Source organism: Chrysemys picta, chromosome 12 (assembly GCF_011386835.1).
Source record: "Chrysemys picta bellii isolate R12L10 chromosome 12, ASM1138683v2, whole genome shotgun sequence".
Lineage (NCBI taxonomy): Eukaryota > Metazoa > Chordata > Testudines > Emydidae > Chrysemys > Chrysemys picta.
In genome coordinates this window covers 2,794,874-2,865,504 of record NC_088802.1, presented here as the reverse complement: position 1 = coordinate 2,865,504, position 70,631 = coordinate 2,794,874, and the positions used below count along the sequence as shown (strand labels likewise).

The 70,631-nt window shown below is 53.4% G+C and overlaps 2 protein-coding genes across 3 annotated transcripts; both read left to right on the top strand.

Moving 5' to 3' along the window:
• The first annotated feature begins 6,047 nt into the window (after positions 1-6,047).
• Positions 6,048-20,132, top strand: LOC135974677 (uncharacterized). The gene is made up of 3 exons (XM_065563094.1): positions 6,048-6,396; positions 13,394-13,479; positions 14,936-20,132. The coding sequence occupies exon 3, from the start codon at positions 15,366-15,368 to the stop codon at positions 19,392-19,394; it is 4,029 nt and encodes a 1,342-aa protein (XP_065419166.1). The 5' UTR covers positions 6,048-6,396; positions 13,394-13,479; positions 14,936-15,365; the 3' UTR covers positions 19,395-20,132.
• Positions 20,133-30,858: 10,726 nt separating this feature from the next.
• LOC135974898 (uncharacterized) lies at positions 30,859-61,482 on the top strand. Of its 2 annotated transcripts, XM_065564083.1 has the most exons (4): positions 30,859-31,227; positions 37,004-37,089; positions 38,529-48,566; positions 57,604-61,482. In XM_065564083.1, the coding sequence occupies exon 3, from the start codon at positions 38,997-38,999 to the stop codon at positions 44,196-44,198; it is 5,202 nt and encodes a 1,733-aa protein (XP_065420155.1). In that variant the 5' UTR covers positions 30,859-31,227; positions 37,004-37,089; positions 38,529-38,996; the 3' UTR covers positions 44,199-48,566; positions 57,604-61,482. The 2 variants fall into 2 exon arrangements, with proteins under 2 accessions (XP_065420155.1, XP_065420154.1); XM_065564082.1 differs by lacking the exon at positions 37,004-37,089.
• Positions 61,483-70,631: the final 9,149 nt, after the last annotated feature.

Sequence of the window (70,631 nt, the reverse complement as noted above, 5' to 3'; positions counted from 1 at the left end):
ACTGAGCTTCTCTGCGGGGGCTGGGGGGAACCAGATCAATATCTACGATAACCGGGACGGCTGCGTCCACTACCGCATCCGGGCATCGGGGCTGTGGGCCCGCACTGCGCAGTTCCTCAATGGCAACCAACCCCACCACACCCTGCACGTCAGCCCCCAGTGGTGAAGGCCGCTGTGGGAGAGGTTCTGCAGCCGGCTGGAGTGATGGTCAATGGGCTGTGGGTGTCTTGGAGGGGCCATGATCCTGGTATGCAGCAGGGGGGCCAGAGGGTGTTAGCCAAAGAACCCAAGTTAAAAATTACTAAGGCTAGGTCTACACTGGCGGGGGGTGGGAAATCGATTTAAGATACACAAATTCAGCTACGTGAATAGTGTAGCTGAATTCAACATATCCTATTGGACTTACCCTGCTGTGAGGACGGTGGTAAATCGATCGCCGCGGCTCCCCCGTCAACGGCGCTTACTCCTCCTGACGAGGTGGGAGTACGCGCGTTGATTCGGGGATCGATTTATCCATCTAGATGAGACGCGATAAATCGATTCCCAAGAGATCAATTTCTACCCGTCGATCCGGGTGGGTAGTGTACACTAGCCCTTAGACAAGTTAGATGTTTTCAAGTCACCAGAACCTGATGAAATGCATCCTAGAATACACAAGGAGCTGACTGAGGAGATATCATGTCAAACCAATCTAATAGCTTTTTTTGACAGGGTAACAAGCCTTGTGGATGGGGATAAGTGGTAGATGTGGTATATCTGGACTTTAGTAAGGCTTCTGATACTGTATCTCATGACCTTCTCATTAACAAATTAGGGAAATACAACCTGGATGGAACTACTATAAGGTGGGTGCATAACTGGTTGGATAACCATTACCAGAGAGCAGTTATCAGTGGTTCACAGTCAGACTGGAAGGACATAATGAGTGGGGTTATGCAGGGATCAGTTCTGGGATCAGTTCTCTTCAATATCTTCATCAATGATTTAGATAATGGCACAGAGAGTACACTTATAAAGTTTGCGGAGGAGACCAAGCTGGGAGGGGTTGCAAGTGCGTTGGAGGACAGGATAAGAATTCAAAATCATCTGGACAAACTGGAGAAATGGTCTGAGGAAAGAAGGAGTACAGTGGAAAGGGATCTGGGGTCATAGTGGACCACAAGCTAAATATGAGTCAACAGTGTAACGCTGTTGCAAAAACAAAGCAAACGTCATTCTGGGATGTAATAGCAGGAGTGTTGCAAGCAAAACATGAGAAGTAATTCTTCTGCTCTACTCCGCGCTGATTAGACCTCAGCTGCAGTTTTGTTTCCAGTTCTGGGTGCCACATTTCAGGAAGAATGTGGACAAATTGGAGAAAGTCCAGCAAAGAACAACAAAAATGATGAATGGGCTAAAAAACATGACGTATGAGGGAAGATTGAAAGAACTGGGTTTGTTTAGTCTGGAGAAGAGACGACTGAGCGGGGACATGATAACAGTATTCAAGTACCTGAAAGGTTGTTACAAGGGGGAAGGAGAAAGATTATTCTCCTTAACCTCTGATGATAGGATGAGAAGGAATGGGTTCAAACTGCAGCAAGGGAGGTTTAGGTTGGACATTAGGAAAAACTTCCTAACTATCAGGGTGGTTAAGCCCTGGAATAAATTGCCTAGGGAGGTTGTGGAATCTCCATCATTGGAGATTTTTAAGAGGAGGTTTGACAAACGCCTGTCAGGGATGGTCTAGAGATGATGCTTGGTCCTGCTATGAGTGCAGAGGACTGGACTTGACGACCTCTTGAAGTCCCTTCCAGTCCTATGATTCTTTGAATCTATGATGTTCTGTTACAAGCCTGTTTGTTAGAAAATTGTTTAACAACCCCTGTGCACTTTCCTCTAATTGCTCAGTAGAAGAATGTGTAGCTGGTCTTTGTGTGAATGAGGTGTGTGTGTGTGTGGCAAATAAGAAATAGGCTGTTAGTAGCAGAAGGGCCTAATTGCAGAAGAAAGAGTGAAGGAAATCCAGAGGCCAGCACCACCCTATTTTGGTGATCCCAGGGGTACAGATATAACCCTGAATTGCGAAGGCGTCCGCCTCAAACTAAAAACAAAGTATAAGATGAGGAGCAGCTGTGCAAACATCCAGCGCCCAGTTTGTAATTAAGGATCCAAACATCACTGATGGAAGATAACTGTGAGAACGGCAAATTTATAATTATCTAATCCCAGCTGAGACAGCAAAATCCAGAGCCTTACATCAGAGACAACTGATAGAATGATGGGTGGGAGCCAGGAGGCATTGGGTTCATTCTGCACCAAGGACGGAGCATCGGATGCGTCTGACGGAGGCCCGGCTCCCACTCGTGTTCGGTCGAGCTGGCAACTCGGCTGACACAAGCAACGATAAAGGCCTTTTTCATAGCATCCAAAACAGTTGTTCATTTGGGATCCTGTTCAGTTCCATAGCTGTAACCAAATTCCAGGTTGAATAGAGTCTGGCTGGACTTAGGAGGGCAATTTTTCAACTTGTTATATCATAGGAGAGGGCTTTCCCTAAATTCAGGAATCTGCACATGGGAAGTGAGAGTTCCTGGGCAGGAAGGAATAGTTCTTGCCTCAAAACACCATATGGAACATGGACAAATGACACCACACCCAACAGGGAACCTTTGTATTCTACGGAATCCACCTTCCTGGGATTCCCATGGCTGCCAGCTGAATAGGTTTGCCTGGCAGCAGAAAGACGTGGATGATCTTGTGTCTTGAATGAAAACCTGAGATCCATGAAGATCTTGAGGGATCTGTGAATCCAGGGGACCAGACATGATTCTTCCATGGGAACAGTGGAGGAGGGAACCCAGCCCTGGAGGGAATGAAGCTGGAGGAAACACCATAAGGAGAACACCAGCTGCAGAACCCTTTTTGGTGCGTGTGTGTATAAATATATGCATACACTGGTTTTAATACTTGTGTAGCATTTTAAATAAAGGCGGCGTATTGCCTTGTCCCCTGAAAAAGAGTCCATGAATCTTTACAAGCATCACAATGGCTCCAGCCTCTCCCCTAGTCTCGGGCCCAGGTTCATGGCATTGACTCAGCGCACCTGTAGCTCCCCAGCCAAACGGCCCCTCCAGGAAGGTCTCTGAGCCCTGGCTCCCGGCCCATCCAGCTCAGCATCCCTGTTGGATCGTGTTGAGGCTACTCCCTGACCTCTCCGGGGGCTCCCTGAAAAAATGCATCTGCCTCTGGGACTTAGACCCCCCCACACTGTAACACGGGCGCTGGAACAGGGTTCTGCTGAGGGTCAGCTGCCGTCCTGGGTTAATTTTCTACTTGTGGCCAGGGGAGGGAACCTTTACCGGGCCCCTAGGATGGGACGGGGTGACCCAATACCTGTGGTTAGAGCTGGGCAGGTTCCAGGGCCAGGTGCCAGGTATCCTCGCTAGGAGGAAACAGGACGGACTCAGGGTGCCGGTTTCACTCCCCGCTCCTGGAGAATCATCTCAAAGGGACCCCGATCCCCCCACTTGGACCTGCTGGAAACAGGAGCACATGTGAGCTTTTCCCAAGCTCTGGGAATGGAGTGGGGGATAGAGGTTAGAGAAGGAGGAGGCTGGGAGCCAGGACTCCTGGGTTCTCTCCCCAGCTCTGGGAGGGGTGTGGGGGCTGGTGGTTAGAGCAGGAGGGGGCTGGGAGACAGGACGCCCCGGCTTTCTGAACCGACTGCTCACCCTCATAGGCGACATGTACCAGCAACCACCAAGCACAGGGGAGTTTGATCATCCCTCGTTGACACCCAGGATGACGGGAGTGCCCTGGTGGCCCCTGGTGTGTGTCCCCATGCTGACGCTGTGTGTACAGAACAAGACAATTAAAAGGGAACAATGCATAGCATGAAGGGTGGGCCTGGATGCCTGGGTTCCCCTAAGGGAAATGGGCTGGCCTGGCTGTTGTGGTGTGAAATTGATCCCCGCCCCAGGCGTGGGACTGAACCCAGGAGGAAGGTGAATTACTCTCCACGGGGAAATCGAAAGTTAGATGCAGCCTGTAGAGTGTGTGTTTTTCCCCGGGGGGGGGGGGGGGGGGGCTGGGTAGAAGTTGTGGAGGTGTGTGGGAGGGATAGTTATGGGGGGACAGAGGATGGGGTGATTAGGTCCAGAGGACTGGGGGGTTGGGTACAGGACATGGGGGGCTGAGGGGCTGGATACAGAGGATGGGAGGACAGGGGGCTAGTTACAAGGTGTGTGGGGTGTTGGAGCGGGGACTGCAGGATGGTGCAGGGCTCTTCTCAGACACCCTCCCCTCTCTCTGGGGTGGGGGAGGGACATAGAGTCACCTCGGACTCCTGGGTTCCTTAACGCCGGAGCCCCCTCCCCCAATCGCTCGGGCTCTGAGCGCTGTATTGTGTCTCACAATTCCACAGGGTGATGGGGGACCGGGCGCGGCAGGAACAACTTGAGGCCAGAGCATCACGGTCAACGTCAGCGAGTGCCCGGTGGGGCACCTGACACGCCGGGTTGAGCTGGGCTCGGCCGTTGTTCCATTGCAGTCAATGGGGACAGACCCAGCTGATTTCAATACAAATTTCTCCCAACATTTTCCTCCAACCTTATTGTGTCAGACCCGTTTGCCTATTTATCCTATCTCATAGAACTGGAAGGGACCTTGAAAGGTCATCGAGTCCAGCCCCATGCCTCCACTAGCAGGACCAAGTACTGATTTTGCCCCACATCTCTAAGTGACCCCCTTAAGGATTGAACTCACAACCCTGGGTTTAGTAGGCCAATGCTCAAACCACTGAGCTATCCCTCAAGTTCAACACGCAGCCCCCCCTTCCCCTCCTCACCCCCCCATTTAAAAGGCAAGACTCAAAGTTGCGGCTTCTTTGACGTGCCTCTGTTCGGGCTCATTTCTCCCGTGTCTCGCCCCCCCTCGAAACAGCTCCACGCCATGGGGTCCAGCCAGAGCCAGAGGTTTATTGCAAGCAAAGGGGGAAGAAGAGATACAATCCCCCAGTCCAGCCACAGCCTCGCCTTGAGTGTAATTAAAATCACACACACCTGTGTTGGCTGCTAATCCAGCCCCCCGTAATCCACCAGACCCCACTCCCCTCCCAGAGCCGGGGAGAGAACCCAGGAGTCTTGGTTCCCAGCCCCCCACCCATGCTCTGACCCAACAGCCCCCACTCCGCTCCCAGAGCCGGGGACAGAACCCAGGAGGCCTGGCTCTGGCTTCCAGGCCGCCCTGTTCTAAACACCAGACCCCCCTCTGCTCCCAAAGCCAGGATGGAACCCAGGCGTCCTAGGGATGGAGATCAGGGCCAGATTCCGATCTCTGTGTCCCCAGTGTGAACCCGGAGGCCGACTGACTAACTTCAACATAAGTAAAGGAAAACTCTGCCCCAATGTTTCATTTTCCACTGGCTTCATTCTCCCAGTGGGGCTGAGTCCACCACAAATCATCCCTGCTGTGCCTCAAAGGGGGAGCTGAGAGCCCACAACCGATTTTCCCACATCCCCCAGCGTCTCCCAGCTGCATCCCAGCCCCCCGAACCTAACCGCCTGCACCCAGCTCCCCAATCCCTCTGGCTCCATTCAGCACCCTGTACTCATCCCCCCCAGTAGCCCCACCCCCCAGAACCCTGCCCCCTTGGACCCAACTCCCCGCGTAGTGCAGGTGGCTTGTAACAGGACAGACAGACACACTAACCCGGTGCCCCTGCCTCCCCGTGTCTCTGGCCACAAGTTGCTGTTTCTGAACCCCTCAAGATGTCCCCAGAACTCCCTCACACAGACGCACAGAAACATCCTTCCCGGAAGAGCCTAACTTTCGATTTCCCCGTCAAGGGTAATTCAGACTCCTCCTGGTTTCTGCCTCCCCCTGGGCAGGGGTGGAGAAAAGGGCCTGTTGAAATATGGCGTGATTCTGCAATGAGAACGCACCTAGATGGAGTCATGAAATACAAAGGAAGTTCACGTACATACCTGGCCATCATCCAAATTAGGCTTCAGTGTAGCCAAGTTCTAACAGGACCCAGGAGTCCTGGCTCCCAGTCCCTGCCTCCTCTAATCCACCAGACCACAGTCTCACTTTGACAGGTTGTATCAACCCTCCGGCTCTGATGACGGAAGTGCTTTGGGGCCAAGAGTCCACACCCCCTCACTCCTTGCTGGCGGAGGGAGCGTATAAAAGGGAACAACTCGACTCAGTCTGCACTGTCAGGGGAGGAGAGTGGACGTGCACGGGGAGCCCCTGCTGAGAAACCACCGGGATTCCAGATCACCAAAGCCCAACTCCCAGACTACGGTGCAGGAGCCCAGTCAGTCGCTGGCACTGAAGGGGACGTCAAGCTGTTACCAGTGGGAGAGACGTCCGAGACAGCACTAAGGGTAGGAGGTGGCCCAGCAGATGCCTGTGAGTAGACGGAGACCTGAACCCGGGTAACGGGTTTCATAGGGCCCTGGGTTAGAACCTGGCGGATAGGGTGGGCCCGGGTTCCCCTCCCCTGCCCAACTCGTGCCAATAGGCAAAGCTGACTTGGGAGAAGGGATGGCTCCTTTGAACCCATGCCAGGAGGCACTGTGGCTGCTGAGCTAAGCTGCCAGACAGGGGTCAGCCCCTGTGATAAATAAAGTGGGGGGATAGCTCCCTTTGATGGACACCCAGCCAGCCAGTTAGCTGTAAATCCCCTCTAGGTAGCTGTGTCATGGAGTGTGTGGGAGTCAGGGCCCTGAACCCCCCACTTCCTGCGATTCACTGGGACTTTCAACCAGCTAGTACAACAGAAGGTTTATTAGACGACAGGAACACGGTCCAAAACAGAGCTTGTAGGGTACAGAAAGCAGGACCCCTCAGTCACATCTATCTTGGGGGGTGGGGAGCTCAGACCCCAGTTCTGGGCATCCCTCTGTTTCCTCAGCCAGCTCCAAACTGAAACCCCCTCCAGCCCCTCCTCTGGCCTTTGTCTCTTTCCTCGGGCCAGGAGGCCACCTGCTCTCTTTGTTCTCCAACACCTTCAGTTGGCACCTTGCAGGCGAGGGTCCCAGGCCATAAGTTGCCAGGAGACAGGTTGTCGGCCATTAGAGAATTCAGACCCCTGCACACCCCTGCCCTCTAGGGTTCTGCAACAATCACAAACCCTTGTCCCACAACCATTCGTCATTACCAGGTCCATGGGTCCCCTCACTCTCCTCCTGTACAGCAGCTCGAAAGGGAAGAACCCTGTGGATTCCTGGGGCACTTCCCTGTATCAAAGGTGGGGCAGGTACTTGTCCCAGTCCCATGGATGCTGATTGATAAAAGTTCTCAGCATCATCCTCAGGGTCCCATAAAATCTCTCCACTGGCCCGTTGGACTGAGGGTGAAATGCAGAGGCCAAGGTGGGCCAGACCCCACATTTCTCCCACAAGCCCTGGAGCAGGGCTGACATGTAATTGGACCCCTGGTTCGTAAGGACCTCGCTGGGGACCGCCACTCTGCTGAAGATGGGCAGCATCGCGTCAGCCATGGTGTCTGCCTCGGTGGAGCACAGAGCCACCGCCTCTGGGTAGCGTGTGGCAAAATCCATCACCACCAGGATGTATTTCTTCTCTGGCCAGGTCACCTTGAGGAGGAGCCCCATTATGTCCATAGCCACCTTACGGAAAGGCTCCTCTATGAGGGGCAGGGGTCTCAAGTGAGCTGCACTGTTATCCTGGGCCTTCCCCACCCTCTGGCAGGGGTCGCAGGACCCGCAGTACTGCTGGAGGCGTCACCGACTCTGGGCCAGTAAAAGTTCTGCAGCAGCTGGTGCCCGGTGCGCTGGATCCTCTGGTGTCCTGAGAGAGGAACATCCTGGGCCATGTACAATAGCCTGTGGCGATACTTCTTGGGCACCAGAAGCTGCCTCCTGATTCCCCACAGTTCTCCTTCCCCTTGGGGAGCCCATTCCCAGTACAGGAATCTCTTCTCCCACAGGACTCTGTCCCTGCAGCCTTCCCCACAGGGGTTTGCAGCGCTGTGGCCAGCAAGTTCCCTCAGCTTCTCCAAGGAGGGATCCCTCTGCACCTCAGTCTGGAATTCAGCTGCTGGGGGAGGGAGTGGGACCTGTTCCCTCTCACTGGCTGGGCCTGGGGTTACAGCCCCGCTGAGCGCTATCCCTGGTAGCTCCCTCCCTGCTGTGTAATCACTTCCCAGCAGCACGTCTGGACCAGGCAAACCTGGTTGGCAGCCGACCTGCCCTGCCTGTGTGTCCCCACTCAGCTGGGGTCTCAGCTCCCATCGTGCTCAGCGCTGCCCGGGCTGTCCCAATGGGGGCAGGCAGCGAGCTCCATGCTCTGGTCACAGCATCAGAGCCAGCGTGAGCCCCCTCTCCGGTGTGCAGGGGAGCAGGGAGCATCTCTCCCTCCCACTCAGCCCCAGGGGTCTGGTTACAGGCAGGCAGGTATCCTGAGCCCAGCAGCTCCTCCCCGCTGCCAGCCAGGTCATTTGCATTTTCACTGACAATTTCAGGCTCTGCCGATTGGTTCCCTGGATTCAAATTCAAATCCTCGGCCATTACAGGAGCAGGGCCTGGATCCTGTCCCAAAGAGACACAGTCATCCCCCAACAGGACCTCACAGCCGATACTTTGGAGAGCCCCAATGACCAGCCAGCCCGACCCCTCCTGTGTCTGCACAGGGATCCGGGCCATAGGCAGGGCGAGGGGCTTCATCCCGGGGACCTTCCCCCAGGTCTCACAGCCCCTCAGCATCTGCGGCTGCACCACCCGGGGCCCGACAACAGTTCTCTCTGTCCCAGGGTCTCGCCATCCCAGGCATGTCCCCCCCATTGACTACCACCTTCTGCTCCCCCTGGGGGGCTGAGCCCAGGAGACTCCACGCAGACATATAGGCTGGGGTCAGGAGTGGGAGCCCTTCCACCACCCCACCCATCTGACTGACAGTGTCTATATCCTTGGGACCCAACAAGGGAGCTAGATACCGGGGCTTTTCCGCAGGGTCCCCTGGTTCAAATCACCAGCCTGCTCAAAGGCAGTGAGGTGGGCATCCCCATCCCCCCCTACCTCCTTAACCAGGGGCAGCAATTTAGTATTGAGGTTCCCTGCAGGACTGGCACCCCGGGGTTTATCCCCACTCACCCTTGGGAAGTCCCCTATGCCTCTCCGCTCCACCATCACAAGGGTTCAGCCCCTGTTGTAAATAAAGGGGGGGGGGAAGCTCCCTTTGATGGACACCCAGCCAGCCAGTTAGCTCTAAAATCCCTCTAGGTAGCTGTGTCACGGAGTGTGGGGGAGTCAGGGCCCTGCACCCCCCACTTCCTGCGATTCACTGGGACTTTCAGCCAGCCAGTACAACAGATACTTAAGAAATGCATAGGGCAAATTGAGGCACCCACACAGTATTCAGAGAAAATATTAAGAACATTCCCACTTCATTACACATAGAAACCAGGCCTTAAAGAAACACAGTGCCATGGAAACGAGGCCTTAAAGAAATCAGGTGCCATGGAAACCCGGCCTTACAGAAACCCAGTGCCATGGAAACCAGGCCTTAAAGAAATCAGGTGCCATGGAAACCCGGCCTTACAGAAACCCAGTGCCATGGAAACCAGGTGTCACGGAGTATGGGGGGACTCATGGTCCTGCACCCCCGGCGTCCTGTGATTCACCATGACTCTCAGCCAGCCAGTAAAGCAGAAGGTTTATTTAGATGACAGGAAGACAGGTCTTCCAGGCACAGAGAACAGGATCCCCCATCAGTTAGGTCCATCTTGGGGTCCCAGGGCACCACAGCTCCCTTGGGAGGTCAGAGCCATCTCTGCCTCCCAGCCATTCCACCAGCCAGCTCTGAAACTCTGCCTTCAGCGACCCCTCCCACAGCCTTTGTTCAGTATCCCGGGCAAAGGTGTCACCTGGCCTCTAACCCCTTCCTGGGTTCTCATGTTACACACTCAGGTATTCTCCCTCGGTCAGTCTCCCATCCCCCAATGCAGACTATCCCAGCCACACTCCCCTGTCAGCATTCACAGACCACAGTAAGAACAGTCCCAGTTCGTCACACCAGGCCTCAGGGAATCTGGGTGACATGGAAATAGGGTTACCATACGTCCAGATTTTCACGGACATGTCCGGCTTTTTGGGCCTCAAATCCCCGTCCGGGGGGAAATCTCAAAAAGCTGAACATGTCCGGGAAAATAGGGATGTGCTAGGCCGGGGGCCGGGCCGGGGCCGGTGGTGCTGGGCCGGGGGTGTTTGGCCGGGGGCTGTCCCGGGGGTGCGGGGCTGGGGGCCGGGCCCAGCGGTGCGGGGCCGGGGGTGCTGGGCTGGGCCGAGGCCGGTGGTGCTGGGCCGGGGACCAGGGGTGCTGGTGCGGGGGCCGGGGCCAGGGGTCGGGCCGGGCCCGGTGTTGTGGGGCCGGCGGTGCTGGGCCGGGGGCTGGTCCGGGGGTGCGGGGCCGCAGGTGCTGGGCCGGGGGCTGGGGGAGCTGGGCCGGGCCGGGGCCGGCAGTGCTGGACCGGGGGCTGGGGGGGCTGGGCCAGGGGCCGGGGAAGGGAGCCAGGAGTGATGGGCAAAGGGCCGGGCCGGGGCCGGGGGTGCTGGGCTGGGGGCCGGGGCAGGGGGCCAGGAGTGATGGGCAAGGGGTCAGGGCCGGCGTTGCTGAGCCGGGGGCCGGGCCGGGGCCGGCGGTGCTCAGCCGGGGGCTGGCCCGGGGGTGCGGGGCCGGAGGCCAGGCCGGGCCCGGCGGTGCGGGGCCGGCGGTGCTGGGCTGGGGCCGGGGGTGCTCGGCCGGGGGCTGGCCTGGGGCCGGCATCCCAGGAGCCGAGCCAGGCTGGAGACGCTGGGGCCGGCCGCCGGAGGGAGCCGCTCGGTTGGGGGGCCAGACTGGGCAGTGCCTCCTCCCCCCACCCCCCAAGCTTACCTGCTGCCTGCTTCAGGCTTCCCGCGAATCAAATGTTCGCGGGAAGCAGGGGAGGGGGCGGAGTTGGGGCGGGGACTTTGGGGAAGGGGTGGAGTTGGGGCGGGGCATGGGCGCGGCCGGGGGCGGGGCCGGGGCCCCGTAGAGTGTCCTCTTTTTGGACACTCAAAATATGGTAACCCTACATGGAAACCAGTTGCCATAGAAAGCAGACCTTAGACAAACTAAGTGCCATGGGACACCAGACCTCAGAGAAACCCAGTGCCATGCAACCAGGCTTCAGGTAAATCCGCAGCCACAGAAACCAGGCCTCAGAGAAACCAGGCCTCAGAGAAACTAGGTGCCATGGAAATCCGGCTGTACAGAAACTGGGCCTGAGAAACCAGGCTTCAAGGACAACAAGCCTCAGGTAAACAGGCCCACTAAGAAGCTGGGTGCCATGGAAACGAGACTTCAGGGAAACCAGGCTGTGTATAAACGAGGCCTCAGAAACCAGGTTCCAACGAAAACAGGCCTCTGGGAAATTGGGTGCCATGTTAACCAAGCCATAGGGAAGCCAGACTATACAGAAACCAGGCATTAGAGAAACTGGGTACCTTGGCAGCCAGGTGTCAGGGAAATCATGTGTCATGGCAACCAGATCTCAGAGACACTGGACCATGGACATGGCATCAGGGACAAAGGGGTACCATGGAAACCCGGCCTTAGAGAGATCCAGGTGCCATGGAAACAAGGCTGAACACAACCCAGTCCTCAAGGAAATGGGCACCATAGAAACCAGGTGTCAGGGAAAGGGGGCAGCAGAGAATAATATTGCCCCAAAAAGCCAGTGAGACACCAGGGCCCAGGGAAAGCAGCTCATGGAGTCAGGGGCCAGACAGCGAGTCTATTTTTATTACTATGTGACAGCAAATAAGGAACAAGGCACTGTAGGTAATTCCCACGTGGGGTTCAGTAGCGGGTGATTGTATATGACAGTGGTTCTCAACCAGAAGTCCGGGGCCCCCTGGGGGGCCATGAGCAGGTTTCAGGTGTCCATCAAGCAGGGCCAATGTTAGACTCGCTGGGCCCAGGGCAGAAAGCTAAGGCCCCACTGCATGGGGCAAAAGCCTGGGTCCCTGAGCCCTGCTACCCAGGGCTGAAACCAAAGCCTGAGCAACTTAGGCTTAATTCACCTTTCTCTCCCCAGGGGGTCTGGGCTTCCCATCTTTCTCTGTTCTGAGACCCCCCACAATTTCTCTTCTTCATTAAATCCCACTCTCTCTCCTTCTGGAAGGCATTTGACTTAGGCTTTAAAGCTAGGCTATGTCAACATAGCTACGTCGCTTAGTAATGTAAAAAATGTACACCCCGACCAACTTAACTAGGCCAACAAAACCCCAGTGTAGATGTGCAGACGATACAAAGACTGATGGGGAGATGTATACTGGTGAAGACAGGTCACTGATACAGACCACCGTGGATCATTCAATAATCTGGAAAAAGAAGAACAGGAGGACTTGTGGCACCTTAGAGACTAACAAATTTATTAGAGCATTTATTATGCTCTAATAAATTTGTTAGTCTCTAAGGTGCCACAAGTCCTCCTGTTCTTCTTTTTGCGGATACAGACTAACACGGCTGCTACTCTGAAACCTTTCAATAATCTGGGTGCAAACAAAACCCCTGCATTTGAATACAGGCAAATGCAAGGTCCAACATCTAGGAATAAAGACAGTAGGCCACACTTACAGGGTGGGGGACTGTGTCCTGGAAAGCAGTGACTCTGAAAAAGACTTTGAGGTTGTGGTGGATAATCAACTGAACATGAGCAGCTGATTCAGTGCTGTGGCTAAGAGGGCTAATGCGATCCACGGATGTATCAAGAGGGAAGTGGACAGGGGATATTACCTCTCCGTCTATGGCACTGGTGAGGCCAATACTGGATACTATGGCCTGTTCTCAGGTCCACATTTTTAAAAGGACGGAGAAGACATATGAAAACAAGCACCGAAGTAAAAATATATAGAAAGATCAACACACAAAGGTAGTGAGGTTCCTAGTTTTCATCTGGGTTAGAGAGACTTAAGAAGCTCAATCTATTTATATACGATCCTACAGAACGACTAAATCTCTGATAGTAGAGGGCACTTTAATCAAGCAGACAAAGGCTGAACAAAATCCGAGGACTGAAAGTTGAAACTAGAAATATTGGATCAGGAAATAAGGCACAGATGTTTAACGATTAAGGGTAATTAACCGCTACAACAGGTGATCATGTGGTGTGGTGGGATCTCCATGACTGGGAACCTCTAAGTTAAGATTGGATTGGTCTTTCTAAAAGATCCGCTCTAGTTCCACTGTAAATTATTAAGCTTGATTCCAGAGTCACAGTATAACATTCTCTGTCCTTTGTGATACAGGAAGTCAGGCTAGATTATCACTGTGGTCCCTTCTGGATTTAATGTTTATGAATCTATGACAAATGGACAAGATGAGCTTAGAACGTCTAGTTATTGGGAACGGTTTTGTTTTAGGGTCAGAGTTAAGGACGTTTGGGTGCAGATCATTGACATCAGCTGACCTGTGGCGATTGACATCAGTTGAAGATCGGATCTGACTGGTGAGGTTTATGTCAAAATTGTTTGCTGTCACCTTATTTCACAGTTACCTTAGTGGGCAGCGTTTGGGTGCTTTTAGCCAGGTCGGGATAGTTTTGGCTGGTTCTGAGAGGCATTCAGCAAACTTAACTCTAAGTGACAGGAGTTATTTGCGTGGGGGAATAACTAACAATAAATAATCCCAGGTAGGCGGCCGGAATTGCCCTCAGAGGGAACGCAGCTGGGATTGGGGAGGAGGCTCCCTGTATCCAAAACAGCTGATGTGACAGTGCCTGGCCCAGGCTCCCAGAGGGAATTTCCATGTCCTCCGTATGTCGCTGTCCCTTCCTTTCAGAACCAAAGACCTTGGACGGGAATATCAGGCAGCTCGGGCCGGGTGAAGGGCCTTACACCCTGCGCTGTGTCTCTCCCCTCCCAGCACAAGTGACAGACACAGACCAGAACTGACCCTCCTTCCCCAATCTCTGTGTTTACAATAAATGACACAGCGGTAGTGGAAAGTGGATAATCCAGCTCTGCAGCTCTAATTTGATTTCAAAGTCCATGTTGTTCAGAAAAAGCCCAGCCCCAGTTCTGAGCAGCCTCTCTCAGGTGGTGTCTGGTGTCATTTGGAAATGAGGACAAAGGAATCGGTCGTTCCTGGGCTGGTGGAGAGAGATGGAATCAGGGAGATTTCAGGGCTTTCCCCTGGAGCCTCCCTGTAAGCGGATGACATGTATTGAGGTTACTCTCCCTTTGTCACCATCTAGTGGGGTTGCCAAGCCTCCAGCATTGTCTTGGGGTCTCCAGAAATTAAAGCTCCCAAACCCTGCACAAGATGAACATGTCATGCAGCCACATACACGCAGAGCGAAGGCTGGTTCCGGCCCCGGGCTGCATGTTGGACACCCGGCCTGGTGCCGTTACAGACAGAAATACTTCTCTCCTGCATCTGCTCCGTGGGAGCCAATGCCTGGGGCTGAGCCCTACAGCTCTGGGAGACTCCAGACTCTCCCCCTGACCACAGGCGCTGACTTTACAATGTACTGGGGGGTGCTCAACCCCTGGCTCTGCCCCAGGCCCTGCCCTCACTCCACCCCCGCTCCAGAGCCCCACTCCTCACCGCCTCTTCCCAGTCCTGCCTCTTCCCTGCCCCGCCTCTCCCCCGAGCACTCCGTATCCTCATTCCCCCTCCTTCCCCCCAGAGCCTCCAGCACGCTGCGAAACAACTGATGGCAGTGGGCGGGAGGCGCGGGGAGAGAGGGGGAAGCGCTGATCTGCCAGATCCAGCAGCAGGCGGGAGGCATTGTGGAAGAGGAGAGGAGTTGACAGGTGCGCTGCTGGTGGGTGCTCAGCGCATCCCACCATTTTCCCCCTGTGGGTGTTCCAGCCCCGGAGCACCCACAGAGCCGGTGCCTGTGCCCCTGACCAGCCCTAATGTTCTCCAGTTGAAATGGGCATCTCTCGTTTTGTTCTCAGGACCTGCTGGAGCAGGGCCGGAGAGGAGCTGAGCGGAGCCCTTGGGAGGAGGACGCTCCAGAAGGACCAAATTGAATCCATGGGACCTGCATCTGCTTCGTCCTGAGAACGCGACGGATGAGCTGAGAGCCAATTTCAGCCCCGCTCTGCAGGACTCCGACCTAGAGCCGCACTCAGGACAACACAAAACCAAACTGTGACCTGAATCTCGGGCCCGTACTCAGAGAGGGGAGAAAGCGGGTGGAACGGGCAAGTCACCGACGGGGCCGTGGATCAGCCTTCAGCAGGGTCCAACCCAAAGTCTCTGAGTGTCGTGAAGCTGCACATCACAGCGCAGAGAGTGACTCATCAGCAGGAAGCATCCAAATCCCGGAAAAGCTGCTTTGACTGAGTCCAGCAGGGAGCCCTCGTGTGTGGGGGAATCGCCAGGATGGCCGACCCCAGCGAGGGGGCAGACCTGACCCTCACCTCAGGGGACGGGGAGTGTGAGATGCGCGTGTGTGACACCGATATGGAGCCCCGGTGCCACGTCGCTGAGCCCATGGGGGACGTGTGTCTGGCCAGGTTACGCGCACGCCCCCAGCCGCTGAGCATGGTGACCCTGCAGGGAGAACGGGACAGAGTGGAGAGATGCAGGGAGCTGCGCAGGGAGCTAGGCAGCTGCCTGGACCTCGCCCTGGAGAGGTTCAGACGGGAACCCCGGTGTGTGCAGGAGAACGCCAGGCTGCTGATCCGCTGCGACGGGGGGGAGCAAGAGTTTGTCTCCGGCCGGGGGCAGTGTGAGATCTCAGTGCTCCTCGCCGATGGGGAACCCCAGTATCACATCACAGAGCTGGGAGGGGACAGGCCAGTGACTTGGTCACATGCCAGCCCAGAACCGCTGAGCGTTGCAGATCTAGAGAGGGTGCGCGACAGACTGGGGAACTGGGGGGCTCTGGGTGAGGAGCTGAGCGGCTGCTTTGGGGAGGCCATTTCCCAGTTCAGCCGAGAGCCCCAGTGTGTGCAGGAGAACGCCAGGATGGGGATCAGCTGGGATGGAAGGACCCTGGAGTTCCTGTCGGGGGAGGGGCAGTGTGAGATTTCTGTGTGCTGTAGGGACGAGAGACCCCAATACAAGGTTGAGGAGCTTCCTGTGCACATGTACGTGGCTCGGTTATGCTCCCGCCCAGAACCACTGAGCACTGACACCCTGCGCAGAGTGTTGACAAAATTGGAGTCCTGTCAGGAAGACACCAGTGTCCTAAGAGCCTGTATTTCCCACGCCTTGGACCAATTCGTTCAGGAGCCCCGGTGTGTGCAGGAGAACGCCAGGCTGCTGATCCGGTGGGATGGGCAGGAGCTGGAGTTGGTCTCCGGCCAGGGGCAGTGTGAGATCTCGGTGCTCCATGCCGATGGGAGACCCCAGTATCACATCACAGAGCTGGGAGGGGACAGGCCAGTGACTTGGTCACACGCCAGCCCAGAGCCACTGAGCGTCGCAGACCTAGCGAGGGTGCGGGACAGACTGGGGCACTGCGGAGCGCAGGGTGAGAAGCTGAGCGGCTGCTTTGGGGAGGCCATTTCCCAGTTCAGCCTGGAGCCCCCTTGTGTGCAGGGGAACGCCAGGCTGCTAATCCAGTGGGGTGGGGGGAGTCTGGAGTTCTTGTCGGGGAAGGGGCAGTATGAGATCTCTGTTTCCTATCAGGAAGGAAAACCCCGTTATCATTTTCATGTTGAGACTCTCCCAGTGCATTTGTATGTGGCCCGGTTACGTTCCCGCAAGAACCCACTCAGTGCTGACAGCCTGTTCAAATTTCACACTGAGTTGGGTCTCTGTCGGGGAGACACTGCTGTGTTGAGGGCCTGCTTGCTCATAGCCTGGGAGGGGTTCAGACAGGAGCCCCTGTGCGTGCAGGAGAATGCCAGGCTGCTGATCCGCTGGGACGGGGGGGAGCTGGAGTTCATCGCCGGGCAGGGGCAGTGTGAGATCAGTGTGTCCGGCAGCACTGGGGAGACCCAGTACCACATTATAGAGAAAACCTGGGACATGTTTGTGGCTTGGACAAACTCGCACCCAGAACCGCTGAGCATCAATAACCTGAAGAGGGTGCGGGACCGACTGGGGCGCTGGGGGGCACTAGGCAAGGAACTGAGCAGCTGTTTTGTGGAGGCCATTTCCCAGTTCAGCCCGGAGCCCCCGTGTGTTCAGGGGAACGCCAGGATGAGGTTGTCCTGGGACAGGGGCAGCCTGGAGTTCCTGTCGGGGGAGGGGCAGTACATTTTCTCTGTTTCCTATCAGGAAGGAAATCCCCGTTATCATTTTCATGTTGAGACTCTCCCAGTGCACTTGTATGTGACCCGGTTACGTTCCCGCAAGAACCCACTCAGTGCTGACAGCCTAGTCAAATTTTACACTGAGCTGGGTCTCTGTGCGGGAGACCCTGCTGTGTTGAGGGCCTGCTTCAACAGAGCCTGGGAGGGGTTCGGCCGGGAGCCCCTGTGTGTGCAGGAGAACGCCAGGCTGCTGACCCGCTGGGATGGGGGGGAGCTGGAGTTCGTCGCCGGGCAGGGTCAGTGTGAGATCAGTGTGTCCTGCAGTGATGGGGAGCCCGAATATCACATTACAGAGAAAACCTGGGACGTGTTTGTGACTTGGACAAACTCACACCCAGAATCGCTGAGCATCAATAACCTGGAGAGAGTTAAAAACAGACTGGGGTGTTGGGGGGCGCTGGGCGAGGAGCTGAGCAGCTGCTTTGTGGAGGCCATTTCCCAGTTTAGCCGGGAGCCCCCATGTGTGCAGGGGAACGCCAGGATGAGGTTGTCCTGGGACAGGGGGAGCCTGGAGTTCCTGTCGGGGGAGGGGCAATATGAGATCTCTGTTTCCTATCAGGAAGGAAATGCCCGTTATCATTTCCATTTTGAGACTCTCCCAGTGCACTTGTACGTGGCCCGTTTATGTTCCCGCGAGAACCCACTCAGTGCTGATAGCCTAGTCAAATTTCACACTGAGCTGGGTCTCTGTCGGGGAGACACTGCGGCGCTGAGGACCCGCTTGCACAAAGCCTGGGAGGGGTTCAGCCGGGAGCCCCAGTATGTTCAGGAGAACACCAGGCTGCTGATCCAGTGGGGCAGGAGGCAGCTCGGGTTCACCTCGGGGAACGGGGAATGTGAGATCTCCATGTGCTGTGAGGACAGGAAACCCCAGTACCACGTTAGGAAGATCCCAGTGCATGTGTACGTGGCTCAGCTACGTGCCCACCAACAGTCACTGAGTGCTGACACCCTCCAGAGAGTGTTGAGTGAACTGGGGTCCTGTCATGGAGACACTGATGCTCTGACCACCTGTTTTGACCGAGCCTGGCAGGGTTTCTGCCAGGAGCCCCGGTGTGTGCAGGAGAACGCCAGGCTGCTGATCCGGTGCGATGGGCAGGAGCTGGAGTTTGTCTCCGGCCAGGGGCAGTGTGAGATCTCAGTGCTCCTCTCTGATGGAGAACCCCAATATCACATCACAGAGCTGGGAGGGGACAGGCCAGTGATGTGGTCACACGCTAGCCCAGAGCTGCTGAGCGTCACAGACCTAGCGAGGGTGCGGGACAGACTGGGACGCTGGGGGGCGCTGGGTGAGGAGCTGAGCGGCTGCTTTGGGGAGGCCATTTCCCAGTTCAGCCGGGAGCCCCCGTGTGTGCAGGAGAATGCCAGGATGGGGATCAGGTGGGATGGAGGGACCCTGGAGTTCCTGTCAGGGGAGGGGCAGTGTGAGATCACTGTGTGCTGTAGGGACGAGAGCCCCCAGTACGAGGTTGGTGAGCTCCCCGTGGACATGTACGTGGCTCGGTTATGCACCCACCGAGAACCACTGAGCGCCGACAGCCTACAGAGAGTGTTGAGAAAATTGGGGTCCTGTCAATATGACACCAGTATTTTAAGAGCCTGTATTTCCCACGCCTTGGACCAATTCGTTCAGGAGCCCCGGTGTGTGCAGGAGAACGCCAGGCTGCTGATCCAGGGGGGCTGTGGGGAGGTGCAGTTCATCTCCGGCCAGGGGCAGTGTGAGATCTCGGTGCTCCTCGCCGATGGGGAACCCCAGTATCACATCACAGAGCTGGGAGGGGACAGGCCAGTGACTTGGTCACACGCCAGCCCAGAGCCGCTGAGTGTCGCAGACCTAGCGAGGATGTGGGACAGAATGTGGCGCTGGGGGGCGCTGGGTGAGGAGCTGAGCAGCTGCTTTTGGGAGGCCATTTCCCAGTTCAGCCGGGAGCCCCTGTGTGTGCTGGAGAACGCCAGGATGTGGATCTACTGGGACAGGGGGAGCCTGGAATTCCTGTCAGGAGAGGGGCAGTGTGAGATCTCTGTGCGATATAGGAACAGGAGAGCGCAGTATGAGGTTGGGGAGCTCCCGGGTCATATAAACCTGGCTCGGTTACACGCCCGAACAGAGCCAGAGCACCAACCCCTTGTGACACCGCATGATTGAAATAGGACCGTATCTCTTTCCTGCTACCACTGTTATACAGCTGCACCAAAACTTGTAAGAAGTGTATCCTGTAAGGAATCAATGGAAAAGTTACTATCCTCAAGTATGATTGTCCTGTTCACATACATGTATCATCCTTGTATCCAAAGTGAGAAATATTGACTCTGTCCTGGCATCCTACCTGCGTGCTGTGTTCCCGAGCAATACCCGCAAGGCAGTTTACATCCAGTCTACCAGCCACTTTGAATGGACTCTTCAAGTTCATGGCCCGTTAAAGAAAACATTTAACTCTCTCAATGGGCCACAGAAGAAGCTCATCCTGGTGCCATGAGCCTTCCTGTGTCCGCTTTAGCCAGAATATGGATAATAGCTCATCGAAGCATGCAAGTGCCTGTGACTCACTCAGGTGACCCTGGACTCCATCTTGTGCCTGTAATTTTCCACAAACAAAGACGGAGAGCACGCCCTCCACTTGGGAGAAGGTATAAAAGACCCTGGAAGCATCTCTATTTTGCCTCTTTCCTGCTCTGACCTCTGGACTTGCACTAAAAGGAGCACATTGACTATGGACTGAGGACCTTTAGGACCTTACCAGAGACTGTACAAGCCAGCAGTCCGTAACATCACTGCTATAAACCTGATCCAAGAACTTGGCAATGATGATATGTACAATGATTTCTTTAAGCATTTTAAATCTCTCCTCTTTCTTTTTGCTTATAAATAAACCTTTAGATATTAGCTACTAAAGAATTGGCAGCAGTCTGATTATTGGGTAAGATCTGAATGACAGATTGACCTGACTGTATGACTTCTTGTTCGCCAGTGTGGTGAGACAGAAGTTTAATGCTGTTTCTGGCTTGGTATATCCATGACAGAATAACTGCCGGTTTAGGGTGAGCCTGCCCCATTGCTCAGTGGTGTGTCCTCAATCTGGTATTCTCATCTGTGATCCATGGAGACATGGTGACACCTTCCCTGTGGAGAGTGATGAGAAAACTGGGGTCCTGTCAGAGAGACACCGCTACATCCTATATTCCCCAACCCTTGAACCAATTCATTTTGGAACCCCGGTGTGCACAGGAGAACATCAGGCTGCTGATCCGGTGGGGTGGAACTGGAGTTTGTCTCCGGCCATGGGCAGGTTGAGATCTCGGTTCTCCTCGCCAATGGATAACTCCAGTATTAAATCACAGAGCTGGGAGGCGACAGGCCAGTGACTTGGTCACATGCCAGCCCTGAGCTGCTGAGCGTCGCCGATCTAGCGAGGGTGCGGGACAGACTGGGGCACCGGGGGATGCTGGGCGAGGAGCTGAGCAGCTGCTTTGGGGAGGCCATTTCCCAGTTCAGACGGGAGCCCCTGTGTGTGCAGGGGAACGCCAGGCTGCTGATCCGGTGCAGCGGGGGGAACCTGGAGTTCCTGTTGGGGGAGGGGGAGTTTGAGCTCTCTGTGTACTACAGCGTTGGGAAACCCCAGTATGAGATTGGGGAGCTCCCCGTGCACATGTACCTGTCTCGGTTATGCGCCCGCCCAGACCTACTGAGCGCCCACACCCTACGGACAGTGCGGGAAAAATTGGGGTCTTGCAAGGAAGACAGAGATGATCTTAGAGCCTGTTTTCACTGAGCTTGGGAAGGATCCTGCTGGGAGCCCCCGTCTGTGGAGAATGCCAAGCTGCTGATCCGGTGTTGCGGGGAGAAGCTGGAGTTTGTCTCTGGGTGGGGGGAGAATTTAATCACCGTGTGTAAAGGTGAGGAGGGGAGACTCCAATACATGGTTCAGGTGTCAGGATGGTGGCCTCAGATTCTCCCATAAACTGCAAAGTGTTGGGCAGAGACAAAATATGAGTCTACATGGGGGCTTTAATCCAGAGCTCTTTGATGTTTGTCAGGTAACTTGCAGGATGCAATAGCACGCAGGGCCCATTCCACTTTCAGTTCCCAAAGTGGGAACACACAGCGGTCATTTGCTGTGAACTGATGGCATAGCATCCTCCAGGAATATCCCATGGTCCTTTGCTTCACTCCTGAGCGGTGAACATCCTGGGATTGCTTTGCTGTGCACTGTGGGAAGCCACATCTGGTGGTGAATTGTGGCGAGTTGTGGAAAAGAACTTCAGGGGCTGATCTTGTGTGCATAGGCACAACCATCCCACCTAGCATGAGCCCACAGCAGCCCAAATGGTCACTTTGGCTGCTGTGGGATCCCCAGTTTCTCAGTTATCGGGGCAGGAAGAATAAAGTGTTTTTACCCTGATTATGTGAATCAAGGACAGTGGAACTGTTTTATGACAGAGGGACTCGCCATCAACTAAGTAGCACTCGCTAGACAAGGGACATGGGTTCCAAAGCCCAGTGAATGGAGAGAGGCTGGGAATAGGTATTTGTACCTGATGGGCTGTGTGCCCCTTGAGAGCCTGAAACACCAACTGTGCTGCCTTCTTCTCTCTCTACTGCGGCATATCAGAGCTAATTTTGATTCCATTAGGAGTCTAGTTACAGGCTGCTAAACTGAGTTCACTTTAGGCCAATGGTGCACCACCACTGAGACTCCCCTACTACAATCTGAAATCACTAAAGAGCTAAAATCACTGAGTGCTGTGCTAAGTAGTTGGGGGGCCTGAAGATATATTGCTGAGTGGCTGGCAGAGCAGTTCGTGGGATGGCTGGTGTAGTGGAGTGGAGTGGCTGGTGGAGCGGAGCAGTTCGTGGGAAGGCTGGAGCGGCTCATGGGACTGCTGGTGGAGCGGAACAGCTCGCGGTAAAGGCTGCAGCAGAACGCTATGGAGAGGCGGGGCAGTCCGCTTTGGACCACGTAAGGTGCCCCCGCACCTTCCCCATTCTCACCCAGGCTGGGAGGTAAAACTCTGCAGAAAAACTTTTGAACTCTGGGGCTGCACTGACCAGGGACAGAGACTTTTGGGGTCGTTGGACTTTTGGGTGATTTTTGGATTGCTGAACTCAAGAGCCTTTTGGGGTGTTGGACTTTTGGGACTTTGGGTGATTTTTTGGGTTGCTGTACTTAAGACCTTGAGGGAAAAAGGACACTGCCAAACTTACTTGGGGGTGGTTATTTTGTTCATGGTTTGTGTTATGAATCCTGTTTGTGGTGTTTCCCCAGCATAATGTGTTTCTCTCTCTCAGGGTTCCCTCCCCACTATGAACTCTGGCGTACAGATGTGGGGACCCGCATGGAAGATCCCCTAAGCTTATTTCCACCAGCTTAGGTTAAAAACTTTCCCAAGGCACAAATTTCACCTTGTCCTTGAACAGTATGCTGCCACCACCAAGTGGTTTAGACAAAGGATCAGGGAAAGGACCACTTGGAGTCCGATTCCCCCAAAATATTCCCCCAAGCCCTGCACCCCCCTTTCCTGGGGAAGGCTTGAGAATAATATCCTCACCAATTGGTACAGGTGAACACAGACCCAAACCGTCGGATCTTAAGAACAATGAAAAATCAATCGGGTTCTTAAAAGAAGAATTTTAATTAAAGAAATGGTAAAAGAATCACCTCTGTAAATTCAGGATGGTAAGTACTTTAAAGAATAACAAAAGACTCAAAAACACAGAGGATTTCCCCTCTAAGCAGAACTTTAAAGTTACAAAAACAGGGATAAACCTTCCTCTTAGCACAGGGAAAATTTACAAGCTAAAACAAAATGTAATTTAATGCATTTCTTTGCTATTACTTACCATTTTTACAAAACTAAAAGCTTAGTTCAGATATGGCTTAGGGAGATGTATTTTCCCTGCCCTGTTTCCTTGTTCACTCTGGGAGAACCACAACAAAACCCCCTCCCCCTCCCAACAGATTTGAAAGTATCTTCTCCCCTTATTGGTCCTTTTGGTCAGGTGCCAACCAGGTTTTCTGAGATTCTTAACCCTTTACAGGTAAAAGAGGAATTAACTCTTTACAGGGTAAAGAGGGATTTTATGCTACCCGTAGCTGTATGTTTATGACACCCTCCTTTATTAAAAAGATTTTGCTACACTCAAACTCTGTGCTTGTGAAAGGGGAAGTATTGCCATTAGAGGTGCCCGGGGGGTGGTGTGTAATTTTCCCATGTCACTGGGTGGGGACTTGAGCCAGTTTTGCAACAGAACCCCTAGATACTGAACCCGGCCCTTGTTGCTGCCAACTCAGATGGGCAGAAGGGGGTTACACTTGTAACCCAACATTAAACAAAGTTGATCACTTGGACAGCTGTGTCTGCTGGATACTTGGGCAGAGAAGGTGCGTTCATGTACAGTAAATACAGTCTGAGGCTGAAGCTTTTCCCCCTCCTCATCTACCTGTCCAGGGAGAGCTCATTCAGACCCTGCTTTCACCCCCATCAGCCGGGCTCTGACCCCTGCATTTCAGGGCCTGTGGTTCTCAAACTTTTTGGGGGGGAGAGGGGGCTGTGGTTTGTGGGGAATTTGAAAGCCAGCAAGGGGCGTTTTCCAGATCAGCTCAAAAACGGATTAGGAGAAAAGCCAAATCTCCTATGAATGGAAAATCCCAGGTGAACCAGATGGAGCTGGGAGTCTGGGACATGCCCCCCTGGGAAACACTGGGCGGCCGGGGCCCCCTGGACAGGATGCGGGGAGACACAGATCACAAGGAGGAGAGGATGGACAGACCAGGGAACCAGCTACCTCCTGCCCCCCCATCCTCGACTCCAGGGGAAGGAAATAAACTGAAACTAACAGGAGAAGTGGTGGGGGGGGGAGAGAGATTTTTATTCTTGCTACAGCAGAGCCAGAGCCAGAGAACCAAACTGAGCTGAGAGAACAGGAGACACTGGAAGTGCTGGGGTAGGAATGTCACTGACACCACCCACCTCAGATCCGCTGGTGCCCCTCACTCCCCAGCTGCAGCCCAGGCAGAGCTGGGGGGAGCCTAGGGCTGGGCTAGCAGGAGGCTGCAAGTCAGGAGTGAGGGGCACCGGCAGGGTGGGGGTGAGCCCAGGGCTGGGCTAGCAGGGACTGTGAGTCAGGAGTGAGGGGCACCCAGACTGATTCATTCTCCTTCCCATCCCTTAGGGATCAGGCCATGGCTGGGCAGCGCTGAGCTGGTCGTCCGGACACTGAGTTGCGTTGACCCCGCCGAGGGCCCCCAGCTGGCCGTGCTTGGGCACTGGAGGTCCATGGATCATCCACTGACCATCAGCTACAGCTTGGCCATTAACTGGTCCCACTGGTTGCCCCTGGACTGGGCCAGGAGGCAGCTGGGCCACCTGTTGTGAAAGTGTCTCGTGCTGGCCTTGGCCGTGACACTGGTCTCCATAGTTCTCTGCGTCCTGCACCAGGACATACTAGGGCTCTCCCCGCCCGCTGCTGAGCGTCGAGGACCCCATGGCTATGATGGTCCATCCGCTGAGCCTCCCCCAGGGTGTCCTCAGCCTCCTCCTCAAGGAGAGACAATACAGAACTGGGGTGCGGAATTCAAATCAGTATCTAAACTGTCTGTATGCTAATGCGAGAAGTATGGGGAATAAGCAGGAAGAACCTGAAATGCTAGTTAATAAACCCAACTGTGACGTAGTTGGCCTCACAGAGACTTGGTGGGATAATACACATGACTGGAATGTTGGTATAGGAGGGTACAGCTTTCTCAGGAAGGACTGGCAGGGAAAAAAGGGAGATGAGGTTTTTTTTAAACAACTAACAAAATCATCGAAAGTACAGGACTTGGTGGCGATGGGGGACTTTAAATACCCAGACATCTGTTGGGAAAATAACACAGCAGGGCACAGATTATCCAACAAGTTCTTGGAATGTATTGGAGATTTTTTTTTTATTCCAGAAGGTGGAGGAAGCTACCAGGGGAGAGGCTGTTCTAGTTTTGATTTTGACGAATAGGGAGGAACTGGTTGAGAATTTGAAAGTGGAAGGCAGCTTGGGTGAAAGTGATCATGAAATGGTCAAGTTCATGATTCTAAGGACTGGTAGAAGGGAAAACAGCAAAATTAAGACAATGGATTTCAAGAAGGCAGACTTCAACAAACTCAGGGAGTTGGTAGGTAAGATCCCAGGGGAAGCAACTCTAAGGGGAAAAAATATTGAAGACAGTTGACAGTTCTTCAAAGAGACATTATTAAGGGTGCAAGAGCAAACTATCCCACTGTGTAGGAAAGATAGGAAGTGTGACGGGTTGGATCACAGAAACCCCCTTGGGAGCTGCCACCCGATGTGCAAAGACTACCCCTGCTTCTGTTTTCCCTGCCAGCTCAGGACTCCAGCACCCTGTCTTGCTGAGCCAGACACAGATCCAGGGTCCGAATCACTTGTCCCAAAGCTGCAAGTTACCTGTAAACAGCTCACAGTAGTGTGCTTGTCTTTAGCACTCAGATGCCCAACTCCCAATGGGGTCTAAACCCAGATAAATCCGTTTTACCCTGCATAAAGCTTATGCAGGGCAAACTCATAAATTGTTCGCCCTCTATAACACTGATAGAGAGATATGCACAGCTGTTTGCCTCCCCCAGGTATTAATACATACTCTGAGTGAATTACTAAATAGAAAGTGATTTTATGAAATACAGACAGTAGGATTTAAGTGGTTCAAAGTAGTAACAGACAGAACAAAGTAAGTCACCAAGCAAAATAAAATAAAATGCGCGAATCTATGCCTAATCAAATTGAATACAGATAATTTCCTCACCAGTTCCAGAGTGCTCCCTTTTACAGGCTAATCTCCTTTTAGCCTGGGTCCAGCAATCACTCACACCCCCTGCAGTTACTGTCCTTTGTTTCAGTCTCCTTCAAGTATCCTGGGGGGGGGGGGGGGGGTGGAGAGGCTCCTTCTTTAGCCAGCTGAAGACAAAATGGAGGGGTCTCCCCTGGGTTTAAATAGACTCTCTCTTGTGGGTGGAGACCCCCCTCCTCCCTCCTCTGCAAAGTCCAGCTCCAAGATGGAGTTTTGGAGTCACCTGGGCAAGTCACATGCTCCTGCATGACTCAGTCTTTGCAGGCCGACGCCATTGTCCACATGGCATCTTGCATGTCTCCAGGAAGACTTCTCATGTGGATTGGAGCATTCCAAGATGCATTGTTCCCCAAGTGTTTCCTGATCAGGTACTTAACCTGGTGAATTCCTTCCTAAAGAAGCTGACCAAATGCCTCACAGAGCTTACTTAGAAATCAAGCAAGCATACAGCCAGTTATATCATACATACATTTATAAACGTCCCCCCATAAAGCCTTATGGGGTACGCTGTCACAGGAAAGATGGCCAGAGACCACCCTGGCTTAATCAAGAGATCTTGAATGATCTAAAAATCAAAAAAGAGTCCTACAAAAAGTGGAAACTAGGTCAAATTACAAAAGATGAATATAAACAAACGACACAAGGCTGTAGGGGTAAAATTAGAAAGGCCAAAGCGCAAAATGAAATCAGACTTACTGGAGACATAAAGGGCAACAAGAAAACATTCTACAAATATATTAGAGATGTAAGCAGAGTCAGGATGAGCTCTACCCTGACATCTGGTGGTAAATTGTGGTGAGTTGTGCAAAAGAACTTCAGGGGCTGCTTTTGTTTGCAGAGGCAGGGCCACCCGCCTAGCATGAGCCCATGGCAGCCCAAAATGGCCAATGGAATCGTTGTATGACAGAGGGACTCACCATCAACTAAGTAGCACTCGCTAGACAAGGGACATGGGGTCCAAAACCCAGTGAATTGAGAGAGGCTGGGGACAGGAATATATACCTGGTGGGGTGGGCCACTTTTGTGGGCCTGAAACACCAATTGCACCTTCTCCTTTTCCTCTCTCCACTGTTGAATATCAGAGCTAATTTTGATTCCATTAGGAGTCTAATTATAGACTGCTGAGCTGAATTCACTTTCGGCTAATGGTGTGCCAGCACTGGGGTTCCCTTACTACAAGCTGAAATCACTATAGAGCTAAAAATCACTGAGTGCTGTGTTACCTAGTGGCGGGCGGGGGGGCGGCTGAAGATATATTGCTAAGCGTCTGGCAGAGTGGAGCAGTTTGGGGGATGGCTGGAGTGGCTCACGGGAGCAGAGCGGAGCGGCTGGTGGAGTGAAGCAGTTCGTGGGATGGCTGAAGCCGCTCACGGGCCAGCTGGTGGCATGGAGCGGCTTGTGGTAAAGGCTGCAGCACAACCCCATGGAGATGCAGGGCAGTTGGCCTTGGACCACCTAAGGTGCCCCTTAACACCCCCTGCCCCCATTTCCACCCAGGCGGGTAAAAATGCTGCAGGTAAACTTTGGAACTCTGGGGCTGCATCGACCAGGGACAGAGACTTTTGGGCTGTTGGACTTTTGGGACTTTGGGTGATTCTTGTGTTGCTGGACTCAAGAGACTTTTGGGGTCTTGGACTTTTGGGACTTTGGGTGATTTTGGGGTTGCTGGACTCAAGAACCAAAGGGAAAGGACACGGCCCAATTTGTTGAGGTGGGTCTTTGCTCATGGTTTGGTCTTTGACTCTAGTTGTGGTGTTTTCCCAATTTAATGCTGATGTCGTTTACCTCATGTTATTAACATTTTTTTTGCTACACCGAGACCCTGTGCTTGCGAGAGGGGAAGTATTGCCTCTTCGAGGTGCCCAGGGCTGTGTGTAAGATTTTCCCAGGTCACTGGGTGGGGGCTTGAGCTGGTTTTGCGTTACATTATTGGGAGGGGATCCCTATGTACTGAACCCGGCCCTTGCTGCTATCAACACAGCCTGGCAGAAGGGTTACATATACACTGATTTTAATACTTGCATAGCATTTTACACAAATGCGGCGTCCAGCTCAGAATCCCTGTCGGGTCGGGCTGAGGCTACTCCCTGCCCTCTCCGGGGGTTCCCTGAAAAAATGCATCTGCCTCTGGGACTTAGACCCCCCCCACTGTAACACGGGCGCTGGACCAGGGTTCTGCTGAGGCTCAGCTGCCATCCTGGGTTAATTTCCTGCCTGTGGCCAGGGGAGGGAGCCTTTGCCGGGCCCCCAGGGTGGGACAGGGTGGCCCAATACCTGTGGTTAGAGCTGGGCAGGTTCCATGGCCAGGTGCCAGGTATCCTCTCTGGGGGGAAACAGGACGGACTCAGGGTGCAGGTTTCACTCCCTGCTCCAGGAGAATTGTCTCAAAGGGACCCCGATCCCCCCACTTGGACCCCGCTGGAAACAGGAGCACCCGTGAGCTTTTCTCAAGCTCTGGGAGGGGAGTGGGGGCTGGTGGTTAAAGCATGAGGGGGCTGGGAGCCAGGACTCCCGGCTGCCTGAACCCACGGCTCAGTGCTCAGAAGCGAGAGATACCAGCAACCACCAAACTCAGGGGAGTCTGATCATCCCTCATTGACTCCCAGGACGACGGGAGTGCCCTGGTTGCCCCTGGTGTGTGTCCCCACGCTGGTGCTGTATGTACAGAACAAGACAATTAAAAGGGCAACAATGCATAGCATGAATGGGTGGGCCCGGATGCCTGGGTTCCCCTAAGGGAAATGGGCTGGCCTGGCTGTTGTGGTGTGAAATTGATCCCCGCCCCAGGCATGGGACTGAACTCAGGAGGGAGGTGACTTACTCTCTATGGGGAAATCGAAAGTTAGATGCAGCCTGTAGAGTGTGCGTGTGTGTGTGGGGGGCGGCTGGGTAGAAGTTGTGGAGGTGGGTGGGATTGACAGGGGACAGAGGATGGAATGGTTAGGTCCAGAGGACTGGGGGGTTGGGTACAGGACATGGGGGGCTGAGGGGCTGGATACAGAGGATGGGAGGACAGGGGGCTAGTTACAAGGTGTGTGGGGTGTTGGAGCGGGGACTGCAGGGTGGGTGCAGGGCTCTTCCCAGACACCCTCCCCTCTCTCTGGGGTGTGGAAGGGACATAGAGTCACCTCGGACTCCTGGGTTCCTTAACGCCGGAGCCCCCTCCCCCAATCGCTCGGGCTCTGAGTGCCGTATTGTGTCTCACAATTCCACAGGGTCATGGGGGACGGGGCACGGCAGGAACAACTTGTGGCCAGAGCATCACGGTCAACGTCAGCGAGTGCCCCGTGGGGCACCTGACACGCCGGGTTGAGCTGGGCTCGACCGTTGTTCCATTGCAGTCAATGGGGACAGACCCAGCTGATTTCAATACAAATTTCTCCCAACATTTTCCTCCAACCTTTTCGTGTCAGACCCGTTTGCCTCAAGTTCAACGCACAGCCACCCCCACCCTCCACCCCCCATTTAAGAGGCAAGACTCAAAGTCGCAGCATGTGAAATCAGCAGTTTCTTGGACGTGCCTCTGTTCGGGTTTGGCAGTTAGGGCTCATCCCTCCCATGTCTCGGGTCTCGCCCCCTGGAAACAACCCCACGCCATGGGGTCCAGCCAGAGCCAGAGGTTTATTGCAAGCAAAGGGGGACGAAGAAATACAATCCCCCAGTCAAGCCGCAGCCTCGCCCTGAGTGTAATTAAAATCACACCCACCCACCTGTGTTTGCAGATAATCCAGCCCCCTCGCCCGCACAGTAACCCACCAGACCCCACTCCCCTCCCAGAGACATGGAGAGAACCCAGGAGTCCTGGTTCCCAGCCCCCCCAGCTCTAACCACCAGCTCCCACTCCCCTTCCAGAGCCGTGGAGAGAACCCAGGAGTCCTGGCTCCCAGCCACCTCTGCTCTAACCACCAGCCCCCACTCCCCTCCCAGAGCCAGGGAGAGAACCCAGGAGGCCTGGCTCTAGCTCCCAGTCTGCCCTGTTCTAAACACCAGACCCCCCTCCGTTCCCAAAGCCAGGATGGAACCCAGGCGTCCTAGGGATGGAGATCAGGGCCAGATTCCGGTCTCTGTGTCCCCAGTGTGAACCCGGAGGCCGACTGACTAACTTCAACATAAGTAAAGGAAAACACTGCCCCAATGTTTCATTTTCCACTGGCTTCATTCTCCCAGTGGGGCTGAATCCTCCACAAACTCATCCCTGCTGTGCCTCAAAGGGGGAGCTGAGAGCCCACAACCAATTTTCCCCTGTCCCCCAGAATCTCCCAGTTGCATCCCAGCCCCCCAAACCTAACCGCCTGCACCCAGCTACCCAAACCCTCTGGCTCCTTGCAGCACCCTGTACTCATCCCCCCCAGTAGCCCATACCCCCCAGAGCCCTGCCCCCTTGGACCCAACTCCCCGCCCAGTGCAGGTGGCTTGTAACAGGACAGACAGACACATTAACCCAGGGCCCCTGCCTCCCCATGTCTCTGGCCACAAGTTGCTATTTCTGAACCCTTCAAGATGTCCCCAGAACACCCTCACACAGATGCACAGAAACATCCTTCCCGGAAGACCCTAACTTTCGATTTCCAAGTCAAGGGTAATTCAGACTCCTCCTGGGCAGGGGTGGAGAAAAGGGCCTGTTGTAACGTGGCGTGATTCTGCAAAGAGAACACACCTAGATGGAGTCATGAAATACAAAGGAAGTTCACGTACATACCTGGCCTTCATCCAAATTAGGCTTCAGTGTAGCCAAGTTCTAACAGGACCTAGGAGTCCTGGCTCCCAGTCCCTGCCTCCTCTAATCCACCAGACCACAGTCTCACTTTGACAGGTTGTATCAACCCTCTGGCTCTGATGACGGAAGTACTTTGGGGCCAAGAGTCCACACCCCCTCACCCTTGCTTGGCATACGCCCGCTGGCGGAGGGAGCGTATAAAAGGGAACAACTCAACTCAGTCTGCACTGTCAGGGGAGGAGAGTGGATGTGCACTGGGAGCCCCTGCTGAGAAACCACCGGGATTCCAGATCACCAAAGCCGAACTCCCAGACTACGGTGTAGGAGCCTAGTCAGTCGCTGGCACCGAAGGGGACGTCAAGCTGTTACCGGTGGAGAGACGCCCGAGACAGCAGTAAGGGTAGGAGGTGGCCCAGCACATGGCTGTGAGTAGACGGAGACCTGAACCCGGGTAACGGGTTTCATAGGGTCCTGGGTTAGAACCTGGAGGATAGGGTGGGCCCGGGTTCCCCTCCCCTGCCCAACTCGTGCCAATAGGCAATGCTGACTTGGGAGAAAGGGTGGCTCCTTTGAACCCATGCCAGGAGTCACCACAGCTGCTGAGCTAAGCTGCCAGAGAGGGATCAGCCGCTGTGATAAATAAAGTGGGGGGATAGCTCCCTTTGATGGACACCCAGCCAGCCAGTTAGCTGTAAAATCCCTCTTAGTAGCTGTGTCACGGAGTGTGGGGGAGCCAGGGCCCCGTGCCCCCCACTTCCTGCGATTCACTGGGACTTTCAACCAGCCAGTGCAACAGAAGGTTTATTAGACGACAGGAACACAGTCCAAAACAGAGCTTGTAGGTACAGAAAACAGGACCCCTCAGTCATATCTCTCTTGGGGGGGTGGGGAGCCCAGACCCCAGTTCTGGGCATCCCTCCGTTTCCTCAGCCAGTTCCAAACTGAAACTCCCCCCAGCCCCTCCTCTGGCCTTTGTCTCTTTCCTCGGGCCAGGAGGCCACCTGCTCTCTTTGTTCTCCAACACCTTCAGTTGGCACCTTGCAGGCGAGGGTCCCAGGCCGTCAGTTACCAGGAGACAGGTTGTCGGCCATTCTCTGTGCAGACCCCTGCACACCCTTGCCCTCTAGGACTCTGCAACAATCACAAACCCTTATCACTCCACCAGTCATCATTACCAGGTCCAGGGGTTCCCTCATTATCCTCCCGTAGAGCAGCTCAAAGGGGAAGAACCCTGTGGATTCCTGGGGCACTTCCCTGTACCGAATGTGGGGCAGGTACTTGTCCCAGTCCCACGGATGCTGATTCATAAAAGTTCTCAGCATCATCCTCAGGGTCCCATAAAATCTCTCCAGCGGCCCGTTGGACTGAGGGTGATATGTAATTGGCTGACATGTAATTGGACCCCTGGTTCGTAAGGACCTTGCTGGGGACCCCCACTCTGCTGAAGTTGGGCAGCATCGTGTCTGCCTTGGTGTCTGCCTCTGTGGAAGACAGAGCCACTGCCTCTGGGTAGCGTGTGGCAAAATCCATCACCACCAGGATGTATTTCTTCCCCGACCAGGTCACCTTGAGGAGGGGCCCCACTATATTCATAGCCACCTTCTGGAAAGGCTCCTCTATGAGGGGCAGGGGTCTCAAGTGAGCTGCACTGTTATCCTGGCCTTCCCCACCCTCTGGCAGGGGTCGCAGGACCTGCAGAACTGCTGGACGCGTCACCGACTCTGGGCCAGTAAAAGTTCTGCAGCAGCTGGTGCCTGGTGCGCTGGATTCCCTGGTGTCCCAAGAGAAGAACATTGTGGGCTATGTACAATAGCCTGTGGCGGTACTTCTGGGGCACCACGAGGTGCCTCCTGATTCCCTGCAGTTCTACTTCCCCTTGGGGAGCCCATTCCTGGTACAGGAATCCCTTCTCCCACAGGAATCTGTCTCTGCAGCCTTCCCCAAGGAGGTTTGCAGCACTGTGGCCAGGAAGTTCCCTCAGCCTCTCCAAGTAGGGATCTTCCACAGCTCGGTCTGGAATTCAGTTGCTGGGGGAGGGAGTGGGACCTGTTCCCTCTCGCTGGCTGGGCCTGGGGTCACAGCCCCGCTGAGCACTATCCCTGGTAGCTCCATCCCTGCTGTGTAATCACTTCCCAGCAGCACGTCTGGACCAGGCAAACCTGGTTGGCAGCCGACCTGCCCTGCCTGTGTCCCCCCCCACTCAGCTGGGGTCTCATCTCCCACCGTGCTCAGTGCTGCCCTGGCTGTCCCAGTGGGGGCAGGCAGCAAGCTCGCTGCTTTGGTCACAGCATCAGAGCCAGCGTGAGCCAGCTCTTCCGTGTGCAGGGGAGCAGGGAGCATCTCTCCCTCCCACTCAGCCCCAGGGGTCTGGTTACAGGCAGGCAGGTATCCTGAGCCCAGCAGCTCCTCCCCGCTGCCAGCCAGGTCATTTGCATTTTCACTGACAATTTCAGGCTCTGCCGATTGGTTCCTGGATTCAAATTCAAATCCTCGGCCATTACAGGAGCCGGGCCTGGATCCTGTCCCAAAGAGACACAGTCATCCCCTAACAGGACCTCACAGCTGATATCCTGCAGAATCCCAATGACCAGCCAGCCCAACCCCTCCTGTGTCTGCACAGGGATCGGGCCATAGGCAGGGCGAGGGGCTTCATCCCGGGGACCTTCACCCAGGTCTCACAGCCCCTCAGCATCTGCGGCTGCACCACCCGGAGCCTGACAACAGTTCTCTCTGTCCCAGGGTTTCACCATCCCAGGCATGTCCCCCCGTCATTGACCACCACCTTCTGCTCCCCCTGGGGGTCCGAGGGGCCTGAGCCCAAGAGACTCCATGCAGACATATAGGCCGGGGCCTGGAGTGTCCACCACCCCACCCATCTGTGTGACAGTGTCTATAGCCTTGGGACCCAACAAGGGAGCTAGATTCCGGGGCTTTTCCCCTGGGTCCCTCTGGTTCAAATCACCAGCCTGCTCAAAGGCAGCGAGGTGGGTATCCCCATCCCCCCCTCCTTAACCAGGGGCAGCAATTTAGTACTGAGGTTCCCTGCGGAACTGGCACCCCGGGTTTATCCCCACTCACCCTTGGGAAGTCCCCTAAGCCTCTCCGCTCCACCATCGTGAGGGTTAAGCCCCTGTAATAAATAAAGTGGGGGGATAGCTCCCTTTCATGGATACCCAGTCAGCCAGTTAGCTGTAAAATCCCTCTAGGTAGCTGTGTCACGGAGTGTGGAGGAGTCAGGGCCCTGCACCCCCCACTTCCTGCGATTCACCGTGACTCTCAGCCAGCCAGTAACACAGAAGGTTTATTAGACGACAGGAACACAGTCCAAACCAGAGCTTGTAGGTAGAGAAAACAGGACCCCTCAGTCACGTCTATCTTGGGGGTTGGGGAGCCCAGACCCCAGTTCTGGGCATCCCTCCATTTCCCCAGCCAGCTCCAAACTGAAACTCCCCCCAGCCCCTCCTCTGCCCTTTGTCTCTTTCCTGGGGCCAGGAGGCCACCTGCTCTCTTTGTTCTCCAACACCTTCAGTTGGCACCTTGCAGGCGAGGGGCCCAGGCCATCAGTTGCCAGGAGACAGATTGTCGCCCATTCTCTGTGCAGATCCCTGCACAGCCCTGCCCTCTAGGGTTCTGCAACAATCACACATGCTTATCCCACACCTAGATACTTAAGAAATGCATAGGGGAAACTGAGGCACCCACACAGTATTCAGAGAAAATATTAAGAACATTCCCACTTCATTACACATGGAAACCCGGCCTTACAGAAACCCAGTGCCATGGAAATCAGGCCTTAGACAAACTTGGTGCCATGGAAACTAGGCCTTAGAGAAGCCCAGTGCCATGGAAACCAGGCCTCAGGGAATCTGGGTGACATGGAAACCAGTTGCCATAGAAAGCAGACCTTAGACAAACTAAGTGCCATGGGACACCAGACCTCAGAGAAACCCAATGCCATGCAACCAGGCTTCAGGTAAATCCACAGGCACCGAAACCAGGCCTCAGAAAAACTAGGTGCCATGGAAATCTGGCTGTACAGAAACTGGGCCTGAGAAACCAAGCTTGGACAACAAGCCTCTGGGAAACAGGCCCCAAAGAAGCTGGGTGCCATGGAAACGAGACCTCAGGGAAACCAGGCTGTATAATGGAGATATCCTATCTCCTAGAACTGGAAGGGACCTTGAAAGGTCATCAAGTCCAGCCCCCTGCCTTCACTAGCAGGACCAAGTACCAATTTTGCCCCAGATCCCCAAGTGGCCCCCTCAAGGATTGAACTCACAAACCTGGGTTTAGCAGGCCAATGCTCAAACCACTGAGCTATCCCTCCCCCCATAGAAACGAGGCCTCAGAAACCAGGTTCCAACGAAAACAGGCCTCTGGGAAATTGGGTGCCATGGTAACCAAGCCATAGGGAAGCCAGACTATACAGAAACCAGGCATCAGGGAAACTGGGTACCTTGGCAGCCAGGTGTCAGGGAAATCATGTGTCATGGCAACCAGATCTCAGAGACACTGGACCATGGACATGGCATCAGGGACAACGGGGTACCATGGAAACCCGGCCTCAGAGAGATCCAGGTGCCATGGAAACAAGGCTGAACACAACCCAGTCCTCAAGGAAATGGGCACCATAGAAACCAGGTGTCAGGGAAAGGGGGCAGCAGAGAATAATATTGCCCCAAAAGACCAGTGAGAAACCAGGGCCCAGGGAAAGCAGCTCATGGAGTCAGGGGCCAGACAGCAAGTCTGTTTTTATTACTAATTGACAGCAAATAAGGAACAAGGCATTGTAGGTAATTCCCACGTGGGGCCCAGTAGCGGGTGATTATATAGGACAGTGGTTCTCAACCAGGGGTCCGAGGCCCCCTGCGGGGCCATGAGCAGGTTTCAGGGGTTCATCAAGCAGGGCCAATGTTAGACTTGCTGGGCCCAGGGCAGAAAGCTAAGGCCCCACTGCATGGGGCAAAAGCCTGGATCCCTGAGCCCTGCTACCCAGGGCTGAAACCAAAGCCCGAGCAACTTAAGCTTAATTCACCTTTCTCTCCCCAGGGGGTCTGGGCTTCCCATCTTTCTCTGTTCTGAGACCCCCCACAATTTCTCTTCTTCATTAAATCCCACTCTCTCTCCTTCTGGAAGGCATTTGACTTAGGCTTTAAAGCTAGGCTATGTCAACATAGCTACGTCGCTTAGTAGTGTAAAAAATGTACACCCCCGACCAACTTAACTAGGCCAACAAAACCCCAGTGTAGATGTGCAGACGATACAAAGACTGATGGGGAGGTGTATACTGGTGAAGACAGGTCACTGATACAGACCACCGGGGATCATTCAATAATCTGGGTGCAAACAAAACCCCTGCATTTGAATACAGGCAAATGCAAGGTCCAACATCTAGGAATAAAGACAGTAGGCCACACTTACAGGGTGGGGGACAGTGTCCCGGAAAGCAGTGACTCTGAAAAAGACTTTGAGGTTGTGGTGGATAATCAACTGAACATGAGCAGCCAATTCAATGCTGTGGCTAAGAGGGCTAATGCGATCCATGGATGTATCAAGAGGGAAGTGGACAGGGGATATTACCTCTCCGTCTATGGCACTGGTGAGGCCAATACTGGATACTATGGCCTGTTCTCAGGTCCACATTTTTAAAAGGACGGAGAAGGCATATGAAAATAAGAACAGAAGTAAAAATATATAGAAAGATCAACACACAAAGGTAGTGAGGTTCCTAGTTTTCATCTGGGTTAGAGAGACTTAAGAAGCTCAATCTATTTATATACGATCCTACAGAACGACTAAATCTCTGATAGTAGAGGGCACTTTAATCAAGCAGACAAAGGCTGAATAAAATCCGAGGACTGGAAGTTGAAACTAGAAATATTGGATCAGGAAATAAGGCACAGATGTTTAACGATTAAGGGTAATTAACCGCTGCAACAGCTGATCATGTGGTGGGGTGGGATCTCCATGACTGGGAACCTTTAAATTAAGATTGGTCTTTCTAAAAGATCCGCTCTAGTTCCACTGTAAATTATTAAGCTTGATTCCGGAGTCACAGGATAACATTCTCTGTCCTTTGTGATACAGGAAGTCAGGCTAGATTATCACTGTGGTTCCTTCTGGATTTAACGTTTATTAATCTATGACAAATGGACAAGATGAGCTTAGAATGTCTAGTTATTGGGAACGGTTTTGTTTTAGGGTCAGAGTTAAGGACGTTTGGGTGTGGATCATTGACATCAGCTGACCTGTGGCGATTGACATCAGTTGAGGATCTGATTTGACTGGTGAGGTTTATGTCAAAATTGTTTGCTATGTCACCTGATTCTGCAGTTACCTTAGTGGGCAGCGTTTGGGTGCTTTTAGCCAGGGCAGGATTGTTTTGGCTGGTTCTGAGAGGCATTCAGCAAACTTAGCTCTATGTGACGGGAGTTATTTGTGTGGGGGGAATAACTAACAATAACTAATCCCAGTTAGGCGGCCAGAATTGCCCTCAGAGGGAGCGCAACTGGGAGAGGGGAGGAGGCTCCCTGTATCCAAAACAGCTGATGTGACAGTGCCTGGCCCAGGCTCCCAGAGGGAATTTCCATATCCTCCGTATGTCGCTGTCCCTTCCTTTCAGAACCAAAGACCTTGGACGGGAATATCAGGCAGCTCGGGCCGTGTGACGGCCTTACACCCTGCGCTGTGTCTCTCCCCTCCCAGCACAAGTGGCAGACACAGACCAGAACTGACCCTCCTTCCCCAAACTCTGTGTTTACAATAAATGACACAGAGGTAGTGGAAGTGGATAATCCAGCTCTGCAGGTCTAATTTGATTTCAAAGTTCATGTTGATCAGAAAAAGCCCAGTTCTGAGCAGCTTCTCTCAGGTGGTGTCTGGTGTCATTTGGAAATGAGGATAAAGGCATCGGCCGTTCCCGGGCTGGCGGAGAGAGACGGAATCGGGGAGATTTTAGGTCTTTACCCTGAAGCCACCCTGTAAGCGGATGGCATGTCTCGGGGTTACTCTCCCTTTGTCACCATCTAGTGGGGTTGCCAAGCCTCCAGCATTGTCTTGGGCTCTCCAGAAATTAAAGCTCCCAAACCCTGCACAAGCTGAATGTTTCAAGCAGCCACATACACGCAGAGCGAAGGCTGGATCCGGCCCCGGGCTGCATGTTGGACACCCGGCCTGGTGCCGTTACAGACAGAAATACTTCTCTCCTGCATCTGCTCCGTGGGAGACAATGCCTGGGGCTGAGCCCTACAGCTCTGGGAAACTCCAGACTCTCCCCCTGACCACAGGCGCTGACTTTACAATGTACTGGGGGGTGCTCAACCCCTGGCTCTGCCCCAGGCCCTGCCCTCAATCCACTTCCTCCTCCAGAGCCCCACCCTGACCCACCTCTTCCCAGTCCTGCCTCTTCCCTGCCCCGCCTCTCCCCCGAGCACGTCGTGTCCTTGTTCCCCCCGGAGCCTCCAGCACACTGGGAAACAGCGAATTGTGGCGGCAGGAGGAGCAGGGAGAGAAGGGGAGGCTCTGATCTGCGGGGCCCACCAGCGGCAGGAGGCATTGGAGGAGTGGGGGGGGAGCTAATAGGGGGGCTGCCGGTGGTGCTCAGCGCACCCACCATTTTCCCCCCACGGGTGCTCCAGCCCTGGAGCACCCACAGAGTCAGCACCTGTGTCCCTGGCCAGCCCTAATGTTCTCCAATTGAACTGGGCATCTCCCATTTCGTTCTCAGGACCTGCTGGAGCAGGGCAGGAGAGAAGCTGAGTGGAGGCCCTTGGGAGGTGGACACTCTAGAAGGAATGAACTGAATCCATCTTACCTGCGTCTGCTCCGCCCTGAGAACCCGGTGGAAGCTGCAATCCCAGGGGGACACGACAGATGAGCTGAGAGCCCGTTTCAGCCCCGCTCTGCAGGACTCTGACCTAGAGCCCCACTAAGGGCAACACAAAACCAAACTGTGCTCCGGATCTCGGGCCCATGGTGCAGGTGCATCTCCATGGACAGAGGTTGGCAGAATGGCCAAGTGACCGATAGGGCCGTGGATCAGCCTTCCGCAGGGTCCAATCCAAAGTCTGTGAGTGTGGTGAAGCTGCACATCACAGTGCAGAGAGTAAGTCATCAGCAGGAAGCATCCAAATCCCAGAGAAGCTTCTTCGACTGAGTCCAGCAGGGAGCCCTCGTGTGTGGTTGCAGAGCCAGGATGACCGACCGCAGCGAGGGGGTAGAGCTTACCCTCAACTCAGGGGAGGAGGAATGTGAGATGCGCGTGTGTGACACCGATGGGGAGCCCCGGTGCCACGTCGCTGAGCCCACGGGGGACGTGTGTCTGACCAGGTTACGCGCCCGCCCCCAGCCGCTGAGCATGGTGACCCTGCAGGGAGCGTGGGACGGAGTGGAGCAATGCAGGAAACTGGGCAAGGAGCTGAGCAGTTGCCTGGACCTCGCCCTGGAGAGGTTCAGCCGGGAGCCCCGGTGTGTGCAGGAGAACGCCAGGCTGCTGATCCACGGGGGTTGGGGGGAGCTGGAGTTTGTCTCCGGCCAGGGGCAGTGTGAGATCTCGGTGCTCCTCGCCGATGGAGAACCCCAGTATCACATCACAAAGCTGGGAGGGGACAGGCCAGTGACTTGGTCACACACCAGCCCAGAGCCGCTGAGCGTTACAGACCTAGCAAGAGTATGGGATAGACTGGGGCTCTGGGGGGTGCTGGGCGAGGAGCTCAGTGGCTTGTTTGAGGAGGCCATTTCCCAGTTCAGCCGGGAGCCCCCGTGGATGCAGGAGAACGCCAGGATGAGGTTATGTTGGGACGGGGGAAGCCTGGAGTTCCTGTCGGGGGAGGGGCAGTACATTTTCACTATTTCCTATGAGGAAGGAAATCCCCGTTATCATTTTCATGTTAATACTCTCCCAGGACACTTGTACGTGGCCCGGTTACGTTCCCGCAAGGACCCACTCAGTGCTGACAGCCTGTTCAAATTTCACACTGAGCTGGATCTCTGTCGGGGAGACATCGCTGTGCTGAGGGCCTGTTTTCGCAGAGCCTGGGTGGAGTTCAGACGGGAGCCCCGGTGTGTGCAGGAGAACGCCAGGATGGGGATCCGGTGGGACGGGGGGGAGCTGGAGTTTATCGCAGGACAGGGGCAGTGTGAGATCAGTGTGTCCTGCAGCGCCGGGGAGCCCCAGTATCACATTACAGAGAAAACCTGGGACACGTTTGTGACTTGGACGCACTCGCACCCAGAACCGCTGAAAATCAAAAACCTGGAGAGGGTTCGAAACAGACTGAGGCGCTGGGGGGTGCTGGGCGAGGAGCTGAGTGCCTGCTTTGGGGAGGCCATTTTCCAGTTCAGCCGAGAGCCCCCATGTGTGCAGGGGAACGCCAGGATGAGGTTCTCCTGGGACAGGGGGAGCCTGGAGTTCCTGTCGGGGAAGGGGCAGTATGAGATCTCTGTTTCCTATCAGGAAGGAAATGCCCGTTATCATTTCCATTTTGAGACTCTCCCCGGGCACTTGTATGTGGCCCGATTACGTTCCCGCAAGAGCCCACTCACAGCTGACAGCCTGTTCAAATTTCACACTGAGTTGGGTCTCTGTCAGGGAGACACTGCTGCCCTGAGGGCCCGCTTGCTCACAGCCTGGGAGGGGTTCAGCCGGGAGCCCCGGTATGTTCAGGAGAACGCCAGGCTGCTGATCCAGTGGGGCAGGAGGCAGCTCAGGTTCACCTCGGGGAACGGGGAATGTGAGATCTCCGTGCGCTGTGGGGATGGAAAACCCCAGTACCACGTTAGGAAGATCCCAGTGCATGTGTATGTGGCTCAGCTGCGCGCCCACCAACAGTCACTGAGTGCTGACACCCTCCAGAGAGTGTTGAGTGAACTGAGGTCCTGTCATGGAGACACTGATTCTCTGACCACCTGTCTTGACCATGCCTGGCAGGGTTTCTGCCAGGAGCCCCGGTGTGTGCAGGAGAACGCCAGGCTGGGGATCCAGTGGGGCGGGGGGGAGCTGGAGTTTGTCTCCGGCCAGAGGCAGTGTGAGATCTCGGTGCTCCTCGCCGATGGGAGACCCCAGTATCACATCACAGAGCTGGGAGGGAACACGCCAATCACTTGGTCACACGCCAGCCCAGAGCCACTGAGCGTCGCAGATCTAGTTAGGGTGTGGGACAGACTGGGGTGTTGGGGGGCGCTGGGTGAGGAGCTGAGCACCTGCTTTGGGGAGGCCATTTCCCAGTTCAGCCAAGAGCCCTGGTGTGTGCAGGAGAACACTAGGATGAGGATCAGCTGGGATGGAAGGACCCTGGAGCTCTTGTCAGGGGAGGGGCAGTGTGAGATCTCTGTGCGCTGTAGGGACGGGAGACCCCAATACAAGGTTGAGGAGCTCCCCGTGCACATGTACGTGGCTCGGTTACGCACTCACCCAGAACCATTGAGCGCCGACAGCCTATGGAAAGTGTTGACAAAATTGGGGTCCTGTCAGGAAGACACCGGTACCCTAAGAGCCTGTATTTCCCACGCCTTGGACCAATTTGTTCATGAGCCCCGATGTGTGCAGGAGAACGCCAGGCTGCTGATCCAGGGGGGTAGGGGGGAGCTGGAGTTTGTCTCTGGGCAGGGGCAGTGTGAGATCTCGGTGCTCATCGCTGATGGGGAACCCCAGTATCACATCACAGAGCTGGGAGGGGACAGGCCAGTCACTTGGTCACGTGCCAGCCCAGAGCCGCTGAGCGTTGCAGATCTAGCGAGAGTGCGCGACAGACTGGGGTGCTGGGGGGTGCTGGGTGAGGAGCTGAGCGGCTGTTTTGGGGAGGCCATTTCCCAGTTCAGCCGGGAGCCCCTGTGGATGCAGGAGAACGCCAGGATGAGGTTGTGTTGGGACAGGGGGAGCCTGGAGTTCCTGTCGGGGACGGGGCAGTATGAGATCTCTGTTTCCTATCAGGAAGGAAATGCCCGTTATCATTTTCATGTTGAGACTCTCCCAGGGCACTTGTACGTGTCCCGGTTACGTTCCTGCAGGAACCCACTCAGTGCTGACAGCCTGTTCAAATTTCACACTGAGCTCGGTCTCTGTTGGGGAGACACTGCTGTGCTGAGGGACTGCTTGTACACAGCCTGGGAGGGGTTCGGCCGGGAGCCCCGGTGTGTGCAGGAGAATGCCAGGCTGCTGATCCGCTGGGACGGGGGGGAGCTGGAGTTCATCGCCGGGCAGGGGCAGTGTGAGATCAGTGTGTCCTGCAGCACCGGGAAGCCCCAGTATCACATTACAGAGAAAACCTGGGACATGTTTGTGGCTTGGACAAACTCACACCCAGAACCACTGAGCATCAATAACCTGAAGAGGGTGCGGGACAGACTGGGGCGCTGGGGGGCGCTAGGCAAGGAACTCAGCGACTGCTTTGAGGAGGCCATTTCCCACTTCTGCCAGGAGCCCCCGTGTGTACAGGGGAACGCCAGGATGAGGTTATGTTGGGCTGGGGGGAGCCTGGAGTTCCTGTCAGGGGAGGGGCAGTACATTTTCACTATTTCCTATGAGGAAGGAAATCCCCGTTATCATTTTCATGTTGAGACTCTCCCAGTGCACTTGTATGTGACCCGGTTACGTTCCCGCAAGGACCCACTCACTGCTGACAACCTGGTCAAATTTTACACTGAGCTGGGTCTCTGTGGGGGAGACACTGCTGTGCTGAAGGCCTGTTTGTACAGAGCTTGGGTGAGTTTCAGCCAGGAGCCCCAGTGTGTGCAGGAGAACGCCAGGCTGCTGATCCCCTGGGACGGGGGGGAGCTGGAGTTCGTCGCCGGGCAGGGTCAGTGTGAGATCAGTGTGTCCTGCAGCAATGGGGAGCCCCAGTACCTCATTACAGAGAAAACCTGGGACGTGTTTGTGTCTCGGACGCACTCGCACCCAGAACCGCTGAGCATCAATAACCTGGAGAGAGTTAAAAACAGACTGGGGCGCTGGGGGGCGCTGGGCGAGGAACTGAGCAGCTGCTTTGGGGAGGCCATTTCCCAGTTCAGCCGGGAGCCCCCGTGTGTGCAGGGGAACGCCAGGATGAGGTTGTGTTGGGATGGGGGGAGCCTGGAGTTCCTGTCGGGGAAGGGGCAGTATGAGATCTCTGTTTCCTATCGGGAAGGAAATCCCCATTATCATTTTCATGTCGAGGATCTCCCCGGGAAATTGTATGTGGCCTGGTTACATTCCCGCGAGAACCCACTCAGTGCTGACAGCCTGTTCAAATTTCACACTGAGCTGGGTCTCTGTCGGGGAGACACTGCTGCACTGAGGGCCTGTTTTTGCAGAGCCTGGGAGGGGTTCAGCCAGGAGCCCCAGTATGTTCAGGAGAACGCCAGGCTGCTGATCCAGTGGGGCAGGAGGCAACTCAGGTTCACCTCGGGGAACGGGGAATGTGAGATCTCCGTGCGCTGTGGGGATGGAAAACCCGAGTACCATGTTAGGAAGATCCCAGTGCATGTGTACGTGGCTCAGCTACGCGCCCACCAAGAGTCACTGAGCGCTGACACCCTCCAGAGAGTGTTGAGTGAACTGGGGTCCTGTCATGGAGACACTGATGCTCTGACCACCTGTTTTGACCGAGCCTGGCGGGGTTTCCGCCAGGAGCCCCGGTGTGTGCAGGAGAACGCCAGGCTGCTGATCCGCTGCGATGGACAGGAGCTGGAGTTTGTCTCCGGCCGGGGGCAGTGTGAGATCTCGGTGCTCCTCACCGATGGGGAACCCCAGTATCACATCACAGAGCTGGGAGGGGACAGGCCAGTGACTTGGTCACAAGCCAGCCCAGAGCCGCTGAGCGTCGCAGACCTAGCGAGGATGCGGGACCGACTGGGGCACTGGGGGGCGCTGGGTGAGGAGCTGAGCGGCTGCTTTGAGGAGGCCATTTCCCAGTTCAGCCGAGAGCCCCAGTGTGTGCAGGAGAATGCCAGGATGTGGATCAGGTGGGATGGAGGGACCCTGGAGTTCCTGTCGGGGGAGGGGCAGTGTCAGATCTCTGTGTGCTGTAGGGACGAGAGACCCCAGTACGAGGTCGGGGAGCTCCCCGTGGACATGTACGTGGCTCGGTTATGCACCCACCCAGAACCACTGAGCGCCGACAGTCTACAGAGAGTGTTGACAAAATTGGGGTCCTGTCAGGAAGACACCAGTATCCTAAGAGCCTGTATTTCCCACGCCTTGGACCAATTTATTCAGGAGCCCCGGTGTGTGCAGGAGAACACCAGGCTGCTGATCCAGTGGGGCGGGACAGAGCTGGAGTTTGTTTCTGGGCAGGGGGAGAATTTAATCACCGTCTGTAAAGGAGAGGAGGGGAGAATCCAATACATGGTTCAGGTGTCAGGATGGTGGCCATGGATTGCTAGACTTCTCCCATATACTGCAGTGTTGGGCAGAGACTAAATATGCATCTACACAGGGGCTTTAATCCAAAGCTCTTTGGTGTATGTCAGGTAACTTGCAGGATGCAAACACATGCCCACACTGTGCCCAATCTGTTTTCAGCTCACAAAGTGGGAATACACAGCAGCCATTTGCTGTGCACTGACGGCATAGCGTCCTCCAGGGACATCCCAGGGTCCTTTGCTTCACTCCTGAGCAGCGAGCATCCTGGGATTGTTTTTGCTGTGCACTGTGGGAAGCCAGGTGGGTTCAAATGTTTTTGTAAAAAAGTCCCAGGTTTCCACTGCCTGCATCCCCGTGGTTCCTTTCACCCTGGGCTTCCACCATTGTCAAACTGCTGCCAGCCGGCCTGGATACAACACTGCTCCACTCCACCATGGTGGCCACCGCCAGTACACAGAGATAGCTTGGTCTGTATTACAGCCGTCAAAGCTGGACAATTTGGCCTTGGACTTCGCCCGTTACACCACTGAGCAGATGATGCCAGAGCAGGAGAATATTCTACGGCACAGACCGCGCTGTGTTGGTGGCACCAGGAGGCAAAGGATGATACAGAGCTGTTGGAATGAGAAGGCTGGTTCCTGGATCAGCTACACAGCATTCAGTGCCGTTTCTGGGCCCGGGAACCCAGCGTAGGTCGGTGGGAGAGGACGGTTCTCCAGGGCCAGGGCGACCCAGCAGTGGTGAGACAATTTCCGGCTGGGCAGGTTACCTAGTCTGAGCTCTGTGCAGAACTGACTCCAGAGCTTCAGCAACACGTAGCGACACGCGGTGCCCGTACCCATAGAGAAGCGGCTCACCACTGCCCTCTGGAAGTTGGCCGTCCCACCACGTAACTGGTCTGTAGCCAACAATCGGCACAGGGAGATGAACTATGGGGCCATGCTGAGGCAGGTCCCCTGTGCCATTGACGAGGTGCTGGCCAACCAGGTCACGATGCTGGGTAATGCTCAGGAAATCACTGATGTCTTTACACACATGGGGTTCCCAAACTGTGTCAGGACAGCCGATGGGACCCATGTGCCTGTCATTTGCCCTCCTCCCCACCAGGGCACAGAATTTATAAACACAAAGTGGTATTTCTCCATGGTGCTCTAAAGACAGACAGGCGGGGTGGCTTCGGAGGGTCCGTGCTGATAGGATCTTTCAACACTCAATGCTGTTTAAATTAACAGAGGAAGGCCTGTTTGCCCCTAGGAACACTATGTACATTAATAGTGTGCAGGTTGATCCCGTTATTCTGGGAGACCCAGCTTACCCTCTGATGTCCTGGTTAATGACGTGACACACAGGCCGCGTGGACAGAAAGAAGGAACATTTCACTGCGGCCTTGGTAGCTGCAGAATGGTGGGTGAGTGCATTGGGCCGCCTGAAGGGCAGATGACGCTGTTTCAGAGCCATAACTAGCTATTTTTGTGCCCGAGGCAAGAATATAAAATTGTGCCCTCCCCCCTCCACATAATTTCATAGTAGTTACTTTGTAAAAAAAAATGTAAATAAAAAGAATATTGATAATAGAACATTTATTTATTTTAATCATAAGATTCGCATACAAAACCAACTAATACATATAAGGTGTGCATCATAGTGCATCGTGAACTGTGGGGGTCGGGGCTCGCAGCCCAGCACAGCGGTTGGGGCACAAAGCCTGGGGTCGGGGCTCGCAGCCCAGCACAGGGGTTGGGGTCAGGGCTCGCAGCTGTGCGCAGGGGTCGGGGTTCACAGCCGCGCGTCCCTGTCGGGGTCGGAGCTCACAGCCCGGCGCAGCAGTCAGGGCTCGTAGCCCTGCAGCTCCACACAGGGGTCAGGGCTTGCAGCCATGCGTCGCAGTCGGGGCTCACAGCCTGGCGCAGGGGTCGGGGCTCACAACTTGCAGCCAAGCGCCGGGGTGTGAGCCCCGACTGCGACGCATGGCTGCAAGCCCTGACCCTCACATATCCAGGTCGTGACCCCCGAGGGGTCATGACCCTCAGTTTGAGAACCAATGCTTTATAATTACTGTAGGGTGTATTCTATGTATTTTCCATTTCCATTGTACATTTGTAATGACCCCTTTTTGCGCACGCAAGTCTGAGTTTGCAGGTTGCTTAGGAATGAGTGCATGTGAACTGGACCGAAGCCCACAAATTCATGCTCTCTCTGGAGCACTCTCTGGCCCCTGATACCCTGGGAGCAAGGAAATCAGACCAGATTTGGAACCCAGATCGTCTCCATGGCAATGTCTAGCCGTGATACCATTAAGCGCCTGTTCCAAAGCTCACTGAACTGCACAGGAGTCTTTACTTCCTTGTGCTTTGTCTTAGGCACTAAGTGACCAGCCTCCTCCTCTGGGGAGCAGATTCCTAGAGCAGCTGCACGGATTGGCCAGCTGTGGTTATCTCTGGTGAAAGTGCAGCTGGCCAAAAATAGCAGGGTGAGGGAATTTGCAAAAATAATTGAAATTTCAAAGTTGTTTCCATTTCTCAGTTTTTAAAATGGAACTTCTTTTAGTTTCTTTGAAAAATATCTTGAAATGACTTTTGAAAAATGTCACATTTTTCTTTCTCCCTTTTCCCAAAATGGAACAAAATAATGTTCATTTCCCACCCATTTTTCTTTTTAGTACTTCCTCTCTGTACCTCTTCAAAAGATCCCCCAGTTTTGAAAAAGTGGCAAAAAGGAAAAGGAAAAAGTAAGGGGGAAACACTTGGAAATTATTCATTTTAGTGGCACTCAGGAGAAAAAAGGACTAAAAAGAGAAAGAGATAAAAAAACAAACATGAAAGTTTTTAAAATGTTCAGCTTTTTAAAAGCAAAATAAAAATTTCAGTTTGAAACGACCCAAAATGTTTGTTTTATTTTGAAATTTCCTGTCAAAAATTGAAAAATTTGTTGCAAGTGACTTTTTCCCATGAAAACAGTTGTTTTCTACTAAACCCCTTTTATCTGCAGGAAGCTTTTTTTGGTTGAAAATTTTTAGTTGAAAGACTAAAGGAGAAACTACTGTTAAGTAAACAAATTACACTCGAATGATCAGTGAAAATCTTTGGATGATTAAAACTCTTTCTTTAATGCTGCATTTTCCTGCTTACTCTCAATTAAAGCAGAACAGTTTTTCTTTACAATGAGAATAAAGAAGTGATCATCTTTCACGGCTGAGAACGTGTTACTCTATGTTCCTCTGATGACACTCAGACTAAGCGGTGGATTGATAATGTCCCTGTGCACATTTGCCTCTGAGTAATAACGGCACCTACCAGCAGTTCCTGGCTTTTATTTTCCCCACTCAATTTAAACGACAGAATCGCGTCTCTCTTTTTCTTCAAAATCTCCAAATGGCTCCGAATTTGGTCCTAACAAAAGAAAAACTGGTTTAGTTTTGGTTGTTTTTGGAGGATTTCCCCCCATTTATTTATATTTGCAAGAATATCAAATACATAATAAAATGGGTGAGTGCCCTAACCCCATGACTATACAGTCAGTCTCATGCTTGCGGTTTCTCTCTCTTTGGCCCAAATGACTCTTTATCCCCAGTGCAATAGTTTCTCCAGGGGAGAGGGAGGGAGCCCCACATCACAAGAGCCCATGGTTATGGCACTACCCTGAGAGATGGCCGATTCCTCTTTGAATCTTTTCTCCTCATCAGGTGGAAGAGGGACTTAAACCAGTGTTTCCTACTTCCCAGGTGAGTACCCTAACCCCTGGGCTAACAGTTAGGAGGGAGGCTGCTTCTGTGTGTACTAGGTTGTGGGGCCTGATTTGGCAGGTCTGCTCAGAGGCCACCTACCAGGTTGGGCCCCACACTCTACTTAGGCAGCCGAACGCCTGTCTTCCTCCAGACTGAGAATGGCTCTAGGGCTTAGGTGGGAAATAGGTGCCCGGATGCCCAGAGGGAGGCAGCACTGCAGTGTGCAGGCCTGGAAATATAGGGATGGTGTAAAAGCTGGAATGAGCCAGAAAGGCCCAGAACAACATTTTAATCAATAAAATTGTTGCAAAGACCAGCAGGTGCTTTTACAGAGAACAATATTTTAGTGATGAGAACAGACTCATAACACATTGTACTCCTGGGGGAATTCTGCACCACTGCGCAATGCAGGATTTTGCAGAAATTAATGTTGGGCATGCAAAATTTCCTTTCCCCCCCCCAGAAATGGGCTGCAGAGATATTGGCCACCACTAGGGGCTGCTGAACTTGGCAGAGCCCAGCTCGCAAATAGAGACAATGCCGGGGGAGGGAACTGGAGTGTTCCCAGCAGCTGTTGCAGTTCCCAGCACGCCCCGAGGGAAGGAAGGGGGCAGCAGCAAGCAGGAAACTCTGTGCAAGTCGGGACCCAGCATCAGGCTGTTTCTCCTTCTGGATCCCTGGGCTGTGGAGAGGTCGGGTCTGTGAGTGTCTGGGCCGGGGGGAACCTCGCAGCTGGGCTCTGGGGGAGACGGGCTGTGAGTGTCTGGGCTGGGGAGGGCTCCACCGCTGGGCTCTGGAGGGGAGGCGTTGTGAGTGTCTGGTCCCCCGGCTGGGCTCTGGGGGGGAGGAGGCAGAGAAGCAGGAACTGGGTTGTTGTCGGGGTTTCTTTAACTCTCTACTCCTGGGGGAACATTTTGTGTGTGTCTGTATTGTTACAGACAGACTCGCTGACAGGTATTTTCAAATAAATTACAAAAATAATTGAAACACATGTCATTGTTTAGTGTTATTTTAAATTTTTTGGTGCAGAATTCCCCCAGGAGTAACAGTGTCATTAGCTCATTTTGGCTCAAAACCATATTTGAAACACCAAAAAAACCCAAAAGACCCCGAGGAGAATATTTTACCACTGAGAACTGATTAGTAGCACACTTTTGTTAACCCATTCCAGCCCAGAACCCCTTTTTAACACCAAGATGGACCTGAAGTGGCACGGATATAGAAAAGTATTACATATTGTACATAGAGGTGAGACTACATAATGCTAATGAAAAACCCATGTAATTTATCTTTGATGGGGCATTCCAGGTGATAATTAGCTTCATTACTAAAGCCGCACAGAACACATGGTTCCGAAGAGACACAGGAATGGCATTTTCATAAAATAAATTGTTGCCAAAAAGGGCAGATACTGTGGCAGACACTTAAGAACAACATTTTAGTAATGAGACCAGACTAATAAAACATTGCTATTAACCTGATCTGGCCCAGAACCTCTTTTTTAACTCCAAAAAGGATCTAGAACACACAGTTCTGAAGTGGCTCATGGGACCAAAACGATACACATAATACAACTAAGTGAGAATAAAGCTGTGACGGTACCTCCCTAATTCTTTACGGAAATATGCATATGAATGTATATATATGATATAAGTAGAATGTGTTTTATACTACATATGCCATGTAACATATCTCTGTAAAGGTTATGATCTATTGAAGCTATTAATCCTATTTGTATGCATGTATCATTTTTGTATTCAAAGTTATGAATATTGGCTGCATGCTTGTTTGATTCTAAGTAGGTTTTAGTGAAGCAGTTGGCCAGCGTTCTGAGAAAAGACTATTCTCAGCATCCGAAGAAGTGGGCTGTAGTCCACGAAAGCTTATGCTCTAATAAATTTGTTAGTCTCCAAGGTGCCACAAGTACTCCTGTTCTTCTTATTCTCAGTAAGTGCCCCATCAAGAAACACTTAAGCCAACAATGAACTTGGAGACGCTAATACACATCTGGGCTTTCCCAGGAATGTGGCTTGGCTGGTAAGGAACTCAGTCATGCATGGACATGTGACTTGCCCAGGTGACTCCAGAACTCCGTCTTGGAGCTGGACTTTGCATAGGAGAGAGGAGTGGGTTCTCCCCCCACAAGAGAAAGTCTATTTAAGCCTGTGGGAGACCCCTCCATTTTGTCTTCAGCTGGCTAAAGAGAGAGCCTCTCCACCCCTCAGGATGAAGGGCAAAGGGGTCCAGGAGAGCTGGCTGTATTTTAAAGAATCCTTATTGAGATTGCAGGAACAAACCATCCCGATGTGTAGAAAGAATAGTAAATATGGCAGGCGACCAGCTTGGCTAAACAGTGAAATCCTTGCTGATCTTAAACGCAAAAAAGAGGCTTATAAGAAGTGGAAGATTGGACAAATGACCAGGGAGGAGTATAAAAATATTGCTCAGGCGTGCAGGAGTGAAATCAGGAAGGCCAAATCACACTTGGAGTTGCAGTTAGCAAGAGATGTTAAGAGTAACAAGAAGGGATTCTTCAGGTATGTTAGCAACAAGAAGAAAATCAAGGAGAGTGTGGGCCCCTTACTGAATGACGGAGGCAACCTAGTGACCGAGGATGTGGAAAAAGCTAATGTACTCAATGATTTTTTTGCCTCTGTCTTCACGCACAAGGTCAGCTCCCAGATTGATGCACTGGGCAGTACAGCATGGGGAGAAGGTGACCAGCCCTCTGTGGAGAAAGAAGTGGTTCGGGACTATTTAGAAAAACTGGACGTGCACAAGTCCATGGGGCCGGATGCGCTGCATCCGAGGGTGCTAAAGGAGTTGGCGGGTGAGATTGCAGAGCCATTAGCCATTATTTTTGAAAACTCATGGCGATCGGGGGAGGTCCCAGATGACTGGAAAAAGGCTAATGTAGTGCCCATCTTTAAAAAAGGGAAGAAGGAGGATCCGGGGAACTACAGGCCAGTCAGCCTCACCTCAGTCCCTGGAAAAATTATGGAGCAGGTCCTCAAGGAATCAATTATGAAACATTTAGAGGAAAGGAAAGTGATCAGGAACAGTCAGCATGGATTCACGAAGGGGAAGTCGTGCCTGACTAACCTAATTGCCTTCTATGATGAGATAACTGGCTCTGTGGATGAGGGGAAAGCAGTGGATGTGTTATTTCTTGACTTTAGCAAAGCTTTTGATACTGTCTCCCACAGTATTCTTGCCACCAAGTTAAAGAAGTATGGGCTGGATGAATGGACTGTAAGGTGGATAGAAAGCTGGCTAGATCGTCGGGCTCAACGGGTAGTGATCAATGGCTCCATGTCTAGTTGGCAGCCGGTTTCAAGTGGAGTGCCCCAAGGGTCGGTCCTGGGGCCGGTTTTGTTTAATATCTTTATTAATGATCTGGAGGATGGTGTGGACTGCACTCTCAGCAAGTTTGCAGATGACACTAAACTAGGAGGCGTGGTAGATACACTAGAGGGTAGGGATCGGATACAGAGGGACCTAGACAAATTAGAGGATTGGGCAGAAAAAAACCTGATGAGGTTCAACAAGGACAAGTGCAGAGTCCTGCACTTAGGACGGAAGAATCCCATGCACTGCTACAGACTAGGGACCGAATGGCTAGGTAGCAGTTCTGCTGAAAAGGACCTAGGGGTCACAGTGGACGAGAAGCTGGATATGAGTCAACAGTGTGCTCTTGTTGCCAAGAAGGCTAACGGCATTTTGGGCTGTATAAGTAGGGGCATTGCCAGCAGATCGAGGAACGTGATCGTTCCCCTTTATTCGACATTGGTGAGGCCTCATCTGGAATACTGTGTCCAGTTTTGGGCCCCACACTACAAGAAGGATGTGGAAAAATTGGAAAGAGTCCAGCGGAGGGCAACAAAAATGATTAGGGGTCTGGAGCACATGACTTATGAGGAGAGGCTGAGAGAACTGGGATTGTTTAGTCTCCAGAAGAGAAGAATGAGGGGGGATTTGATAGCAGCCTTCAACTACCTGAAGGGGAGTTCCAAAGAGGATGGAGCTCGGCTGTTCTCAGCGGTGGCAGAGGACAGAACAAGGAGCAATGGTCTCAAGTTGCGGTGGGGGAGGTCCAGGTTGGATATCAGGAAAATCTATTTCACTAGGAGGGTGGTGAAACACTGGAATGCGTTACCTAGGGAGGTGGTGGAGTCTCCTTCCTTGGAGGTTTTTAAGGCCCGGCTTGACAAAGCCCTGGCTGGGATGATTTAGCTGGGAATTGGTCCTGCTTTGAGCAGGGGGTTGGACTAGATGACCTCTTGAGGTCCCTTCCAACTCTGATATTCTATGATTCTATGATTCTATGATTCTATGATACTTGGAAAAAACTGGAACAAAGGACAGTAACTACAGGGGGTGTGAGTGATTGCTGGACCCAGGCTAAAAAGAGATTAGTCTGTAAAAGGGAGCATTCTGGAACTGGTGGGGATCTTATCAGTATTCAGTTTGATTAGACATAAATTTGCACATTTTATTTTATTTTGCTTGGTGACTTACTTTGTTCTGTCTGTTACTACTTGGAACCACTTAAATCCTACTTTCTGTATTTAACAAAATCACTTTTTACTTATTAATTAACCCAGAGTATGTGTTAATACCTGGGTGGGCAAACAACTGTGCATATCTCTCTATCAGTGTTCTAGAGGGTGAACAATTTATGAGTTTACCCTGCATAAGTTTTATACAGGGTAAAACGGATTTATTTGGGTTTGGACCCCATTGGGAGTTGGGCATCTGAGTGTTAAAGACAGGAACACTTCTGTAAGCTGCTTTCAGGTAAACCTGCAGCTTTGGGGCAAGTAATTCAGACGCTGGGTCTGTGTTTCAGCAGACGGGAGTGTCTGGCTCAGCAAAACAGGGTGCTGGGGCCCCGAGCTGGCAGGGAAGGCAGGGGTAGAAGTAGTCTGGGCACATCGGGTGGCAGCTCCCAAGGGGGGTTCTGTGATCCAACCCATCACAAACGCTATCCCACAGAAAACCTTTTCTGAACCCACCTTCAAGTGCCAGTTACAGGCAAAAAATAGCTTTATTTTTTCTGAGGTGGCACAAGGGACCAAAATGATTCCCATTCAGTGGGGTGCCATCTATAAATGCAAGCATGCATTGCATGCCCAACCACCCATGCATTGTCTTACTGGTGGCCTGGAGGCTGCATCCAACGCGCCGGACGATTTGGTCCGGCCCCGATATTAAATAAAATGGTGTCCTCTGCACAGCAGGACCTCGCACACAGTACATGTGAGATCATGTTTACACCGCATGGAGGACGCCGTTTTTGACTGCCTAAGGCATGCAAAAGAGTTGTTGCATGCCTTACTAAAACTGTCACGTAATACAACTAACTGAGAACAACACTACAGAAAACCTTTGCTGAAGCCACCTTTAGGGGCCTGTTCCAAGCTCCAACTAGCTTCATAAATAAAACTGCCCAGAACACTCGGTTCCAAAGAGGCACAGGGAACAAAAATATGCCAGAAACACATCTTAATAAATACAATTGTTGAAAAAACAGTGGATAGTGTTACAGACACTTCAGAACAATCTTTTATTAATGAGAATTGACTAATTACACATGTTATTAACCCTTTCTAACTCAGAACCTTTTATTGGAACACAAAAAAGGACCTGGAACACACGGTTACAAAAGTGCTCGGGGACCAAATAAATAAAACTGATTTAAAACACCGCAGCGGAAACAGTCAGACAACATTGGGAACATTATTGTAGTGAAGAGAACTGATTAACAGCCGACTGTCATTAACCCATTCCAGCCCAGAACCATTTTAAAACCAAGGAGGAGCCTGAACAGTCGGTTCTGAAGTGGCTCAGGGGACCAGTTTTACATACAGCACATACAGGGGAGACTGATACAATGCTAATGAGAAACGCGTCTGAACCGACCTTTAACCCGGGTTTTCGGGGCATAATTCGCTTTATTACTAAACCCACCCAGAACACTTGGTTCCAAAGTGGCCCAGGGGACAAAAATGCTGCATGTCACACAAGTGAGAGCAGCACAGTACTACTGAAAACACCGGCCAAACCAGCCTTTCACTGCCTGCTCTGTGCAATGAAGGGTTAATTATTAATCAAACACTCTGTTCCGAAGGGGCCCAGAGGATGGCAATGAGTTGTTTGCCTCCTACTGCCTGGCTCTGGGGAAAAACTCTGAGTCTCTCTTGCTCCCTTTTGCTTTGCAGCTGATTTGCTGCCTCTCTCTGTGTACCTCTGTCTGTATACGCTCCAAAGCTTGTCTCCCCAACAGAAGTTGGTCCAATCAGAGATATCACCTCCCCCACCTTGTCTCTCTGCCCCCTGCAAGTCCATTTCCTTCCTCTGATCTCACTCTTCCGTCACTGAGCACTTTCAGTGCTCGCTCCTAGACCAGCTCAGATGTTACCACAGAAATGGGGCCAGGGAGCAGGCAGTGAGGGGGACAGGGTGGGTATTCCATGGGGGCGAATACTCGCTTTCTTGCTGCTTCACAATGCATGTACCTGTGGGAACACCTGTTTTCACCTCTGCGCCTCTGCAGTTTGGAACCTTGACCTTCCCCTGCACGTAGCTCTCAGTCGGTGTTGAGAATGCACAGAGCTGCTTAGAGGGTGTGGAAATCCTGTCTGTACACTTGCATGGCACGTAAGTAGGTTCAGAATAGGCCACTAGCCTCCTAGGTCCCTATCATTGTTGCCAATCACTGAGCTGGGAGTGTGTGTTGCTTAAATTAAATACATTATTCTACTTTAATCATCTACTCTATCATCAGTTGCGTCTCGACAATTGTCCAGTCAGTGTGTGTCTCCCCTTAATTCTAATCTGATTTGCGCAAAACTTTGCAGAAGATTTAACAAAACCTAAAGTTCACAGATGCACAAATACAATAAAATAGATTGTTTAGTCTTTTTTTCACCAGTATGTGTAGTTTAGTTTCTATGTATAAATTGGGACACTTTCACTGCAAGCAGCACTGGACATTTTAAGAAATCATATAAAAGACAAAATATCGACTCTCCCAGCTTCTAAGCCAAAAAATGGACAGCTGCTTGCACACAGTTATGAAAAGCAAAAGGACAAAAAAGATGACTGGAGGTGTGATCAATAGAAATGGATCCACAGAGGAAGACATCTTTTCCCTACGCGGGGAGCCTCTGGTAAGGACGAGATATTTCCGAAGACTGATCAATACAGATGCAGTTTTGTGTCACAGATACGGATATGAAGTTCTTGGTGGAAACGTGGACAAAGTGATCGTTCATTATTTGGGAGAAGACGAAACACCTGACCCATGTGTGCCTGTAGTGGGGCGGCTGCAGGCCCTGAGGGGAAGGGCCTAGCCGATGCGAGGGGCCGAAGGGGAAGCGGCCCAGGGACCTGGACAGACTGAGGGAGAGAAGGAGGGCAGGACGGCTGCCACTAGAGGGTCCCTGGGTTGGGACCCAGAGTAGTGGGCGGGCCTGGGTCCCCCCCTTGCAGTACACCTAGCTATCGGCCGTAAGGAGCGGCCATCAAGGACTACGCCAGATCCCTGACAAGAGCGATTAGTCTTTGGGGTGTGGTTGTACATGGTGGCTGGGGCGCAGAGGACTGCTGATTCACCCCACCCCCAGAAGGGGGTGTGGCTGGACTAAGGGGCACTGCCGGAGGGCAGTGGTCCAGAAGAGGGCACAGCGAGCTGGACAGCGACGCGGGCTCAGACGCCAACCGAGGACAAGACGACGGATGGGACACCACCAGGAGGGGGCGCTTCACTGGACAGAGCTAATTCCTGAGACAACCAGTAGGAGGTGTCAGGTGGTGAGTCCTAACCCTGTCACAGTGCCCTATAGGAATATGAGAAAATATCCCTTGAGATCTCATGGTTGTACATTGCCATCTGTACTGTCAACAGTTGTGGAGCAGAAACATTTAGGCCTCTCTAAAAATTACCAGTGAAAAATAACAGACTCTAATGTCTCAGCTGCACACGAGAGTGACTCTTCTCAAAAATACACAAGAAATAAAAAACAATGTATGAAAAGCAGAATCAGTCCCAATGCTTAGTGATGTGTATGACCTTCACTGTCCCCTGGAAGGGTTTGTGTGTCAGTACTGCCAGGTCCCTGCAATCTCTGCAAGTTGGGAGCTTCCAGACGTTACGAGTATTTTTTAAGAGGTGACAATATTGAAGCCAACTACACTTGTTCATATGCCACATGTCAGCCAGGAGACTTTTCCTCTCCCCCTTCTTGTGCCTTTTTTCAGGAAAATCCAGCAATTCCCATGGCTGCGCTGATTCATGACAAGTGCACAACACATGCACACAAGATGTTTTTTCATTTCTGGCAGAATGTGTGTCCCAGGTCAGCAGCAGTTCCACTGTAATAGCACTGGGCTATAGGTTATACATTTCCGCCCCTGGGCAATTCAGAACTGACTTTTCTGGGTCCTTATTGGTGATAAAAATGGTTTGGGGCCAGAACAGGTTAATAACAGTGTGTTATAAGTCTGTTCTCATTGCTAAAGTATTGTTCGTAAGGGGGTCTAACCGTATCCACCTTTTTTGCCATAATTTTTTTATTACAATGCCATTCCTGGACGTTCCAGCTTTTACACCATCGCATGATTTCTTACCTTGTAATACCCAGCAGCCTCCTCTATGGGAACCGCAGGGTGTTCTCCGTGATCTCGGGACAGGTGGCAAACCAAACAAATGGGTGTTTGATCCTCTTGGCAGAAGACTTTTAAATCCTCCTTGTGTTTTTCACAGACTGTCCCAACTTCTGGTTCTTTTGTTGGCTCCAGTGTAAGTTTTCTGGAAGCTTCTACAATATTCTTCAGCTATCGGTCTGGTTTGATGTTTCTCTGGGAGAAGGTTTCTCTACACTCAGGACAGTGGAAGTTTGTACTCAATGCCTCCCAGCACCGAGTGATGCAGGCCTGGCAGAAATGGTGCCCACAATCTAGAGACACTGGATCTTTAAAATAATCTAGACACACCGCACAAGTCACTGCAGCTAGGAGCAGTTGTGCTGGATTCGCAGCAGCCATGGCTGCTTCTGCAGAGAAGAGAGGAATTTAGTTTCCTTTTATTGTTCTCAAAAATGGGCTGATTCTGTACTTTGCACAGCAAACAGGCCTTTCCTATGTATACATTGTCTCATTTCAGAGTAGCAGCCGTGTTAGTCTGTGTCCGCAAAAAGAACAGGAGTCCTTGTGGCACCTTAGAGACTAACAAATTTATTTGAGCATAAGCTTTCGTGGGCTAGAACCCACTTTGTCTCATGTTACTCTTGGGAGGCTGGAAACTCCTTCTGGTCTGAGTTATCACCTGGAGGAAGCACCGTGACAGACTGTGGAGTGGCAGCACCTGACGCTGTTGGTCCCTGCAATGGTGCAGCACAGCCACTCTGCAGAACAGCTGATTGAAAACAGCCCCTGCCACATCCACCCCCAGCTCCATACAGCGTTTCTTCCCGCCATCGCTGGGTCACTGTGTTGTGGGACTCCAGAGGGACCTACAGCCTAGCTCATGGCACAGCTCTCCGCAGCAGGTGGTTCTGGGAACATTTACAAAGTACTGTGGGCTGCCAGTGGTATTCCAGCCTTTAGAAGGGGGATCCTAGAGTCAAGCCCCTCCCCCTCAACCCAATGACTGGGGCAGTGACCATCTTTTTTTCTGCTCAGTGTTTGCCCTCTGTGGTTGAGACAATAATTTCTAAATATCGTCTTCCCCGCCAGGTTCCCACAGCTCAGCAGGGGATAGACACCTGGTCTGCGACTGAGGAAGAGGGAAAACAGGTGGCTGGAACAATGGGGGCCGGAGTCACTGCCTGATTCTCACCAACCGCAGCATGAAAACATTTGGATATGTTGTGCCAAGGGCTTTGCAGGAGGCACAGCTGGGCTTCTTAGCCTCCATCTAACTTCTGCCAAGTCCTGGTCGGCAAAGCTATTCCAAGTGACAAAAAGGCCTGGTGGATCTGTGTTGCTCCCAGTGACGTATGAAATCAAGTAGTTTTCACGGTGTGTGTGTGTGTGTGTGTGTGTGTGTGTGTGTGTGTAGGGTGGGGGGGGGGAGTTAACCCATTTCTCATAAAATAACATACAGATTCAGACCATATTTTCAGATCCCAGAGTGATGGACTTATCGGTGGGGGACAAACGCTGTCATCTCTGCTTGAGTGTGAGCCACTGTCACTTGCCAAGGGAGTGGAAGTTCCTACAGCTCTTTGGGTTATAACCCGTGAGTTAGACTCTAATAAAATCCAGCTGGCAGACATGGGGACTATGATCAGAAGGGCAAGGAAGCGACCAATCAGCCCTTACTAAAGAAATCATTTTTTGACAGTGAAAATCTTCTCAGTTATTGCCCTGTCTATTATCTCCTTTTTAAGGGAAAGTTCACCCAGAATCCTTTGTCAAGGCGACTCTGGTGCTAGTTGTGGGGATCTCACTAGACAGAAGATTTTCCAATAGATTTTCAAGAGTCCGAACTCACATTTAGAATGTGAATTTGTCTTGCAAGTGTGGTGCTATCTCAGGTCACAGCCTCAAAGAAGTGCTAACTTTTCCAATTCACAAATGTTGATTTTATCTTTTTCGTCTGTCTGTCTCCTGTACTTAGGCTTTGTTTACACTGGAAAGTTTTGTCAGCAAAAGCTGCCTTTTGCCTTCAGAACCGAGGAGGGGCACAAACTCTGCTGTTTTGCCGACAAAATAAAACCACTTCAACGAGAGACATGAAGCCTTTTGCCGCAAAGTTAAAGTACCAGTGTAGACGCTGCTGTTTGTTCTGTAGACAGAACTGGCTTCCGTCAGTATCCCACAATGCCTGTCCTGATCGCTCTGCTCACTGTTTTGATCTCCGCTGGCCGGCAGGTGTGCGCCCCTCCCCTTTCAAAGCTCCGGGAAGTATCTAACAGCTGAGTGTGCTCCTCCCTTTGGGGAACAAAGAGCAAACCATGGGAATGCTCCAGTTGTGCCCTGCACTAGGAACACAGCGGCCGGCAGACTGCGGCTGCAGGGAGTGGGGTGGGGGCAGGACTGTATTTAGGGGTTATGGGGCCCTACGCAGTATTATTAAACTGGTGCCCCTGTGCCCGACTTGCTCTTAGCAACACAAACAGAAGCTCACAGTATTGGTAAACTTGCCACGTGCACTTTATTAAAACCAGTTTAATTGTCCCACCTTCACCCCTAACCTCTGCACAGTGCTGCCTTCACCCCCCACCCCTGCACTTCCCTCCCACCTGCGCCCCCAAACCCAGCCCTGCGCTGCCAGCCTGCCCCGCCACAGCGCCCCCTGCCCAGTACCCCCTCCCCCTTATGCCCAGCAACCCCCATGCCCAGTGGCCCCTCACCCAGAGATCTCCACCACAGATCCCTATTTCCTGCTGTGGCACCGGTAGAACAGGCACTGTTCAGCCTGACTGGCCTGTCCCATCGATCGGCGGCTATGAAGGGGGGCCGGGATGGCGTACGACCTGCCACTGACCCTGGGCCGGCAGGAGCGTTGGCGTCGGAAATGGGGCCGACCATGAGACAGTGATCCTGACATGGAGTAGTAGCTGCTCCGCGATCAGCTACAGCGGGCGGATCTGCAACGGCGAGGCACCAGCGATCGACGCCCGGGACTGCAGGAGTGGTGCCGTGGTGGGGTCCTGGAGTGCGATGATGAACGGGAACAGTGTGGATGTTCATGTTGTGACTGGATACAATAGCCCCTCAGAAATGAGGACCGTCAGTGCCGTCTGCCTCAGTCTCGACAGTGTCCGCTCCTCAAGGCAGAGTGGTGCCTGGAACCCCTGTCAGTGGGAACCCAGCCAGACAGCCTGGTGGGGGTCAACGCTGACCGGCGTGAACTATGCATGGGGCGGTCGCTGAGTGGCAAACGGCGTCAGGAACATTCCCTCAACCGCGAATGGTACCGAGCCGGGGGTGACTGCGGAGATCCTAGCGATGGCTTGCCTCTGGACCATGGAGCCCCTGGTACCGGCATGGACATAACATCCCAGGCCACTTGCAGGGCCTCCGGCGAGGAGGGCATCCGGACATCCGGGGAAGCCTGCTCCGAATTGGCTGGGCTACTCCACTCGACCTGAGTTGGAGGCCTAGAGGCCAATGGGGACTGAGGACTGCCTAACATGGGTCTAGCCTCCCCTGTTTTTGCTCTGGTGCCGCGGCAGAGGCCTCTTCTTAGCCTTCTTGGCATGCCCCGCAGATGGGGAGTGGTGCCGACTGGTAGATGGCGCCAGGGGGTCGCCGCGCACTGACACCGTGGTACCCGGTGCCAACTCAGAGCAGCACGCCGGACTTGGGGTCAATGCCAATTCCATCAGGACAGCCTGAGCCGAATGTCCCTTTCTCTCTTGGTCCAAGGGTTGAATGACCTGCAAATCTTGCAGCGATCGCCGAGATGAGTTTCACCCATACAGCATAAACAGTCCAAGTGCTCACTGACAAGAGCAACAAAAATGCTGAAAGGTTTAGAAAATATGACATATGAGGGAAGATTGAAAGAACTGGGTTTGTTTAGTCTGGAGAAGAGACGACTGAGAGGGGACATGATAACCATCTTCAAGTACCTGAAAGGTGTTACAAGGAGGAAGGAGAAACATTATTCACCTTAACCAATGATGATAGGACAAGAAGCAGTGGGCTCAAACTGCAGCAAGGGCGGTTTAGATTGGACATTAGGAAAAACTTCCTAACTGTTAGGGTGGTTAAGCCCTGGAATAAATTGGCTAGCGACGTTGTGGAATCTCCATCATTAGACATCTTTAAGGCTAGGTTAGACAAACGCCCATGAGGGATGGTCTAGATGGTGCTTGGTCCTGCCATGAGTGCAGGGGACTGGACTAGATGACCTCTCAAGGTCCCTTCCAGTCCTTCGATTCTATGATGTTCTGTTTCAAGCCTGTTCCTTAGAAAATTGTTTAACAACCCCTCTGCTGTTTCCTCTAATTGCTTGGTAGAAGAATGTGTAGCTGTTCTTTGTGTGAATGAGGTGTGTGTGTGTGTGTGTAGCAAATAAGAGATAGGATGTTAGTAGCAGATGGGCCTAATTACAGAAGAAAGAGTGAAGGAAACCCAGAAGCCAGTACCACCCGGCCTTGGTGATCCAAGGGGTACACATATAACCCTGAGGTGCACAGGCATCTGCCTCAAACTAAAAACAAAGTATAAGATAAGGATCAGCTGTGTAAACATCCAGCACCAAGTTTGTAATTAAGGATCCAAACGTCACTGATGGAAGATAACTGTGAGAACGGCAAATTTGTAATGATCTAATCCCAGCTGAGACTGCAAAATCCAGAGCCTTACATCAGAGACAACTGATAGAAAGATGGGCAGGAGCCAGGAGGCATTGGGTTCGTTCTGCACCAACGACGGAGCATCGGACGCATCCGATGGAGGCCTGGCTCACCACTCGTGTTCGGTCGAGCTGGCCCCTGGGCTGACTTGAACAACGATAGGGACCGGTACCTATAACCACAACTGCAGAACATTTTTGGCATGTGTGTGTCTGTGTGTGTGTATAAATATATGCATACACTGATATTAATAGTTGTGTAGCATTTTAAATAAAGGCGGCGTATTGCCTTGTCCCCTGAAAAAGAGTCTGTGAGTCTTTACAAGAATCACAATGGCTCCAGCCTCTCCCCTAGTCTCGGGCCCAGGTTCATGGCATTGACTCAGCGCACCTGTAGCTCCCCAGCCACACGGCCCCTCCAGGAAGGTCTCTGAGCCCTGGCTCCCGGCCCGTCCGGCTCAGCATCCCTGTCGGATCGTTCTGAGGCTACTCGCTGCCCTCTCCGGGGGCTCCCTGAAAAAATGCGTCTGCCTCTGCGACTTAGACCCCCCCCCACTGTAACATGGGCGCTGGACCAGGGTTCTGCTGAGGGTCAGCTGCCGTCCTGGGTTAATTTCCTGCTTGTGGCCAGAGGAGGGAACCTTTACCGGGCCCCCTGGATGGGACAAGGCAGCCCAATACCTGTGGTTAGAGCTGGGCAGGTTCCAGGGCTAGGTGCCAGGTATCCTCGCTAGGAGGAAACAGGACGGACTCAGGGGTTCACGCCCCGCTCTGGGGGAATCGTCTCACAGGGACCCCAATCTCCTCCGCTGGACACAGGAGCAGCTGTGAGGGTCCTTCCCCAGCGTCTGACCCCCAACCTCCTCCAACCTTGGGCTCCCCCCCGAGTTCTGCCGGTGCCCCTCACTCCCAACCTGCAGCCCCCGCCACTGCCCAGCAGACTGAAACATGTAACATTTCAGTGTCAGGTCCCAGCCCATCCGTTGAAGCAGCTTTGCACTTTGGGAGCCTGAAACCCCAGGAGTTTTGTAAATCCCCCAAGGCTGGAGTCCGATGGGCGAAGAGCCTGACCCCGATTCCTTCACCAGGCCCTGGATGCTCCAACCTGAGCCCGAGAGGATTCACAGAGACGCCGAATGCGGGGAGCTGGGGTTAGAACCTGTGGCTAGCTGAGCCCAGCTCACGGCTCGGGGAGAGCTCCCGCCAGCCACGGCCAGGGGCGCTAGCCTGTCCACAGGACTGGGGCAGGTGTCGCACAGACACACGTGCGTGAGCTCTCTTCTCTTCTCACCTGCCTCAGCCATCAGCTCGGGATGGACAGACAGACAGACACTCCCCGCCAGCAGGGACGGATAGATGGAGCCCCCGCCCGCCCGCCCCTGGGAGCTCACACACTCAGGTGTCTCCCTCACTCTGTAAGACCCTTTCCGTGGCAGTGACCGGCCCCGTATTGTCCCTGCAGGTGGCCATTGGGGGATGCCTGGCGCTGATGGAGCAGCCCCTGCGTGTTGCCCCTGGCGCTGGCCATGGGGCTGGTGCTGCTGGGTCTGGCCCTGCAAAGGGCCCCATGAGCTGGCAGCATACGAGGCCGAGCTGGAGGAGAGGAGCCTTGGCTGGCTGACTTCCCTGGCCCTTCTCCGGCATGGAAAAGCTCAGCCTGGGTAGCCCCGGAGCCAGCTGGAGCGGAGCGGGAGGCTGATGCCAGAGCTGGGCAAGTGTCATGCCCTGGAGATACTGGCCCGGGAGCCACCCAGCGTCCAGGAAAACGCCCAGCTCACCATCCAGTGCGCCTAGACCCTGCTGGAGTTCATCTCCGGGGCATGGGAGAACGAGACGGTGACCTACTGCAGCGGAGGGGAGATCCGGGTCTACGTCAGGAATGTCTTCAATAAGAAATCCATGGGCCCAACGGAGCCCTGGCTTCTGGCAGTGGAGTGGGGTCTGGTGGTTAGAGCAAGGGGGCTGGGAGCCAGGACTCCTGGGTTCTCTCCCCAGCTCTGGGAGGGGAGTGGGGGCTGGTGGTTAGAGCAGGAGGGGGCTGGGAGCCAGGACCCCCAGCTGTCTGAACTCAATGCTCGTAGGCAAGAGACAGCAGCAACCACCAAACTCAGGGGAGTCTGATCATCCCTCATTGACCCCCAGGACAATGGAAACCCCCTGGGCGCCCCTGTTCCAGTGCCCCTGGTGTGTGTCCCCCCGCTGGCAGTGTGTGTGCGTGTGTACAGAACAAGACAATTAAAAGGGCAACAAAGCATAACACGAATGGGCGGGCCCAGACACCTGTGATCCTCTTAGGGAAATGGGCTGGCCTGGCTGTTGTGGTGTGAAATTGATCCCTGCCCCAGGTGTTGGACTGAACCCAGGAGGAAGGTAAATTACTCTCCATGGGGAAATCGAAAGTTAGATGCAGCCTGTAGAGTGTGTGTGTGTATGGAGGGGGGGGACTGGGTAGAAGTTGTGGAGGTGGGTGGGAGGGCTAGTTATGAGGGGACAGAGGATGGGGGGTTAGGTCCAGGGGACTGGGGGGCTGGGTACAGGACATGGGGGGCTGGATACAGAGGATGGGAGGACAGGGGGCTAGTTAAAATTTTTGAGGGCTGGGTATGTGTGGGGTGTTAAAGTGGGGACTGCAGGGTGGGATGTGGGGGGTGAGGTCTCTTCCCAGACACCTTCCCTCTCTCTGGGGTGGGGAGGGACATAGAGTCACCTCGGACTCCTGGGTTCCTTGGCGCAGCGTCTCACAATTCCCCACGGTGACGGGGGATGGGGCGCAGCGGGAACAACTCGATGCCAGAGCGTCACGGTCGATGTCAGCGAGTGCCCCGTGGGGCACCTGATACGCCGGGTCAAGCTGGGATCGGCCATCGCTCCATTGGAGTCAATGGGGCCAGACCCACCTAGGGTCAATACAACTTTCTCCCAACATTTTCCTCCAACCTTTTCATGTTCGACCCGTTTGCTTCATGTTCAACGTGCAGCCCCCGCAATTTAAGAGGCCAGACTCAAAGTTATGGCTCGTGAAATCAGCAGCTTCTTGGACATGCCTCTGTTCGGGCTCAGCAATTAGGGCCCATCCCTCCCGTGTCTCGTCCCATGGAAGAACCAGAGGTTTATTGTAAGCAAAGGGGGAAGAAGAGAGAGGTGTGGAGATACAATCCCCCAGTCCAGCAACAGCCTCACCCTGAGTGTAATTAAAATACCACACACCCCTGTGTTTGCAGCTAATCCAGCCCTCTCCCACCTGCTGTAACCCACCAGCCCCAACTCCCCTCCCAGAGCCAGGGAGAGAACCCAGGAATCCTGGCTCCCAGCCCCCCCTGCTCCAACCCACCAGCCCCCACTCACCTCCCAGTGCCGGGGAGAGAACCCAGGAGTCCTGGCTCCCAGCCCCCCCTGCTCTAACCACCAGACCCCCACTCCCCTCCCAGAGCTGGGCAGAGAACCCAGGAGTCCTGGCTCCCAGCCCCCCCTGCTCTAACCCACCAGCCCTCACGCCCCTCCCAGAGCCGGGGAGAGAACCCAGGAGTCCTAGCTCCCAGCCCCCCCCTGCTCTAAACACCAGCCCCCACTCCCCTCCCAGAGCCAGGGAGAGAACCCAGGAGGCCTGGCTCCGGCTCCCAGTCCGCCCTGTTCTAAACACCAGACCCCCCTCTGCTCCCAAAACCAGGATGGAACCCAGATGTCCTAGGGATGGAGATCAGGGCCAGATTCTGATCTCTGTGTCAGTGTGAACCCGGAGGCCGACTGACTCACTTCAACGTAAGTGAAGGAAAACTCTGCCCCAACATTTTCCACTGGCTTCATTCTCCCAGTGGGGCTGAATCCTCCACAAACTCATCCCTGCTGTGCCTCAAAGGGGGAGCTGAGAGCCCACGACTGATTTCCCCCCGTCCCCCAGAGTCTCCCAGCTGCATCCCAGCCCCCCAAACCTAACCGCCTGCACCCAGCTCCCTCAAACTGCAGGGCCCTGTACTCATCATCCCCAGCAGCCCCCACCCCCCAGAATCCTGCCCCTTTGGACCCAACTCCCCCCCAGTGCAGGTGGCTTGTAACGGGACAGACAGACACACTCACCCGGGGCCCCTGCCTCCCCATGTCTCTGGCCACAAGTTGCTGTTTCTGAACCCCTCAAGATGTCCCCAGAACATCCTCACACAGACGCACAGAAACATCCTTCCCAGAAGAGCCTAACTTTCGATTTCCCATCAAGGGTAATTCAGACTCCTCCTGGTTTCTGCCTCCCCCCGGGCAGGGGTGGAGAAAAGGGCCTGTTGAAACGTGGAGTGATTCTGCAATGAGAACGTGCCTAGATGGAGTCACAGAGTGTCAAGGCAGTTCACGTATGCACCTGGCCCTCCTCCAAATTAGGCTTCAGTGTAGTCAAGTTCTAACAGGACCCAGGAGTCCTGGCAGCCCCCCCTGCTCTAACCCACCAGCCCCCACTCCCCTCCCAGAGCTGGGGACAGAACCCAGAAATCCTGGTTCCCAGCCCCCCCTGCTCTAACCCACCAGCCCCCACTCTCCCTGTGAGAGGTTGTATAAACCCTACTCTGATGACATAACTGCTTTGGGGCCAAGAGTCCACACCCCCTCACCCTTGCTGGGCATGCGCCCGCTAGCAGAGGGAGCGTATAAAAGGAAACAGCTCGACTCAGTCTGTACTGTCAGGGGAGGAGAGTGGACGTGCACGGGGAGCCCCTGCTGAGAAACCAACGGGATTGCAGACCTCCAAAGCTGAACCCCCAGACTACGGCGCAGGAGCTCAGTCAGTCGCAGGCACCGAAGGGGACATCGAGCTGTTACCCGTGGGAGAGACGCCCGAGACAGGACTAAGGGTAGGAGGTGGCCCAGCAGATGTCCTTGAGTATATGGAGACCTGAACCCGGGTAACGGGTTTCATAGGGCCCTGGGTTGGAACCCGGAGGATAGGGTGGGCCCGGGTTCCACTGCCCTACCCAACTCGTGCCAATAGGCAACACTGACTCAAGAGAAAGGGCGGCTCCTTTGAACCCGTGCCAATACTGCTGAGGTAAACTGCCAGAGAGGGGTCAGCCCCTTAGACCCCACTGACCCTGTGATACCTCCCCAGACCCTCCCCATCTGGATCTAACACACCAGTCCCCACTCCCCTCCCAGAGTTGGGAGAGAACCCAGGAGTCCTAGGGATGACGATCAGGGCCAGATGCTCATCTCAGTGATCCCAGTGTAAATCCTGAAGCCAGCTGACTTCCTCCAGTGTAACTGAGAGTAAAATCAGACCCAACATTTAATTTTTCACTGGCTCCATTTTCCTAGACGAGGCTGAGTCCTCCACAAACTTATCTCTGCTATGCCTCAAAGGGAAATCTGAAAGCCTGCAGCCTCTCCCTCTCCTGTTTCTGTCATTTTGGTTGGTTTCCTCTCTCCCATTCAGTTGAGTTTGTTACTAAGTCTCCGTCCACCCCCGGTGTCCATCGGCACGTGGGACCAACGCGAGGGACTGATGATGGATCCGTGTGCCTCGATTTCCACCCACCCGGAGATGCTGAGCGTGGAGAACATCGCCAAGGTGCGGAACCGGTTGGCGTCTCTGGGTGGCCTTTCTCACCCCATGGAGGAGTGTCTGGACCACGCGCTGCTGATGTTCAGCCGGGAGGCCGGCTGCCTGCAGGAGAACGCCCGGCTGGTGATCTGCTGTGAGAGGCAGCAGCTGGAGTTCATCTCAGGCCAGGGCGAGAGCACCATTGAGGTCTCCTACGTCCATGGGGTGCCTGGCTATGTAGTGCGGCTCCCCGACTTTGACAGTCCAGTGGAGAAGTTGCCCAGCGGGGTGTTGGTGCTGAGCCTGGAGAACCTGGACAGAGTGATAACCAAGATGTTCTCCTGGAGGGAGATCACCAATGGGCTGACGTCCTGTTTGGAGCAGGGAAAGAATAAATTTTCCAGAGAGCCCCAGCACATCCAGGACAACGCCAAGATGGTGGTGAAGAGCGACGGGCGGGTGCTGCTGTTCATGTCTGGGGAAGGAGCAAACGCCATAAACGTCTCCCAGCTGCCAGACGGAAAAATTGACTACTCCATCAACTTGCTGAGGTGGTGGGATAAGATCGTGAGGCTTTTCACAGTGGCCGATTGATAACTGATGGTGTCAAGGCCTGGATGGGTCTTGGTTGGGCGGGGGGGAGGGGGTTAAAAATCTGTAGTTCACTGGAGTCAAAGAACTGACCTGTCTGGAATCCTGGCATGGCAACAAGGCTGCCACAAAAGTGCTGTGGAAACAAGCGAGGTCTGTACGCGTGTAAATCGTTCATAGTCTCTGCCGGTGCCTTTGCTGTGTGCCCGGGCCTTGTAGGACCAATAAAACATCCTCTTGTGTGCTGCAAACGTCTTCTGGTGTGTGGGTCTTTGCAGAGACCTTATAACAAAGGCTTCCCATCCTAGATCGTACAGAATGTTCAGCATGTCATGGGGAAGTCAGTTCTCTGAACCCACCGCGAACCCCAAAATGAGGGAAGGAAGGTAGCTCACAGGGAACCCTGTTGCATAGGGGGGTTCTGAGCTCACCTCTTCCACACTCCACTGTTGATTGGGGCATATGATTGGACAGGACCTCATGGGTCACTGAATCCAGTCCCGCGCTATTGCGGCAATTCCCATCACATCCTCCTGTCCATAAACTTATCAAGCTCCACATAGTGAGGCGGTGCGGCCTCCCTCCAAGCCAGAGAAAGAGGAACCACTCTCTCTCCCCAAGGGGGAGGAGTCAAGTTGGGCTTGCCCCTCCCACTGGAAGTGGAGAGGCAGGACAGACAGTACAAAAGATGGAGCCCCCGTCTCAGTTGGAGGAAGGAGACCCACATGTCTTGCTTGCTGCAGGCCATCGACCCTGCTGCCAAGCTGGGCTGCACCCTGAACCTGGAGAGAAATGAGGCCAGGGAGGAGCTGCTGTGAATTCTGGCAGCTGAGTGCTCCAACGAGGCTCAGAATCCTGAGACAAAGGATTCAGAATTCTGGTAGGAAGTAGCCCAGAGAAACCAGACTTTAGTTTGCTAATTCCCCTGATATTTGACAGTGGTCCCAGTGATGTAGTGAGGCATTGTGGCCTCCCTCCAACCCAGAGGGGGAGGAACAACCACCACCACCCTACACACTACCATATTTCTGTGTAGTTCACAGCCCTATTGAGCAAGACTTCAAACCCCACTCCAATCTTCTTGGGGAGGGAAGGATAATTTCCCTCGTACATTTTTATAAGCAAATTAACTGGTGGTAGAAATGGGAATAGAGTCCAACTCTCTAACATGACTTAGGTCAGCCACACGGCCTCTCAGAAAGTATATGCCAAATCGATGTACTCATAGACACCCTTGTAACCCTGATCCGGGGCCAGGAATGGTATCCTCAGAGTGCATGGCACATCCTTACCCTCAGTAGAGGCTTCTGGTTTATTTAATGCATGCAATGAGAAAACACCTTCAGGTTTGATAGTTAAACACCATTCTAATCTACCAGTTATGCTGCAACGTACCACAAAAAGCAGATGTCCTGCATTTCAGTCATTTGTCACATATTTCAGTGACTTTCCTCGCACAGGAACAGGCATGGGGGTGGAGGTTGTATCTTAGGCTATGTCTTAGGCCTAGCCTACACTGCGGGGATAGGGGGAACAGGAGGGCGATCTAAGGCGATCTAAGTTACGCAACTTCTGCTACAAAAATAGCGTAGCTGAAGTCGACATACTTAGACCTACTTACCGTGGTGTCTTCACAGCGGTAAGTCGACAGCTGCCACTTTCCCGTCAATTCCGCCTCCGCTTCTCGTTCTGGTGGAGTACCGGAGTCGATGGGAGAGCACTCGGCGGTCGATTTATCACATCTACACTAATGCGATAAATCGATCCCCGCTGGATCGATCGCTCCGGCCATAAGTGTAGACATCCCCTTAGGGGCTGTGACGCTGTAAGGTCTCCTGTGTAGCTGCTCTCTGCCAACACGGGAGACCTCTCCCATCAGAATAATTAAACTGCCCCCAACAAGCAGCAGTAGCTATGTCGGCGGGAGAGATTCCTTAAATTTCATGAAATTCAAACAAATAAAACAATCATTACTGTGATTGTGTTTGTTCACCTTCTGGATTCTGAGCGGCTAGAGGTCAAGTTCTCAAGCTTTTCCTTTTCAATATGCTGGCTAGTAATTTCCTCTGAAAGCTGACATACTCCCATGTCTACGTGAGTCCAGCTGCTGGGGCTATAAAAAAAAAAATGAACAAGGAAAATCATGAGATTGGGCAACAATGACTACAAAAGGAGTATTTTAAGTGGTTAAAGAGGTAGCAAACAGAACAAAGCAGATCACTAAGAAAATAAAACAAAGCACACAAACTAAGCTAGATTCATTAAAGAAATTGGTTACAAATAATAATTCCTCATCCTAGGTATTGTTTTAGGTAGAGTCCTTCACAGGCCAGAGGTATTTTTTAGCTTGGGTCCAGCAGTTCTTCTCCCCTCACTTCCAGGTGTTTTCAAGTATCTCTTTGGCCGGGGAGGAGAAGCGAACTAAGACCTTGATTGTTATCCTCCCCCACCTTATATAGGATTTCCATAAGGCGGGAATCCTTCGTTTGATTCCCCCACCTCCCAGTGGAAAAGTTCAGCAGTCCAAGATGGTGGTTAGTGTCAAGTGACCAGGTCACCTGACTCTGTAACATCCCAGCGTCCATGAATCAGTGGCAGCCTTTTCACAGTCCATTGTCCTTGCCAATGGGCCATCAGCCCTGTTTGGCTTTTCCACGGCTGTACCTGATGTGTTAGCAGTGGGCGTCACCCAAAGGAGCATAGTTGAAAGACAGAGACACTAGTCAATATTCCTAACTTCAGATCCAGAAATGATACAGGCATAGAAACTGGATAATCACATTCAGGAAATCAGAAACTTTCCAATGATCTCTCACATGAGTTATCTTGCCTAGAGTACATCTCAGTTATGTCACACCCATATCATAAGCATGTTTTCATAAAGAATATGGAGTGTAACGTCACAGGGTGTTCCTGGCTGGCTGCAGGGACTCAGTTGAGAATTCAGCCCCGAGCTGAGGGTGAAGGTGCTGGGGCCGCGGGGAAGTGGCCCAGGGAGCAGGAGCAGCAGCAGCGAGAGTTAAAAGGGAAACCGCGGGTGGCAGCTGCTTGTAGGGTCCCTGGGTTGGGACCCGGAGTACTGGCCAGGCCCAGGTCGCCCCCATACCAACCACTGGGGAAGTGGTGTCAGCCCTGAGAAGGGGAGTTTAAACGAGCCTGGAGAGGGAGCTGAAGACCTGGAAGGGGGTCAGGGTTGGTTGGACGTGGGCACCCTGTAAGGGGGCCGAACTGAAGCAGGACTCAGCGGGAGAGCTGGGATGGGCCGAGGCTCACCAGGTGGAGAACAGTCTCCAGGAAGGAAGCCCCAGGGGCGCGGATCCACCCCAGGGCAGGGACCCTTCG

Bases quoted from the DNA above. Each gene is read 5' to 3' on its own strand.
- LOC135974677 (XM_065563094.1), top strand. From the start codon at position 15,366: ATGGCCGACCCCAGCGAGGGGGCAGACCTGACCCTCACCTCAGGGGAC.
- LOC135974898 (XM_065564082.1), top strand. From the start codon at position 38,997: ATGACCGACCGCAGCGAGGGGGTAGAGCTTACCCTCAACTCAGGGGAG.